The sequence below is a fragment of the Miscanthus floridulus genome, chromosome 18 (genome assembly GCF_019320115.1).
Source record: "Miscanthus floridulus cultivar M001 chromosome 18, ASM1932011v1, whole genome shotgun sequence".
Taxonomy (NCBI): Eukaryota; Viridiplantae; Streptophyta; class Magnoliopsida; order Poales; family Poaceae; genus Miscanthus; species Miscanthus floridulus.
This window is the reverse complement of record NC_089597.1, coordinates 110,660,211-110,720,149: the sequence shown is the minus strand read 5'-3', so window position 1 is coordinate 110,720,149 and position 59,939 is coordinate 110,660,211. Positions and strand designations below refer to the sequence as shown.

At 44.1% G+C, this 59,939-nt stretch overlaps 2 protein-coding genes and 3 pseudogenes across 2 annotated transcripts; all 5 read right to left on the bottom strand.

Moving 5' to 3' along the window:
- Positions 1-1,110: 1,110 nt before the first annotated feature.
- LOC136524372 (pentatricopeptide repeat-containing protein At5g57250, mitochondrial-like) lies at positions 1,111-2,995 on the bottom strand (annotated as a pseudogene).
- Positions 2,996-5,989: 2,994 nt separating this feature from the next.
- Positions 5,990-8,583, bottom strand: LOC136521798 (pentatricopeptide repeat-containing protein 10, chloroplastic-like). The gene has a single exon (XM_066515564.1). It carries the CDS (start codon positions 8,311-8,313, stop codon positions 6,925-6,927), a length of 1,389 nt encoding a protein of 462 aa, XP_066371661.1. The 5' UTR covers positions 8,314-8,583; the 3' UTR covers positions 5,990-6,924.
- Positions 8,584-9,976: 1,393 nt separating this feature from the next.
- LOC136521796 (uncharacterized) lies at positions 9,977-15,412 on the bottom strand. The gene is made up of 10 exons (XM_066515563.1): positions 15,043-15,412; positions 13,655-13,704; positions 13,385-13,494; positions 12,707-12,983; positions 11,666-11,795; positions 11,303-11,562; positions 11,105-11,201; positions 10,933-11,002; positions 10,202-10,447; positions 9,977-10,110 (listed from the first exon to the last, which is right to left on the bottom strand). The coding sequence occupies exons 1-10, from the start codon at positions 15,338-15,340 to the stop codon at positions 10,068-10,070; spliced, it is 1,581 nt and encodes a 526-aa protein (XP_066371660.1). The 5' UTR covers positions 15,341-15,412; the 3' UTR covers positions 9,977-10,067.
- A 1,410-nt stretch (positions 15,413-16,822) lies between these two features.
- LOC136524371 (pentatricopeptide repeat-containing protein At5g57250, mitochondrial-like) lies at positions 16,823-18,709 on the bottom strand (annotated as a pseudogene).
- A 7,551-nt stretch (positions 18,710-26,260) lies between these two features.
- LOC136524370 (pentatricopeptide repeat-containing protein At5g57250, mitochondrial-like) lies at positions 26,261-28,149 on the bottom strand (annotated as a pseudogene).
- Between the last annotated feature and the right edge of the window lie 31,790 nt (positions 28,150-59,939).

The following is a 59,939-nucleotide window of genomic DNA, read 5'->3' as shown; positions in this document are numbered from 1 at the left end:
TGTTTCGCGATGAGCGTGACACATTACGTCAGTACTCAATCAGCCTGTTCGCTCGTTGGTTTTAGCTAGCCAACAGTGTTTTCCTTTCACAATAAATCAGCACCAGCCAGTCCAAACCAGCTCAGAAACCAACCAGCGAACAGGCCGAATAGCAGTATCATGTATGCCGCTGCCGTCGATGAGTAGGACAGGGAAATCGGTTTTAAACCGACGGTTGGATTCAATTTACTCGGTTTGCAAAAACTTCAATTTCTAAAAACTAAGAGCCGTTCGGTTACTTATCTATATCTATATATCTAATAATAAAGAGACAAAATTTCTTGCACACTCCACATTTGATAACAAGGATGTTTCGATTTCTACCGTCCTTCTTCTGGTCTCCTCTACTTTTCAATTCAAATACAGTATCTGTGTCCATATCCTCTACTACTTTCACGTTCGTTTCCTTTTCTATTTCTTCTCCTGTTTGGACGTCCAGTCTTTTTTTTCGTTTTCTATTTCTATCTCATGTTTCTCACGTTTGGAGTATTTCCTACGCTGGGGTCTCAAAAAAAAAATTGCAGCCCCCGCTAGGGGTGTCCCGTGCTCTTTTTCCCGTGACCTTTTTTTGGTTTTTTTCTTTCCTAATGAAGTCCATTTGCTTTCTCTTATAAACATTAAATAATAATAAATTTAGTATTATGGATCTTTAATATCTCTAATAATAAAGAGATAAAATTTCTTGCGCACTCCGCGTTCGATAATAAGGAAGTTTCTATTTCTACCGTCCTCCTTCTTGTCTCTTAATCAGTGTCCGTATCCTCTGCTTTTCAATTCAAATATGGTATCTGTGTTCATATCCTCTACTACTAAAAAAAAATTCGTCCAGCCTAATCAGCAGTATTCTTTTCACGTTCGTTTCCGTTTCTATTTCTTCTCATGTTTGGACGTCCGTCCTTTTTTTTTTCTTTTTCTATCTCTGTTTCTCACGCTTGAGGTAGTATTTCCTACGTTGGGGTCTCAGAAAAAAATTGCCGCCCCCGTTAGGGGTGTCCCGTGCTGCTTTTTCCCGTGACCTTTCTTTTGTTTTTTTCTTTCCTAATGAAGTCCATTTGCTTTTTCTTATAAACACTAGTATAATGCCCGTGCTAACGCAACGGATCTAGTCACCGCAATGGCTTGCATTCTGAGTAACTTGTAAGCATCCATTGCTGCTTGCATACAATTTCTGTTGCTTAAGAAAGCAGAAGCATAATTACAAACAGATGAAAATAAGTCAATATCTAATTCCCAACCTTACAAATGAAATCCAGCACACCATGTTCACCGTGTCCTTTGAAGTGTGCATGAATCAACTTCCTGCGGTTAAAGAAATTGGGCCTTATTTTTTTCTGAACAAGATCATAAAATATTTGGTCAGCCATGTCAACTTTTCCTCCATTACACAGTGCTTTAGTCAGACACTCATGAACAACTGCAGTGGAGAATCCTGAATCTTTCCTGTATTCATCAAACAACTCCAGTGCCTTGTCAACTTCCTCAGCTTTACACAGTTTGTCTATGATTGTATGGTAGGTGATAGTATTAGGTCTTAAGCCCATCTCAGGCATTTTATGAAACAAGCTCCAGGCATCATTCACCTTGTTAATCATAAACGATGCTTTGATAAGAACATTGCATGTGACAACATCCATAGAAATATCACTACCAGCCTATCCTTTATTGCCATAACACCGGTTATGTCACCTCTTTTGATGTAACCATGTAACAGTGTGCTATATTTGAAATTATCAGCAGCAACACCTTCAGAAATTTCAAGAGCCTTTTCAGTGTGACCAGCTTTACACAGACCATTTATTATCGCGTTGTATGTTTTGATGCTAGCCTTTATTCCCTTATTCTCCATCTCCGTGAGCAACGAGAAAGCCCTGTCTAAATCTTCCATTTTGCACAAACTGTCAATCAAAATCGAATATACATACTCGTCCACCACCACGCCTGTTTGTTCCAGTTTCCTCACGATAGAGAAAGCATCTTCCAACCTGTCTCTCTTACAGAAGCCACCAACCAGTGATGTATAAGTAATCAAATTTGGCTTAGCATCCACTCGCTCCATCTCATCCAAGAACCCCATTACTTTCTCCACACTACCTTCTCTGCAGAGTCCATCAATAACAGTAGTATAGTTAGTCACATCAGCTTCGATTCCCTTCTCTAGCATGGATCGATGCTCCCGAAGACCTTCCATCAAAAACCCACGACTCATGTATCCATGAACCATGCTGCCGTAAAACACAGCATCAGCATTCATGCCTTTACACTCCATCTCCCGCATAAGCTCCGCCATCTCACCAGTTCTCCCCTCCAACCCAAGAGCATGGACAACTGATGTCAGTGTCACAAGGCCCGGATCAAATCCACTGAACTGACTCTTCACCTTCTCATAGAAATCCAGCCCTGCTCCGGCCTTCCCAGTTCTGGATAACCCAGAAACGATCGAGCTGCAAACGCGATCCTCTACCTGACACCCCCTCCTGGTCATTAAGTCGAACACCCTAAGCGCGCAATCCACCTCCCCGTGGGCACACAGCAACACCACCATCTCGCGGTACGTGGAAGGCGACAGCACCATGCCGTGGTCTTCGATGGCAGCGGAGAGTAGCTCCAGTGCGTGGCGCGGGTCGCCGCCCCCGGCGCAGGCCCGGCAGAGCAGTGCATCCCAGAGGCGGCGACTGGCGGTGCGGGAGGCAAGTGCGAGGCGCTGTGCGGCGTCACGCGGCCGCGCGGAGTCGAGCAAGGCGGAGGCGGCAAGGAGGTGCGTGCGCGGAGTAGGGGCGATGGCGTTGGCAAGCGCCTGGGAGGCGAGCGCGGCGAGGAGGCGGTGCCTGCAGCGGCGGAGGAGCACTGTCAGGAGGCGGTCGACGTGTCTCGCGGTGACCGCGCGGCCGAGCTTGATGAGTGAGGGGAACGGCGGTGGAGGGGGAGGGGGCTCGCCGTTGCCACCGGGGAGGGACATGGCCGCTGGCCGGCCGGGCGGGGGTGTGGAACTTTCGAAACGCCAGTGCTGAAATGCTGTTTTTTCCCCTAACGCCGGTGCTGAAATCCCGCGTGGGTCCGTAGGAGGGCGATGGAGGACAGACACATTAAACATGAGCCGTCGGATTTGGATGAGTAATGAGAGAGAATGACTAAGAGATAATCTGGTGCATCCGTTTTGATGGTGTTATATTTTTTGGGTGCATTCATGGGTGTGGATGTAGCATAGGTCATGACTGTAGAGCAGGCATTTGTTGTGTGGCTGTAGATTTATTGTAACTGGTGTATTATAGGGTAGGGTAGATAAAATAATAATAAATAATAAATTTCGTATTATGGATCTTTAAAACTTTTACTCTTACCTAATATTACTCTTACCTAATAAACAAATATTTATACGACTAAGTTGGGGTGATGTAGTTTGGATTAAAAATAAAACTTATTATCAATAGAACCGATGGTCTTAAAGTTGTTGACGTAGTTTTCATTAGGAATAAAAATTATTTTAACCTAGATCAGCCAATATCCCAATTAATCGAAAGGTAAACAGAAATTTTGAGTAGTTTGTCGTCCAGTTTAATCAGAATAAATATATCTCCAAGCTATTTGCATATACCAATGAAAGAGGTCTCAGTCATACTCATCAATGAACGGACCAAATTTTACACGACGATGACTAACCCCTTACCAACTTAAATATCATATACAAGTACAATATCTAAGTTATCCATATATACCATTACAATCCTCGACAAGGGCTAACATATAAAAGATTGAGAGAGGTCTCAATCATACTCATCAACGAGTATACTAATTTTTGGCATAAATTGTCGTTCTTTTTCTATTAATGTACCCGTTCATTTGTGATCGCTGGAAAAACCACAGCAACCATTCAAAACAGCAAAAGTAGTACCTATACAAATTAACTGTTGTAGGTGTCAGTAAGCTGAAGCAAATAGGTCAAACATTTGATAACATTTTTTCCCGTTGCAACCGTACGGGCATGTTTGTTAGTAGGAAACTAAAAACTGATGAGTTCAGTTTTGATTTCTATATTTTTTTTCAGTTTTAACCGAGCAAAAATTATAGAAAGAAACATATTGTACACAGTGCACGATTCAAGATCCACGGCAAGAGAGTTTGATGAAGTTGCTTGCGCTGCCATCTCCCGTCCGAAGTCCATGTCCACGTCGCTCCGCCGCCGTCCCGCATCCGTCGTGGGCGCGTAGCGGCCCCACCGCGCAGTTTCCGCCATTGCAACTGCCGCCATGACACTCTCTCCATCCCTCGCCTCATTGGATTGGACGAACCGCTAATGGAACAACATATACAAACGATAAAAACATGGGGTGGGTACGTCGTCCTAATATCGCCCTAATATGAAGAAAAAATATAGGTGCAAACATCAAAATAATTATTTTTTTGTTGTTCAAACGTCTATTTATTGGCGCGGGCGCGACGAGGTTGAGACCCCTGTGGGTGCTGAAAGCCCTAGTTTGGTTTTGTATAATTGATGAAACCTATGTACTAACCTTGCTATTTAAGTGTTGTGTGAGATAGGTTGGTACATCCAAGTGTGGAGCATGGTGGCACTCAAGGGTTGGTGTTGATCACATGAAATGATGAGATGGCCACATGTGATGATGATCAAGTGCGGAGATCAAGGCAAAGGTATAAATAGGGATTTTGTTTTGGTGATCAAGATATTATAGAGAGTGTGATCACGTTTAGGATAAATGGTTGTACTATTAAGAGAGAATCTCTACTAGACAATTCAGTCATCTAGTGCCACTAGGTGTTAGACTTCACGCATTGCATTTAGGCCTAGTGCACATCGGAGAGCAAGCAAAAATATTTATCGAAAATATTTTGAGAAATGCTAACGTGGCTCTAATATGTTTTGAGAAAACACTTTGAAAGTTAGCATCGCTTGCGGGGAGTTGCTCGAGTTGCCGTGGATCGAATAGTGAAAAAGTTTGCAACTTGGAGAGCAAGTGGAGGTGCCTGGGTGGCACCGCCACCCCCTGTCCGGTGGCACTGCCACCCCTAGGACGGTGCCCACCTAGACCTGACTGAGAAGGGTTGTAGTGGGGTAGTCACCGTACATGTCGGTGTACACCGCCACTAGCACAGCGGTGCACCGCCATGGGCACCGTCGCCCTTGTCTGGTGCCACCGCCCTTTTTCACCTGAGAGCACTGAATTCGATTTATAGCGAAGGGGGGCATTGCTCTATTTATCCAGAGAGCAGGGAAAACGCGAAGTTGGCTCGGGGTGGCACTGCCACCCCCTGTCTGGTGCCACCATCACATGTTTGGTGACCCAACGGCTAGTCAAACTAGCCGTTGGTGACTGTTGGAGGGGGCATCGCCACCCCTTGTTCGGTGGTGCACCGCCGTGTCTGGTGCCCCCGCAGAAATAGCCCCAAAGGGCCAACGGCTCTATTTGCTTGTGTGGCTATAAATAGAGGGTGTGGCCGGCCATGGCCACTCTCTTGGCACCTCTTACACTTGTGCACACCCTTTGGGAGCTGAGCAATATACTCCACTCACTTGCACACTTGATTCCATCATCTTAAGTGAGATTGGAGAGCCTCTAGTGCATTGCATTGAGTTGTATCATCCTATGGCACTAGTTGGGTGATTTGGGTTGGTCGTGATCTTGTTACTCTTGGTGTTTGCCAGCACCTAGATGGTCCGATGATTGGAGGATCGTTGAGCGGAGTTGGTGATTATCTCCGGCTCCGATCAATTGCTTGTACGAGTTCTTGACCTTCTCCCGACGAAGAGCCAAAAGGTACTATATTGGATTGCTCGTGTCATTGAGCTACCTCACTTGTAGGTAGGTTCTTGCGGCGTGTCACACCCAATTTTAAGGATAAAATGGGGTGCATAACCTTATGTGCGCCCAGAGATAAGTCACACACATAAGCCGACAAATTATGAATAGTATCATCTCCAATGTTTATTACATCACGAATAAGACAGAGTTATTACATAAGTATAGCACAAATAATAAAAAGATCTATCGCGGAAGCTCCAATTCACAGAGACGTCGACTGGTTGACCACAAGTCTAGTAGTCCTCAAGGAAATCATCATTCTCAAGGTCATCTGTTACCCATCCGGGATTTTTATCCAAATAGTGAAAATAAACAAGCGTAAGTACATGTCGTACTCAACAAGTGTAACACGAGGTTCATGAGGCTCAAAAGGCTAGACACAGGCTTAACAGCGGTCAGCTTTTAGTTGTCACAATTTTAGCTTATGAGTAGCATCAAGGTGTTTCAGTCCCCAAAGTAGAACACATGATCAGATGTAAACATGAGTAATGAATAGCATAAACAGATATTACTTAGTGATCATCTATTCCATAAATGTTCCAAGGCCGCTCATGACCGTGAGCACGGCTGATATACCAGTTTTACACTCTGCAGAGGTTGTACACTTTCACTGTGAGTCATGATTCCCATATGCCCGGGTTTATAACTCCCAAAACACTCCCAAGGTGAGCAGGTAGGGGTCACTATGAAGCCTTTCAAAGGTTCGTCTAACAAGTTAGGGCCATTAGATTCACTCGGCAAACAGTTATAGGAACCCCCCTGTCAAATGGCACAATTCCTTCACGGCTATACACATAAGAGTAGAGGCTGTCCTATACCTGATTCGTCAAGCCATTCTTACGCCAATAAAGGTAACCACTAACAAGCTAGAAAAGGGTCCTCATACTGAGCTAAAGCCAGAGCCATGTAGCTCTCACAGCTGTACTGTAAGTCTCGGATGATCACTTACAGATAAGTCCTTAGGGAGAGGAATCTGAAGCATTTAGAAAGTAGCTAAACACTCCAGCCCCCTGTTTCCATGTTGCTAAAAAGTCACATTTTATGTTTATTGCATATACCATTAGTCAAGTTACAAGATCAGGGTGTTGTAGGTGTCTCGGCTCAGTTCAACCCCACAAGACTTCATCCCCTCCAAAACCCGGGTGACATAGTCCTCCATGCCACGCTTCCCACAGACTGCAAGCATTGTGTTCCATGTGACCCGATTTGGTGTGCATCCACTCCTTGACATCTCTCCAAGCATCTCTAGCATCACAGTGAACCTTGATTTCTTGCCAAGCATGCCAAGGATAAGATTGTATGTGTTCACATTCGGCACAAACCCGCTCTTCTTCATCTGGTCAAACAGAGCAAGTGCCTCATCCACCTTCCCAACATTCCCATAAGCTGTCATCACGGTGTTATATGTGAATGCGTTTGGCAATAAACCCTTGGATGTCATTGTGTCCAGGCACTTGGCAGCCTCCTCGTAGAACCCAGCCCGGGCATATGTTCCGGCGAGCTCATTGTACGTCACAGCATCTGGCTGACAACCGTTCTGCTCCATCTCCTTGAGCACTCGCAGAGCCTTGGTGTAGTTTCCGGCCTTGCCAAACACCTGGAGCAGCGCATTGTAGGTGACGACGCACGGGGCGTGGCCCCGGGCCTTGAGGTCCTCGAAGAATGCCACAGCCTCATCAACAAGCCCATCACGGCAACACGCGGTGATCACCGTGCTGGCGGTGAAGTCGTCGGGCTCGACCCCGGCGGCCCGCATCTCATCTAGGAGGGCGACAATCTGCGGCCACGAGCGGCCCATCCGGCCGTACACGTCGAGCACGACGTTGTAGGTGACGAGCGTGGGCGCCACCCCCTGCCGCTGGAGTTCGGCGAAGAGCTCGACCGCGCGCTCGTACCGACCCGCCCGGGAGAGCGCGTGGAGCACGGTGGTGTAGGCGCGGACGTCGAGGCGGGACCCGGGCGGGAGCGGCACTTCGTCGAGCAGCGCGCAGACGGCGTCGTGCTGGCCCTCGCGCCCCAGCGCGCGGACGACCATCTCGAGCGCGGACGCGTCGGCGGTGCCCTCGGCGCCGGCCCATCGGAGGAGCGCGAGCGCCCACTCCCAGTGCCCCGAGAGCTCGAGCGCCTTGAGCAGGGACGGGATGTCCGCGCGGAGGAGCTCGTCGCGGCGGGAGGCGAGGAAGGCCGCGAGTGTCGGGAGCGGGTGCGAGGAGATGGCGAGCACGAGCGCCTGCGCGGCGGGGGAGAGGAAGGAGTGCGGCGGCGTCGGTGTCGGGTGCGACCGCCGCGGCGCGGGGGCCGGCGCCGGCGCCGCGGTGAGGTGGAGCAGGAGCGAGTCGAGCGGGAGCGAGGAGGGAGACGGCGGCGGGGGCGCGGCCGGGATGAGCGGGCCCCGCTTCCTCGGCCCCGCCGGGAGGGTGGGCTTGTTCGGGAACACCCCCCGGCCGGTGGCCTCCATCGGCGGCGGCGGTGCGCGTTGGCCGCTCGGTGCAGGAGCGGCAGGCAACGATTACGAGCTCTTGAGCGTGGAGGGGAGGCGGAGGCCCGCGCGCAGCATGCCAGCTAGGGGATTGGGTTTACGGATACGGTGGCGGGAGCGGGTGGACGGGAAGTTGGGTGGCGGGAAGAGGGCGGCGAGGCGACCCGCTCCGCTGTTGTTTGTGTTTGGGAGATGGAGATCTGAACCTGATCGGATCAGTCAGTGGCGCCGATCCCTGATCGAGTGGCGCAAATCTGCTGCCGGCACATCTGATCTGCCGACTACTTCCGGCGAATTCTGACCACCCACCGTCGATTCCCGCTTCGAGGGCTTGACCCTTTTGGCCTTTTGTCCAGTGTGGGTGTGGCCAATCTGTTTCACTGTGCAGGTGCAGCACGCGAGCTGAAGCTGCGACTGGCGATAAAACGACATATGATTTGTGCAACGTAAGACAGGCTAGAAATTTAACTATCTGCTGCTGACAATAGTATTTATGAAACATGATTTACATGGAGTCGATTTGGTAACAATGATAATGATGTCAATACATCCTCTCTTTCCCCTTGTCCAGTTGTCCCGATTCTCGAAGTCCTCTTGTCTGAACGGAAACGCCCCTTCTAGGCCGTTTGTCCGTCTCGATGGAACCCGCACTCGTCCACGCCGCCCCTACCCACGTCGCCCGCTCGCTCTGCTCGTGGGACACCCGTTCACGCCCGCGCCGCGCACGGCGAGCCCGACGCCCTAGGCGCTCGCTAGGTCGCTTCTGGACTTACGCCTCTCGTCGCGGCCGTGCTCCATCCGCCTACCCCTGCCCCTGTCGAGGTCTGTGCCGTCGACGAGTTCCATACTAGCGACCTCCGCGCCACTCCGCAGCTTCGAGCTCCGCGTCGATAAGCCTTCATTCGTCCAAGCAGTAAGCAAATCCTACGCTGAAAGCGCACGTTGCAATAGTATGTTTCAAAGTGTTTCAGATGTTTTCGAGGTATGTTGCAATGTTGTATATCGATATTGCAAAAGTAGATCGAGATGTTGCACTTGTAATGGCTATATACGTATGTTTTAAGTGGATGTTCCAAATGTTTCGTATGTTTCCAGACGAATGTTGCAAATATTTTGTCTGGATGTTGCAAAAGTAGATCTAGATGCTGCATATACATGCATGTTGCGAGCATATGTTTCAAGTGTTTTCAGGTGTTTCATACATATGTTTGTAAGTGTTTCATCTGGATGTTGCATATGTTCAATTGTTTTCAAATGTTTTTTAGACGTTTTCGCAAGTGTTTCATCTGTCTTCTTTTGTATGTTGCAACTGTTGCACCTGAATGTTTCAAAAGTAGATCGGATGTTGCACATAGAATGCGTATGGAAAGCAGTCAGCGGCGCGGACGACGTTCGGGATGGCATGGTCAACGTCCGGGACAACACGACACCACTACTTGTGCACTCCCTCGTAAGCCCGACGCGCTAGGCACTCGTTCGCTCCCTATGCGGGTAGCGTCCGAACGGTAGCGCCTGGATCGGACATCCGGGTGCTAGCATGTCCGTTCTCTGAAACATTAACGCACACATAAAAAACTTCAATTCTCTAGTTCTGCTGCCTGCTGTGCCTTTCCAAGTTATTCAAAAGTTCGATAAGTTAAGATTGGCATTAAGATGGCTCACACAGTCACACTTTACAGAAGTTACAGGTAACTGAAAAAGGCACCCAAATTCAAGCCAAACGGAACTCAAACCTACGAAGCAGGGGTGCTCGCATCATCTGAGCTAGGTCCATTCCTAGTTTACAAGTAGACCATGATTACAACCAAGGGCATGAAAGGTTACCATGCCTTGTTCCTATATAAAAATGAAAAATGCTGGAAGTTACCTCGCCTTCCTGGGCCTCCCAACAGGTCTCTTCACCGGAACGTCTCCCAACTCTTGCTCTTGTTCTGTCAGTACCAGCTTGCTTTGCTCAAGCAAGTCCATCTCCGATTTGACTATGGCATCGTTGTTCTTCCGACGTGAACCCTTTGCAGGTGACCTTGTTGGAGTTGCCGTGGTTTTTTGTGAGTTGGGTTGCCTTCTTCTGCGGTTCTTGGAGCCATTTTGTACTTGAATGCCCATCGGCAGGCTGAAATAGACATTTACAGAATACTTTATTGGCACATTACTTCTTTTAACTTTCAAAGGCATTTAACCTGACAGCTACAGCAAAAAAAAAAAAAAAAAACTTGGGCATAATATGGTACAGAATGTTTACTGCACCCGACAACCCTTTACTAGAAACTTCAAAGATGTAATTCAGGTGGTGGATATTAAGTGATCAATGATAACAGCTCATCATAAAAGAAGCACATGTGCTCTAGAAATGTGTGATTTTGAATCATAAACACAAGGTTAAAGTTAACAGACAGCATTGTCCTATATAGCAACTACAATCCTAAGCCATCGACTCTCGACGTTTTGATCCTAAATTCAAGTCAAACTCCTCTAGCAAAAATCAAATATTCCAAGTTCTTATGGCAAAGCACAGCCACCACAAGTACTAGTAAACGTTGGTGTTGGTTAAACTCTTGCACAGAATAATAGTCTAGGAAGAGTGGTATGATATACTACCTGGGTGCAGCTTCAATATCCTCCTTCAACATTAATTTTGAGAGAGAGCATGAATCGTCACAGGCAGCATCTGCTCAGTAATTGCAAATAATAATAATAGAAATTCAGAGGATGTTGAGGGATCAATCTCATATGACAAGCAAGAAAAACATATTCAATGACGATAACATACGCTCTTGCTTCCTGTGTGATAAGTCCATCATCTGCTGCTCGAAAGGAATAAATGCATTCAAAGGCTCCACCTTCAAAGCAAAGCCTTTCTTCAGGTCCTATGGTAAAAGTCATCTCATCTTAATGTCACGACAAATAGCATGTTCTCACGTGAAAGAAAGGCATCCAACAAATCTTGGGTACAGTGGGATATCAGTACCTCACTAGAACACTGATTAAGTGTTGTAGCACCAAAACCTTTTTGTTCCCTACCAGCTTGCGGAGAACTGGAATCAAATAGCTGTGGAGTTACAGCTGAAGGTTTATCGGGGACATCTAATATTTCATCAGCAGTTTCAACTTTTGAAATAAAGTTAGGGTATGTTAAATTGTTGGCTCCCATAATATCATTTAATAGTTTCTTTCCATCTCTGGAAGCATTTGGATTCCTGGTAGTGAGCTCTTCACGTGAATTTGCAGCTGATAAGAAAAATAGGTATAAGTTGTAGATGTACGCAAATTGATAATCTTTCGGAGGCTTAGTGGTCTTTCTCAACTAATAGCTGAAATGATTAATCTCAACCTGGATGATTTCGAATAATATCAACTTGCTTGAATTTTGAAATGTCCCACGAATTTCCATTGATCTTTGGCCTGACTCTTCGAATCTCCCCATATGCATCCTCTCTAACAGAGTAATTTCGTTTGAGAACCTGCAGTCAAGTATACAGCGATAAAATTCTTTCATTCCAGAGTTGCCAAAACAAATCCATAATTTTGTGATTGTAAGATTCAAAAGATACTCATCAAATTAAACTCGTTTATATAGTGAAAAGAAAGTCACTTGAGACAGTTTCAAATAGATATATATAGCAACACACTAATTGTGCTTTGGACCGCATATAGATACAAAATATTTTGCATACTGACAACAACAACAACAATTCTGAATACTCGGTGCTTGAGACTAGATTAAGGTCACACAGTTAGGAATTTATGTATGTCCACCCAAAAACTTTAAACATGAAACTAATAATGTATGTCCATGGAGAAAACCATAATAAGCTAGGTCAGTGTGAACTTACAGAAGGTTGCTGCCAAATTGAGTACAGCAACCGAACTAAAAATTGGCAACTACTCCCTCTGCCCCTAAAAGAAAGTCATTCTAATTTTGTCTTAAATAAAAAATATCAAGGTTGGCCAATTTTATATATAAAAGTACTAATATGTATTCTATTAAATAAGTATCATTAGATTCATCAAGAAATATATGTACGTCTATTTAATATCATTAATGCCGACTCTTCTCCATATTGGTCAAATTTAAGAAAGTTTGGCTTTATGACAAAACTATAATGATTTTCTTTTAGGGGCGGAGGTAGTAACATCACTTTAAGGTGCATGTATGATTAATTGAATATCAGAAGACCGCCTCAAACACCATTTGCTGGATAAGACCTATGAGAAAAAACTCCTGAAGATTTAATACTTCCAGGATATTTTTCAGCGTATGAACCAATCAACAAAAGATATTGAGGTAGTATGCATTGTGCAGCAATATATCATGAAGTCATGATTAATATAGACTGAAACAGACTAAATTTTTACAAGCAAAAGCACTCACTGGGTTTATGTTCTTAGCATTGTTGATGAAAGGGGTTTGGTTGGTATGAGCTAATTTTGGAATTGTGCCCACAGCAGCACTATTATCACAGTTATGCACTTGAAGACTAGAAGTTGCAGGTGAGGATTCATGTGGACTAAATGAAGAGTATCCATCTATGGCTAGTCTGCCAGCCTTCCGAGCACTTGTAAGAGAAAACCCACCAGCATCTATATCACCTGAATCCGAGTCTAAAACCCGCTCTTGAATTATCTTTATAAACTTGCTGCACTCAGACCTGATAGAAAAAAAAAGAAATTATGTCCTGTTGAATATTAATTACATAGTTTGTAGATTTTCAACCACTGCTAATCTGCCACCATCAAGTATTAAATTATCCAGGATTATAAAAGGTGTTAATAGAATACAAAGAGTCAAGGGCAGCACTTCACAGTGTTTGTTGCTTTATCACAGTAGGAGACAATTCATGGCCATCATATAATAATGAATAGTTAATATACCGAAAGAGAAGCATGTAAAGTGATTGTTTGGTTGAGTTTGAATTCTGAAACATATTTATAGAATGTCACATTCAAATACATGATAAAAAATATGCTTAAATGAAAAGGCAAAACAAAAATCAAACAGCACAGTTTAGAAGGGAAATTGGAAGTCGATACTACATATACGATGCAATACCTTGAATAGGTCTCCTGCATAAGCAATTGCATTATGGCATCCTTTGGTTCAATCTCAGAGATAATTGCTAGGGACCCAGGGTAGCCTTTTAGAACAGTCTCCTTTTCACCCTAAAATCACAAACAGTTCTACATGACTTCAACGCATGAACTGTAAAGTGCTCAGGTAATTGATCCCTTACTCCTAGTCTTGTAATCCAGAGAGAGGAGCATGTTTACAAACTAACAGGGAGATAATATGTTAGGTAATAAATAGAATGACTGGGAATACCTGATTTGATTGATTATTACTCAGGGGAAAGACTGGGGAATCACCATTATCTGTAATCTCAAAAACTCATCGGACTGAATTTTAAAATAACACTCCATTTAAAATAACAAAATAAGTAAAAATGTACAGTCCATTTACAGGAAAGAATAAGTAAACGAGCACAGAACACTGATGATTCCTAAGACATTAGGAGTTACAGGTTGTAATGGAATTTATGTCAGAAAGATATATCGGTAAAAACCAAAGCAAATGAAAAGCACACAAAAAAGGGTTTAGACAGTTATACTCCAAAAGCTAGGAAATAAGAGGAACAAAAGAATTTTATAATAACATGTGCAAATGATTTGAGGTAAGTTCACAAACTAAAACACATTTAAAGGTATCCCTTCCGTTTTGGGTTGTTCAGAACCCAGATGGTTTTTATCTAAGAAAAGGAACAACCATGACATGGAATGACTAGCAGTCGAACAACAATATAATTATATAAGAGATGTAAAGTGGTGGTAGGACCCACTATTTCCATGAGAAGGATTGAGACTGCCAATAAACTACAAGGTTTAATCAATCCCTAACTTAAAAACAGATTCCAGTCTGGCTGGCCTATTAGCTAGCCTTACTGATGCTGCACATCATATAATCATATTGCTGAGTTAGTGGTCATGAAAAGAATTGACGACTCATGTGCCACTCGTTAACGGAGGAAATAAATCATTGGAAAATCTCAAGTTCAGGGTTGCTAGCCGTATATCTGAGTCCATGCATGTCTTATCTCCCTCTCGGTTCAGAAATTTAAAATTTGAATTACAGTTGGGGGCCCATAAGGCTTCAATGGTCAGTATGGACCCATATTATGAATGCTCGTGTGACCCTCCAGGACCACCTATGGATTGCAGCTCAAACATATGCTTAGTACAAGAATTCTATGGGTAAGGCAATAAGCAGACGCTTAAGGAGTATTTTCGCCCAGATAGTGGCTTAGTGCCAATGTAGTCATGTCCACGATCCAATAACATATTTTGTATTCATGAGCATGGATCGACTTTTATCGGTCAGTTGCATGCTAGCATGGCCTAGTAAGTAAGTAACTGCAATAAAGAAACAACCATCGTCCCCCATGCAGATGCAGATGGGGGAAACATGAAACTGCCAAGCATCCAGTGTACTATTTCGTTAAAAAACTATTCCGAAGTCGAAACGCCAAAATTCGAGAACTTTTCACTGAACTTTGGTCATTCGAATCGCCGTCGCTACCCCTATACGCAGCATGCAAATAATGCAAAACAGCACGAACATTTAGATACAGCTGCAAACGCGGCAATGCGGCACCCAGAGTAGCGGCAGGGCCTGAAAGGCGCAAACTTTCCAAGCATAGTTGGGGGAGTCCGTACCGGTGGCGTCATTGCAGCCCTCACCATGAGGGCCAGGAGGCGGGTACCATGCCGGCGAGCACGCGGCCGACGGCGAGTCCCCGTCCGACGCTGCGGCTGATGAAATGGAGCCGGAGCCGGAGCCGGAAGCGGAGGGCTCGGGCCCGAGCACGGCGGCGAGGATCCGGCCGGCGCCGGAGACGAGGCCGGCGAGCCACCCCCTCGGCGGCGGTGGCGGGGGAGGAGGAGCCGGAGGCGAGGCCCCGGCGGACGCCGACGGCTGGGTAGGGGTGTCGCCCCCCGCGGCGGATGACTCCATGGGAGGAGGCGCGTGGCCGCGTGCGGTCGCGGAGGAGACGAAGTGGAGGGAAGAAATAGAAGGAAACCAAAATTAAACCATGCCGAGACTGGGGTTGCCCGTTTGGTTTGGTGGGTGGTGTAGATTTGGGTCCATCCGGTGCGGTTTAAACATGCTACGAATTTTTTACACACGCACACAAAAAAAAATGCTCCGAATTTGAGGCGGCCCGCTACTTCCAGTTCCAGCTGTGGATGCGCAGTGCCAGTGCAGTGATCTGGCTAGCTGGCCTCCGCCGCCTCCGGTGGCTGCGTGCAGCGTGCTCGGTCGGTCTGTCCACGGCTCCACTTCCACGCCACGCCCCCAACGTTTCTCGTCAGTGTCTCAGTGAGTTTGTTTCGCGATGAGCGTGACACATTACGTCAGTACTCAATCAGCCTGTTCGCTCGTTGGTTTTAGCTAGCCAACAGTGTTTTCCTTTCACAATAAATCAGCACCAGCCAGTCCAAACCAGCTCAGAAACCAACCAGCGAACAGGCCGAATAGCAGTATCATGTATGCCGCTGCCGTCGATGAGTAGGACAGGGAAATCGGTTTTAAACCGACGGTTGGATTCAATTTACTCGGTTTGCAAAAACTTCAATTTCTAAAAACTAAGAGCCGTTCGGTTACTTATCTATATCTATATATCTAATAATAAAGAGACAAAATTTCTTGCACACTCCACATTTGATAACAAGGATGTTTCGATTTCTACCGTCCTTCTTCTGGTCTCCTCTACTTTTCAATTCAAATACAGTATCTGTGTCCATATCCTCTACTACTTTCACGTTCGTTTCCTTTTCTATTTCTTCTCCTGTTTGGACGTCCAGTCTTTTTTTTCGTTTTCTATTTCTATCTCATGTTTCTCACGTTTGGAGTATTTCCTACGCTGGGGTCTCAAAAAAAAAATTGCAGCCCCCGCTAGGGGTGTCCCGTGCTCTTTTTCCCGTGACCTTTTTTGGTTTTTTTCTTTCCTAATGAAGTCCATTTGCTTTCTCTTATAAACATTAAATAATAATAAATTTAGTATTATGGATCTTTAATATCTCTAATAATAAAGAGATAAAATTTCTTGCGCACTCCGCGTTCGATAATAAGGAAGTTTCTATTTCTACCGTCCTCCTTCTTGTCTCTTAATCAGTGTCCGTATCCTCTGCTTTTCAATTCAAATATGGTATCTGTGTTCATATCCTCTACTACTAAAAAAAAATTCGTCCAGCCTAATCAGCAGTATTCTTTTCACGTTCGTTTCCGTTTCTATTTCTTCTCATGTTTGGACGTCCGTCCTTTTTTTTTTCTTTTTCTATCTCTGTTTCTCACGCTTGAGGTAGTATTTCCTACGTTGGGGTCTCAGAAAAAAATTGCCGCCCCCGTTAGGGGTGTCCCGTGCTGCTTTTTCCCGTGACCTTTCTTTTGTTTTTTTCTTTCCTAATGAAGTCCATTTGCTTTTTCTTATAAACACTAGTATAATGCCCGTGCTAACGCAACGGATCTAGTCACCGCAATGGCTTGCATTCTGAGTAACTTGTAAGCATCCATTGCTGCTTGCATACAATTTCTGTTGCTTAAGAAAGCAGAAGCATAATTACAAACAGATGAAAATAAGTCAATATCTAATTCCCAACCTTACAAATGAAATCCAGCACACCATGTTCACCGTGTCCTTTGAAGTGTGCATGAATCAACTTCCTGCGGTTAAAGAAATTGGGCCTTATTTTTTTCTGAACAAGATCATAAAATATTTGGTCAGCCATGTCAACTTTTCCTCCATTACACAGTGCTTTAGTCAGACACTCATGAACAACTGCAGTGGAGAATCCTGAATCTTTCCTGTATTCATCAAACAACTCCAGTGCCTTGTCAACTTCCTCAGCTTTACACAGTTTGTCTATGATTGTATGGTAGGTGATAGTATTAGGTCTTAAGCCCATCTCAGGCATTTTATGAAACAAGCTCCAGGCATCATTCACCTTGTTAATCATAAACGATGCTTTGATAAGAACATTGCATGTGACAACATCCATAGAAATATCACTACCAGCCTATCCTTTATTGCCATAACACCGGTTATGTCACCTCTTTTGATGTAACCATGTAACAGTGTGCTATATTTGAAATTATCAGCAGCAACACCTTCAGAAATTTCAAGAGCCTTTTCAGTGTGACCAGCTTTACACAGACCATTTATTATCGCGTTGTATGTTTTGATGCTAGCCTTTATTCCCTTATTCTCCATCTCCGTGAGCAACGAGAAAGCCCTGTCTAAATCTTCCATTTTGCACAAACTGTCAATCAAAATCGAATATACATACTCGTCCACCACCACGCCTGTTTGTTCCAGTTTCCTCACGATAGAGAAAGCATCTTCCAACCTGTCTCTCTTACAGAAGCCACCAACCAGTGATGTATAAGTAATCAAATTTGGCTTAGCATCCACTCGCTCCATCTCATCCAAGAACCCCATTACTTTCTCCACACTACCTTCTCTGCAGAGTCCATCAATAACAGTAGTATAGTTAGTCACATCAGCTTCGATTCCCTTCTCTAGCATGGATCGATGCTCCCGAAGACCTTCCATCAAAAACCCACGACTCATGTATCCATGAACCATGCTGCCGTAAAACACAGCATCAGCATTCATGCCTTTACACTCCATCTCCCGCATAAGCTCCGCCATCTCACCAGTTCTCCCCTCCAACCCAAGAGCATGGACAACTGATGTCAGTGTCACAAGGCCCGGATCAAATCCACTGAACTGACTCTTCACCTTCTCATAGAAATCCAGCCCTGCTCCGGCCTTCCCAGTTCTGGATAACCCAGAAACGATCGAGCTGCAAACGCGATCCTCTACCTGACACCCCCCTCCTGGTCATTAAGTCGAACACCCTAAGCGCGCAATCCACCTCCCCGTGGGCACACAGCAACACCACCATCTCGCGGTACGTGGAAGGCGACAGCACCATGCCGTGGTCTTCGATGGCAGCGGAGAGTAGCTCCAGTGCGTGGCGCGGGTCGCCGCCCCCGGCGCAGGCCCGGCAGAGCAGTGCATCCCAGAGGCGGCGACTGGCGGTGCGGGAGGCAAGTGCGAGGCGCTGTGCGGCGTCACGCGGCCGCGCGGAGTCGAGCAAGGCGGAGGCGGCAAGGAGGTGCGTGCGCGGAGTAGGGGCGATGGCGTTGGCAAGCGCCTGGGAGGCGAGCGCGGCGAGGAGGCGGTGCCTGCAGCGGCGGAGGAGCACTGTCAGGAGGCGGTCGACGTGTCTCGCGGTGACCGCGCGGCCGAGCTTGATGAGTGGAGGGGAACGGCGGTGGAGGGGGAGGGGGCTCGCCGTTGCCACCGGGGAGGGACATGGCCGCTGGCCGGCCGGGCGGGGGGTGTGGAACTTTCGAAACGCCAGTGCTGAAATGCTGTTTTTTCCCCTAACGCCGGTGCTGAAATCCCGCGTGGGTCCGTAGGAGGGCGATGGAGGACAGACACATTAAACATGAGCCGTCGGATTTGGATGAGTAATGAGAGAGAATGACTAAGAGATAATCTGGTGCATCCGTTTTGATGGTGTTATATTTTTTGGGTGCATTCATGGGTGTGGATGTAGCATAGGTCATGACTGTAGAGCAGGCATTTGTTGTGTGGCTGTAGATTTATTGTAACTGGTGTATTATAGGGTAGGGTAGATAAAATAATAATAAATAATAAATTTCGTATTATGGATCTTTAAAACTTTTACTCTTACCTAATATTACTCTTACCTAATAAACAAATATTTATACGACTAAGTTGGGGTGATGTAGTTTGGATTAAAAATAAAACTTATTATCAATAGAACCGATGGTCTTAAAGTTGTTGACGTAGTTTTCATTAGGAATAAAAATTATTTTAACCTAGATCAGCCAATATCCCAATTAATCGAAAGGTAAACAGAAATTTTGAGTAGTTTGTCGTCCAGTTTAATCAGAATAAATATATCTCCAAGCTATTTGCATATACCAATGAAAGAGGTCTCAGTCATACTCATCAATGAACGGACCAAATTTTACACGACGATGACTAACCCCTTACCAACTTAAATATCATATACAAGTACAATATCTAAGTTATCCATATATACCATTACAATCCTCGACAAGGGCTAACATATAAAAGATTGAGAGAGGTCTCAATCATACTCATCAACGAGTATACTAATTTTTGGCATAAATTGTCGTTCTTTTTCTATTAATGTACCCGTTCATTTGTGATCGCTGGAAAAACCACAGCAACCATTCAAAACAGCAAAAGTAGTACCTATACAAATTAACTGTTGTAGGTGTCAGTAAGCTGAAGCAAATAGGTCAAACATTTGATAACATTTTTTCCCGTTGCAACCGTACGGGCATGTTTGTTAGTAGGAAACTAAAAACTGATGAGTTCAGTTTTGATTTCTATATTTTTTTTCAGTTTTAACCGAGCAAAAATTATAGAAAGAAACATATTGTACACAGTGCACGATTCAAGATCCACGGCAAGAGAGTTTGATGAAGTTGCTTGCGCTGCCATCTCCCGTCCGAAGTCCATGTCCACGTCGCTCCGCCGCCGTCCCGCATCCGTCGTGGGCGCGTAGCGGCCCCACCGCGCAGTTTCCGCCATTGCAACTGCCGCCATGACACTCTCTCCATCCCTCGCCTCATTGGATTGGACGAACCGCTAATGGAACAACATATACAAACGATAAAAACACGGGGTGGGTACGTCGTCCTAATATCGCCCTAATATGAAGAAAAAATATAGGTGCAAACATCAAAATAATTATTTTTTTGTTGTTCAAACGTCTATTTATTGGCGCGGGCGCGACGAGGTTGAGACCCCTGTGGGTGCTGAAAGCCCTAGTTTGGTTTTGTATAATTGATGAAACCTATGTACTAACCTTGCTATTTAAGTGTTGTGTGAGATAGGTTGGTACATCCAAGTGTGGAGCATGGTGGCACTCAAGGGTTGGTGTTGATCACATGAAATGATGAGATGGCCACATGTGATGATGATCAAGTGCGGAGATCAAGGCAAAGGTATAAATAGGGATTTTGTTTTGGTGATCAAGATATTATAGAGAGTGTGATCACGTTTAGGATAAATGGTTGTACTATTAAGAGAGAATCTCTACTAGACAATTCAGTCATCTAGTGCCACTAGGTGTTAGACTTCACGCATTGCATTTAGGCCTAGTGCACATCGGAGAGCAAGCAAAAATATTTATCGAAAATATTTTGAGAAATGCTAACGTGGCTCTAATATGTTTTGAGAAAACACTTTGAAAGTTAGCATCGCTTGCGGGGAGTTGCTCGAGTTGCCGTGGATCGAATAGTGAAAAAGTTTGCAACTTGGAGAGCAAGTGGAGGTGCCTGGGTGGCACCGCCACCCCCTGTCCGGTGGCACTGCCACCCCTAGGACGGTGCCCACCTAGACCTGACTGAGAAGGGTTGTAGTGGGGTAGTCACCGTACATGTCGGTGTACACCGCCACTAGCACAGCGGTGCACCGCCATGGGCACCGTCGCCCTTGTCTGGTGCCACCGCCCTTTTTCACCTGAGAGCACTGAATTCGATTTATAGCGAAGGGGGGCATTGCTCTATTTATCCAGAGAGCAGGGAAAACGCGAAGTTGGCTCGGGGTGGCACTGCCACCCCCTGTCTGGTGCCACCATCACATGTTTGGTGACCCCAACGGCTAGTCAAACTAGCCGTTGGTGACTGTTGGAGGGGGCATCGCCACCCCTTGTTCGGTGGTGCACCGCCGTGTCTGGTGCCCCCGCAGAAATAGCCCCAAAGGGCCAACGGCTCTATTTGCTTGTGTGGCTATAAATAGAGGGTGTGGCCGGCCATGGCCACTCTCTTGGCACCTCTTACACTTGTGCACACCCTTTGGGAGCTGAGCAATATACTCCACTCACTTGCACACTTGATTCCATCATCTTAAGTGAGATTGGAGAGCCTCTAGTGCATTGCATTGAGTTGTATCATCCTATGGCACTAGTTGGGTGATTTGGGTTGGTCGTGATCTTGTTACTCTTGGTGTTTGCCAGCACCTAGATGGTCCGATGATTGGAGGATCGTTGAGCGGAGTTGGTGATTATCTCCGGCTCCGATCAATTGCTTGTACGAGTTCTTGACCTTCTCCCGACGAAGAGCCAAAAGGTACTATATTGGATTGCTCGTGTCATTGAGCTACCTCACTTGTAGGTAGGTTCTTGCGGCGTGTCACACCCAATTTTAAGGATAAAATGGGGTGCATAACCTTATGTGCGCCCAGAGATAAGTCACACACATAAGCCGACAAATTATGAATAGTATCATCTCCAATGTTTATTACATCACGAATAAGACAGAGTTATTACATAAGTATAGCACAAATAATAAAAAGATCTATCGCGGAAGCTCCAATTCACAGAGACGTCGACTGGTTGACCACAAGTCTAGTAGTCCTCAAGGAAATCATCATTCTCAAGGTCATCTGTTACCCATCCGGGATTTTTATCCAAATAGTGAAAATAAACAAGCGTAAGTACATGTCGTACTCAACAAGTGTAACACGGGGTTCATGAGGCTCAAAAGGCTAGACACAGGCTTAACAGCGGTCAGCTTTTAGTTGTCACAATTTTAGCTTATGAGTAGCATCAAGGTGTTTTCAGTCCCCAAAGTAGAACACATGATCAGATGTAAACATGAGTAATGAATAGCATAAACAGATATTACTTAGTGATCATCTATTCCATAAATGTTCCAAGGCCGCTCATGACCGTGAGCACGGCTGATATACCAGTTTTACACTCTGCAGAGGTTGTACACTTTCACTGTGAGTCATGATTCCCATATGCCCGGGTTTATAACTCCCAAAACACTCCCAAGGTGAGCAGGTAGGGGTCACTATGAAGCCTTTCAAAGGTTCGTCTAACAAGTTAGGGCCATTAGATTCACTCGGCAAACAGTTATAGGAACCCCCCTGTCAAATGGCACAATTCCTTCACGGCTATACACATAAGAGTAGAGGCTGTCCTATACCTGATTCGTCAAGCCATTCTTACGCCAATAAAGGTAACCACTAACAAGCTAGAAAAGGGTCCTCATACTGAGCTAAAGCCAGAGCCATGTAGCTCTCACAGCTGTACTGTAAGTCTCGGATGATCACTTACAGATAAGTCCTTAGGGAGAGGAATCTGAAGCATTTAGAAAGTAGCTAAACACTCCAGCCCCCTGTTTCCATGTTGCTAAAAAGTCACATTTTATGTTTATTGCATATACCATTAGTCAAGTTACAAGATCAGGGTGTTGTAGGTGTCTCGGCTCAGTTCAACCCCACAAGACTTCATCCCCTCCAAAACCCGGGTGACATAGTCCTCCAAAAAAATATGCTTAAATGAAAAGGCAAAACAAAAATCAAACAGCACAGTTTAGAAGGGAAATTGGAAGTCGATACTACATATACGATGCAATACCTTGAATAGGTCTCCTGCATAAGCAATTGCATTATGGCATCCTTTGGTTCAATCTCAGAGATAATTGCTAGGGGACCCAGGGTAGCCTTTTAGAACAGTCTCCTTTTCACCTAAAATCACAAACAGTTCTACATGACTTCAACGCATGAACTGTAAGTGCTCAGGTAATTGATCCCTTACTCCTAGTCTTGTAATCCAGAGAGAGGAGCATGTTTACAAACTAACAGGGAGATAATATGTTAGGTAATAAATAGAATGACTGGGAATACCTGATTTGATTGATTATTACTCAGGGGAAAGACTGGGGAATCACCATTATCTGTAATCTCAAAAACTCATCGGACTGAATTTTAAATAACACTCCATTTAAAATAACAAAATAAGTAAAAATGTACAGTCCATTTACAGGAAAGAATAAGTAAACGAGCACAGAACACTGATGATTCCTAAGACATTAGGAGTTACAGGTTGTAATGGAATTTATGTCAGAAAGATATATCGGTAAAAACCAAAGCAAATGAAAAGCACACAAAAAAGGGTTTAGACAGTTATACTCCAAAAGCTAGGAAATAAGAGGAACAAAAGAATTTTATAATAACATGTGCAAATGATTTGAGGTAAGTTCACAAACTAAAACACATTTAAAGGTATCCCTTCCGTTTTGGGTTGTTCAGAACCCAGATGGTTTTTATCTAAGAAAAGGAACAACCATGACATGGAATGACTAGCAGTCGAACAACAATATAATTATATAAGAGATGTAAAGTGGTGGTAGGACCCACTATTTCCATGAGAAGGATTGAGACTGCCAATAAACTACAAGGTTAATCAATCCCTAACTTAAAAACAGATTCCAGTCTGGCTGGCCTATTAGCTAGCCTTACTGATGCTGCACATCATATAATCATATTGCTGAGTTAGTGGTCATGAAAAGAATTGACGACTCATGTGCCACTCGTTAACGGAGGAAATAAATCATTGGAAAATCTCAAGTTCAGGGTTGCTAGCCGTATATCTGAGTCCATGCATGTCTTATCTCCCTCTCGGTTCAGAAATTTAAATTTGAATTACAGTTGGGGGCCCATAAGGCTTCAATGGTCAGTATGGACCCATATTATGAATGCTCGTGTGACCCTCCAGGACCACCTATGGATTGCAGCTCAAACATATGCTTAGTACAAGAATTCTATGGGTAAGGCAATAAGCAGACGCTTAAGGAGTATTTTTCGCCCAGATAGTGGCTTAGTGCCAATGTAGTCATGTCCACGATCCAATAACATATTTTGTATTCATGAGCATGGATCGACTTTTATCGGTCAGTTGCATGCTAGCATGGCCTAGTAAGTAAGTAACTGCAATAAAGAAACAACCATCGTCCCCCATGCAGATGCAGATGGGGGAAACATGAAACTGCCAAGCATCCAGTGTACTATTTCGTTAAAAAACTATTCCGAAGTCGAAACGCCAAAATTCGAGAACTTTTCAACTGAACTTTGGTCATTCGAATCGCCGTCGCTACCCCTATACGCAGCATGCAAATAATGCAAAACAGCACGAACATTTAGATACAGCTGCAAACGCGGCAATGCGGCACCCAGAGTAGCGGCAGGGCCTGAAAGGCGCAAACTTTCCAAGCATAGTTGGGGGAGTCCGTACCGGTGGCGTCATTGCAGCCCTCACCATGAGGGCCAGGAGGCGGGTACCATGCCGGCGAGCACGCGGCCGACGGCGAGTCCCCGTCCGACGCTGCGGCTGATGAAATGGAGCCGGAGCCGGAGCCGGAAGCGGAGGGCTCGGGCCCGAGCACGGCGGCGAGGATCCGGCCGGCGCCGGAGACGAGGCCGGCGAGCCACCCCCTCGGCGGCGGTGGCGGGGGAGGAGGAGCCGGAGGCGAGGCCCCGGCGGACGCCGACGGCTGGGTAGGGGTGTCGCCCCCCGCGGCGGATGACCTCCATGGGAGGAGGCGCGTGGCCGCGTGCGGTCGCGGAGGAGACGAAGTGGAGGGAAGAAATAGAAGGAAACCAAAATTAAACCATGCCGAGACTGGGGTTGCCCGTTTGGTTTGGTGGGTGGTGTAGATTTGGGTCCATCCGGTGCGGTTTAAACATGCTACGAATTTTTTACACACGCACACAAAAAAAAATGCTCCGAATTTGAGGCGGCCCGCTACTTCCAGTTCCAGCTGTGGATGCGCAGTGCCAGTGCAGTGATCTGGCTAGCTGGCCTCCGCCGCCTCCGGTGGCTGCGTGCAGCGTGCTCGGTCGGTCTGTCCACGGCTCCACTTCCACGCCACGCCCCCAACGTTTCTCGTCAGTGTCTCAGTGAGTTTGTTTCGCGATGAGCGTGACACATTACGTCAGTACTCAATCAGCCTGTTCGCTCGTTGGTTTTAGCTAGCCAACAGTGTTTTCCTTTCACAATAAATCAGCACCAGCCAGTCCAAACCAGCTCAGAAACCAACCAGCGAACAGGCCGAATAGCAGTATCATGTATGCCGCTGCCGTCGATGAGTAGGACAGGGAAATCGGTTTTAAACCGACGGTTGGATTCAATTTACTCGGTTTGCAAAAACTTCAATTTCTAAAAACTAAGAGCCGTTCGGTTACTTATCTATATCTATATATCTAATAATAAAGAGACAAAATTTCTTGCACACTCCACATTTGATAACAAGGATGTTTCGATTTCTACCGTCCTTCTTCTGGTCTCCTCTACTTTTCAATTCAAATACAGTATCTGTGTCCATATCCTCTACTACTTTCACGTTCGTTTCCTTTTCTATTTCTTCTCCTGTTTGGACGTCCAGTCTTTTTTTTCGTTTTCTATTTCTATCTCATGTTTCTCACGTTTGGAGTATTTCCTACGCTGGGGTCTCAAAAAAAAAATTGCAGCCCCCGCTAGGGGTGTCCCGTGCTCTTTTTCCCGTGACCTTTTTTTGGTTTTTTCTTTCCTAATGAAGTCCATTTGCTTTCTCTTATAAACATTAAATAATAATAAATTTAGTATTATGGATCTTTAATATCTCTAATAATAAAGAGATAAAATTTCTTGCGCACTCCGCGTTCGATAATAAGGAAGTTTCTATTTCTACCGTCCTCCTTCTTGTCTCTTAATCAGTGTCCGTATCCTCTGCTTTTCAATTCAAATATGGTATCTGTGTTCATATCCTCTACTACTAAAAAAAAATTCGTCCAGCCTAATCAGCAGTATTCTTTTCACGTTCGTTTCCGTTTCTATTTCTTCTCATGTTTGGACGTCCGTCCTTTTTTTTTTCTTTTTCTATCTCTGTTTCTCACGCTTGAGGTAGTATTTCCTACGTTGGGGTCTCAGAAAAAAATTGCCGCCCCCGTTAGGGGTGTCCCGTGCTGCTTTTTCCCGTGACCTTTCTTTTGTTTTTTCTTTCCTAATGAAGTCCATTTGCTTTTTCTTATAAACACTAGTATAATGCCCGTGCTAACGCAACGGATCTAGTCACCGCAATGGCTTGCATTCTGAGTAACTTGTAAGCATCCATTGCTGCTTGCATACAATTTCTGTTGCTTAAGAAAGCAGAAGCATAATTACAAACAGATGAAAATAAGTCAATATCTAATTCCCAACCTTACAAATGAAATCCAGCACACCATGTTCACCGTGTCCTTTGAAGTGTGCATGAATCAACTTCCTGCGGTTAAAGAAATTGGGCCTTATTTTTTTCTGAACAAGATCATAAAATATTTGGTCAGCCATGTCAACTTTTCCTCCATTACACAGTGCTTTAGTCAGACACTCATGAACAACTGCAGTGGAGAATCCTGAATCTTTCCTGTATTCATCAAACAACTCCAGTGCCTTGTCAACTTCCTCAGCTTTACACAGTTTGTCTATGATTGTATGGTAGGTGATAGTATTAGGTCTTAAGCCCATCTCAGGCATTTTATGAAACAAGCTCCAGGCATCATTCACCTTGTTAATCATAAACGATGCTTTGATAAGAACATTGCATGTGACAACATCCATAGAAATATCACTACCAGCCTATCCTTTATTGCCATAACACCGGTTATGTCACCCTCTTTTGATGTAACCATGTAACAGTGTGCTATATTTGAAATTATCAGCAGCAACACCTTCAGAAATTTCAAGAGCCTTTTCAGTGTGACCAGCTTTACACAGACCATTTATTATCGCGTTGTATGTTTTGATGCTAGCCTTTATTCCCTTATTCTCCATCTCCGTGAGCAACGAGAAAGCCCTGTCTAAATCTTCCATTTTGCACAAACTGTCAATCAAAATCGAATATACATACTCGTCCACCACCACGCCTGTTTGTTCCAGTTTCCTCACGATAGAGAAAGCATCTTCCAACCTGTCTCTCTTACAGAAGCCACCAACCAGTGATGTATAAGTAATCAAATTTGGCTTAGCATCCACTCGCTCCATCTCATCCAAGAACCCCCATTACTTTCTCCACACTACCTTCTCTGCAGAGTCCATCAATAACAGTAGTATAGTTAGTCACATCAGCTTCGATTCCCTTCTCTAGCATGGATCGATGCTCCCGAAGACCTTCCATCAAAAACCCACGACTCATGTATCCATGAACCATGCTGCCGTAAAACACAGCATCAGCATTCATGCCTTTACACTCCATCTCCCGCATAAGCTCCGCCATCTCACCAGTTCTCCCCTCCAACCCAAGAGCATGGACAACTGATGTCAGTGTCACAAGGCCCGGATCAAATCCACTGAACTGACTCTTCACCTTCTCATAGAAATCCAGCCCTGCTCCGGCCTTCCCAGTTCTGGATAACCCAGAAACGATCGAGCTGCAAACGCGATCCTCTACCTGACACCCCCCTCCTGGTCATTAAGTCGAACACCCTAAGCGCGCAATCCACCTCCCCGTGGGCACACAGCAACACCACCATCTCGCGGTACGTGGAAGGCGACAGCACCATGCCGTGGTCTTCGATGGCAGCGGAGAGTAGCTCCAGTGCGTGGCGCGGGTCGCCGCCCCCGGCGCAGGCCCGGCAGAGCAGTGCATCCCAGAGGCGGCGACTGGCGGTGCGGGAGGCAAGTGCGAGGCGCTGTGCGGCGTCACGCGGCCGCGCGGAGTCGAGCAAGGCGGAGGCGGCAAGGAGGTGCGTGCGCGGAGTAGGGGCGATGGCGTTGGCAAGCGCCTGGGAGGCGAGCGCGGCGAGGAGGCGGTGCCTGCAGCGGCGGAGGAGCACTGTCAGGAGGCGGTCGACGTGTCTCGCGGTGACCGCGCGGGCCGAGCTTGATGAGTGAGGGGAACGGCGGTGGAGGGGGAGGGGGCTCGCCGTTGCCACCGGGGAGGGACATGGCCGCTGGCCGGCCGGGCGGGGGTGTGGAACTTTCGAAACGCCAGTGCTGAAATGCTGTTTTTTCCCCTAAACGCCGGTGCTGAAATCCCGCGTGGGTCCGTAGGAGGGCGATGGAGGACAGACACATTAAACATGAGCCGTCGGATTTGGATGAGTAATGAGAGAGAATGACTAAGAGATAATCTGGTGCATCCGTTTTGATGGTGTTATATTTTTTGGGTGCATTCATGGGTGTGGATGTAGCATAGGTCATGACTGTAGAGCAGGCATTTGTTGTGTGGCTGTAGATTTATTGTAACTGGTGTATTATAGGGTAGGGTAGATAAAATAATAATAAATAATAAATTTCGTATTATGGATCTTTAAAACTTTTACTCTTACCTAATATTACTCTTACCTAATAAACAAATATTTATACGACTAAGTTGGGGTGATGTAGTTTGGATTAAAAATAAAACTTATTATCAATAGAACCGATGGTCTTAAAGTTGTTGACGTAGTTTTCATTAGGAATAAAAATTATTTTAACCTAGATCAGCCAATATCCCAATTAATCGAAAGGTAAACAGAAATTTTGAGTAGTTTGTCGTCCAGTTTAATCAGAATAAATATATCTCCAAGCTATTTGCATATACCAATGAAAGAGGTCTCAGTCATACTCATCAATGAACGGACCAAATTTTACACGACGATGACTAACCCCTTACCAACTTAAATATCATATACAAGTACAATATCTAAGTTATCCATATATACCATTACAATCCTCGACAAGGGCTAACATATAAAAGATTGAGAGAGGTCTCAATCATACTCATCAACGAGTATACTAATTTTTGGCATAAATTGTCGTTCTTTTCTATTAATGTACCCGTTCATTTGTGATCGCTGGAAAAACCACAGCAACCATTCAAAACAGCAAAAGTAGTACCTATACAAATTAACTGTTGTAGGTGTCAGTAAGCTGAAGCAAATAGGTCAAACATTTGATAACATTTTTTCCCGTTGCAACCGTACGGGCATGTTTGTTAGTAGGAAACTAAAAACTGATGAGTTCAGTTTTGATTTCTATATTTTTTTTCAGTTTAACCGAGCAAAAATTATAGAAAGAAACATATTGTACACAGTGCACGATTCAAGATCCACGGCAAGAGAGTTTGATGAAGTTGCTTGCGCTGCCATCTCCCGTCCGAAGTCCATGTCCACGTCGCTCCGCCGCCGTCCCGCATCCGTCGTGGGCGCGTAGCGGCCCCACCGCGCAGTTTCCGCCATTGCAACTGCCGCCATGACACTCTCTCCATCCCTCGCCTCATTGGATTGGACGAACCGCTAATGGAACAACATATACAAACGATAAAAACACGGGGTGGGTACGTCGTCCTAATATCGCCCTAATATGAAGAAAAAATATAGGTGCAAACATCAAAATAATTATTTTTTTGTTGTTCAAACGTCTATTTATTGGCGCGGGCGCGACGAGGTTGAGACCCCTGTGGGTGCTGAAAGCCCTAGTTTGGTTTTGTATAATTGATGAAACCTATGTACTAACCTTGCTATTTAAGTGTTGTGTGAGATAGGTTGGTACATCCAAGTGTGGAGCATGGTGGCACTCAAGGGTTGGTGTTGATCACATGAAATGATGAGATGGCCACATGTGATGATGATCAAGTGCGGAGATCAAGGCAAAGGTATAAATAGGGATTTTGTTTTGGTGATCAAGATATTATAGAGAGTGTGATCACGTTTAGGATAAATGGTTGTACTATTAAGAGAGAATCTCTACTAGACAATTCAGTCATCTAGTGCCACTAGGTGTTAGACTTCACGCATTGCATTTAGGCCTAGTGCACATCGGAGAGCAAGCAAAAATATTTATCGAAAATATTTTGAGAAATGCTAACGTGGCTCTAATATGTTTTGAGAAAACACTTTGAAAGTTAGCATCGCTTGCGGGGAGTTGCTCGAGTTGCCGTGGATCGAATAGTGAAAAAGTTTGCAACTTGGAGAGCAAGTGGAGGTGCCTGGGTGGCACCGCCACCCCCTGTCCGGTGGCACTGCCACCCCTAGGACGGTGCCCACCTAGACCTGACTGAGAAGGGTTGTAGTGGGGTAGTCACCGTACATGTCGGTGTACACCGCCACTAGCACAGCGGTGCACCGCCATGGGCACCGTCGCCCTTGTCTGGTGCCACCGCCCTTTTTCACCTGAGAGCACTGAATTCGATTTATAGCGAAGGGGGGCATTGCTCTATTTATCCAGAGAGCAGGGAAAACGCGAAGTTGGCTCGGGGTGGCACTGCCACCCCCTGTCTGGTGCCACCATCACATGTTTGGTGACCCAACGGCTAGTCAAACTAGCCGTTGGTGACTGTTGGAGGGGGCATCGCCACCCCTTGTTCGGTGGTGCACCGCCGTGTCTGGTGCCCCCGCAGAAATAGCCCCAAAGGGCCAACGGCTCTATTTGCTTGTGTGGCTATAAATAGAGGGTGTGGCCGGCCATGGCCACTCTCTTGGCACCTCTTACACTTGTGCACACCCTTTGGGAGCTGAGCAATATACTCCACTCACTTGCACACTTGATTCCATCATCTTAAGTGAGATTGGAGAGCCTCTAGTGCATTGCATTGAGTTGTATCATCCTATGGCACTAGTTGGGTGATTTGGGTTGGTCGTGATCTTGTTACTCTTGGTGTTTGCCAGCACCTAGATGGTCCGATGATTGGAGGATCGTTGAGCGGAGTTGGTGATTATCTCCGGCTCCGATCAATTGCTTGTACGAGTTCTTGACCTTCTCCCGACGAAGAGCCAAAAGGTACTATATTGGATTGCTCGTGTCATTGAGCTACCTCACTTGTAGGTAGGTTCTTGCGGCGTGTCACACCCAATTTTAAGGATAAAATGGGGTGCATAACCTTATGTGCGCCCAGAGATAAGTCACACACATAAGCCGACAAATTATGAATAGTATCATCTCCAATGTTTATTACATCACGAATAAGACAGAGTTATTACATAAGTATAGCACAAATAATAAAAAGATCTATCGCGGAAGCTCCAATTCACAGAGACGTCGACTGGTTGACCACAAGTCTAGTAGTCCTCAAGGAAATCATCATTCTCAAGGTCATCTGTTACCCATCCGGGATTTTTATCCAAATAGTGAAAATAAACAAGCGTAAGTACATGTCGTACTCAACAAGTGTAACACGGGGTTCATGAGGCTCAAAAGGCTAGACACAGGCTTAACAGCGGTCAGCTTTTAGTTGTCACAATTTTAGCTTATGAGTAGCATCAAGGTGTTTCAGTCCCCAAAGTAGAACACATGATCAGATGTAAACATGAGTAATGAATAGCATAAACAGATATTACTTAGTGATCATCTATTCCATAAATGTTCCAAGGCCGCTCATGACCGTGAGCACGGCTGATATACCAGTTTTACACTCTGCAGAGGTTGTACACTTTCACTGTGAGTCATGATTCCCATATGCCCGGGTTTATAACTCCCAAAACACTCCCAAGGTGAGCAGGTAGGGGTCACTATGAAGCCTTTCAAAGGTTCGTCTAACAAGTTAGGGCCATTAGATTCACTCGGCAAACAGTTATAGGAACCCCCCTGTCAAATGGCACAATTCCTTCACGGCTATACACATAAGAGTAGAGGCTGTCCTATACCTGATTCGTCAAGCCATTCTTACGCCAATAAAGGTAACCACTAACAAGCTAGAAAAGGGTCCTCATACTGAGCTAAAGCCAGAGCCATGTAGCTCTCACAGCTGTACTGTAAGTCTCGGATGATCACTTACAGATAAGTCCTTAGGGAGAGGAATCTGAAGCATTTAGAAAGTAGCTAAACACTCCAGCCCCCTGTTTCCATGTTGCTAAAAAGTCACATTTTATGTTTATTGCATATACCATTAGTCAAGTTACAAGATCATGGTTTAACTGAGCTCTAGCAAAGCTACCCATATGCATAACCCATAGGTGACAAGGCAATAGTCCAATTCTAGGAAATTCCTAACAAGAAGACACATGCAACATGAATTTAATGATTTAAAGTGAATAGGAAACAAGGATGATCCCATGATATACTTGCCTTGAGCAATGTACACCTGTTGGTCCTGCTCGTCACTGTCGTACCCTTGATCCTCCGAGAACTGCTCACCGTCTCTACTCGATAACCACAGCAACATACAAGCATCCAGGAGCAATCATGCAAAGCAAACAAGGCTACAGATTAGAACAGTACACCAACAGCAAAGAATCAAGATGAAAAGTTTTGAAAACAAATCTACGTCTCGCTATGAACACACAGACGCGAAGATCACAAAAATCGGATCTAAAACGGAAAAGTTATGGTTTAAACAAGATTTCCTATAGACAAATAATAGATTAGATCTAAGCTCATATTATAAAAGTTGGAAACATACTTTACAGTAGCATAAACGTGTAGGTTTCTTAATTACGAACCCAACGCAACTTGAACGGATCTAATCGGAGTTAAAACGGAGAAATTATGGCTAAAACAAGTTGAATGGCAAAACTGTGAATAACTGAAAACGTATTTCAGCCCATCCGAAAGAAAATACGCTTTCGAAAGAAAGAAACGTAAACTGTGAAACACGCAAAGGACCGCGGGTTGAATCTGGAATAATTATAAGGGCGTATTTGAAAGATTGGCAGCGAAGGGGTATCTGTAGATCTGGGCCGTTGGATTAGAAACCGACGGCTTGGATTTAATCTGGCGGAAAAAGAAAAAGAAAAAGAAAAAGAAAATAGAAAACTGGCCGGAGCAGTCAGTCGACGGCGGTACTCCCGACGGGAGCGCCATTGCTGGCCTTCTGAGGCCCTCGGTTCTTGGCCTACAAAGCTCTATTTGACAAAAGAGAAGTACCGGGAGAGAGAGGAAGGGAGGGGGATCTCACCCGATCCGAAAAACACAAGAGGGAAGGAGCGACGACGGTTCGGCGCTCGGTGGCAGCGGAGGTCGACGGCGGCGCTCGAGCGAGAAGCGGCTGCGGCTGTTTGGCGAAGAAAAACAGCCGCTAGATGGGATTGGGGAGAGAGGAGGGGTGCGGGCGCTATTTAAGAGAGGCGAGGCATGGGGCGCATGCTGAATCGAGGAGGAAACGGCGCGGCCACGGACTCTCGGTCGTGGAGACGGTGTCCGGCTCAGCTATGACACGAGGAAGAAGAGCCTGACCAGCGGGCCCAGCTGGTCAGCGGCAGGGAACGAAGCTTGCGCGAGCGCAGCTTGCGGCTGGGCGCGTGACTGGGCCGGGGTTCCAGGCTTCGGCCCAAGCGGTGAAGAGCGCGGGCCGGCGCGGAAAGGACACTGGCCTTCGGCCCGAGCGGAGACAAGGAGCTGCACAGCAGCCTGGAGAAGGGAATGGGCCATGCGGGAAAGCCATGGGCCGCGGCAGTAGCAGGCCTTCGGGCCGAAAAGAAGGAGGAGAAGAAAGTTATTCTTTTCTTTTTCGAATTTTTCTTCAAAGCAAATTCAAAATGAAATTTCAACTCAATTCGAAATCCGACTTCAAACCAAGCAATTCAAAATAGTATGCAGTGGCATGTATGCACATTCATGGTTGTCGACCTATATTTGATTTTATTCCTAATAAAATTATTATTTTCTAAATTCAAATGCCCATAAAATGCTTAACAAATCAATTTCCCCTATTTAAAAAAGTTGTAAAATTTAGGGTGTTACAATTCTACCCCCCTTAAAATGAATCTCGTCCTCGAGATTCGGGCGATGCTTACTCAAATAACTATGGGTATGTTTTCCTCAGATCATCTTCTCTTTCCCAAGTAGCATCATCTACTGTATACCGATTCCTACTGAACCTTGCACATCTTTATGACTCGGCTCCTTGTAACTCTTTCTGCTGTCTCTAAAATCTTTACTGGAAACTCCTCATAAGTGAGATCTTCCTTAACTGTAAGCTCTTCTAACGGTATCTGTTCCCCAGGTACACACAAACACTTCTTTAGCTGAGATACATGGAACACATCGTGTACACCCGACAAACTCTCAGGCAATTCTAACTGATAAGCTACCTCTCCACGTCTCTCTAAAACCTTGAAAGGTCCAATATACCTTGGTGCTAACTTTCCCTTCATGTTAAACCTCCTCACACTTCTCATAGGTGACACCTTCAAGTACACATAATCACCTACTTCAAAAACCAATTCTCTTCTTCTAGTGTCGGCATAGCTCTTTTGTCGAGACTGAGCCACTCTCAAGTTATCCCTGATCATCCTTACTTGCTCTTCTACATCTCTCAAAACATCTGGTCTAAACACTTGAGTTTCTCCCATTTGATTCCAAAACAACGGGGTTCTACACTTTCATCCATACAAAGCTTCGAAAGGTGCCATATTAAGACTTTTCTGATAACTGTTGTTGTACGAGAACTCTACATAAGGCAAACTCTTGTCCCAACTTGTTCCATACTGCAACGCACAAGCCCTCAACATATCCTCCAATATCTCATTAATTCTCTCAGTTTGCCCATCTGTCTGAGGATGATATGCTGTACTAAAATTCAACTTGGTTCCGAACGAACTATGTACTTGCTGCCAAAAATGAGATGTAAATTGGGTACCTCGATCAGACACAATTTTCTTAGGAACCCCATGTAGACAAACTATTCTCTCCATGTATAGCAGCAGCCAATTGGGGTCCAGTATAGGTAGTCTTAACCGGTAAGAAGTGGGCAACCTTAGTTAACTGATCTACTATTACCCAGATTGAATCATAACCTCTCTGAGTACGTGGTAACCCAACTATAAAATCCATACCAACTTCTTCCCACTTCCACTCAGGTATCTTCATTGGTTGTAACAATCCTGCAGGTCTTTGATGTTCAGCCTTGACTCTCTGACAGGTATCACACAAAGCAACATATTCAGCAACATCTCTTTTGAGTCCGTACCACCAATACTTCTCTTTTAAATCCAAATACATCTTGGTACTTCCAGGATGAATAGAATAAGCAGACTCATGGGCCTCACGAAGAATTGCCTCTCGTATAGCCTTATCCTCAGGCACACACAACCTTTTCCCAAACCACAGAGTTCCATTGTCATCCATACTAAAACCTGGTGCCTTACCAATCACTATGTTTTCTGCTATCTCCTTCAACTTCGCATCCTGTAACTGTCCCTTACGTATTTCTTGCTCCAATTTAGGCTCCAACACCAACTCCACTGCATTGGTAACAAAGCCTAAATTCAGTCGCTCAAATTCAGCACACAACTCACTTGACATCGATGTCACTTGCACCTCATTGACATAACTCTTCCTACTAAGAGCATCGGCAACAACGTTCGCCTTCCCAGGATGATAGTGTACCTCCAAATCATAATCTTTGATCAACTCTAACCATCGATGCTTGTCTCATATTTAGATCTGTCTGAGTGAAAATGTACTTCAGACTTTTGTGATCAGTATAGATGTCACTCTTATGTCCAACGAGATAATGCCTCCATATCTTCAAAGCATGAACCACTGCTGCTAGCTCCAAATCATGAGTAGGATAATTTAACTCATGCTTTCTCAACTGCCGAGATGCATAAGCCACTACTCTGCCTTCTTGCATAAGAACACATCCAAGTCCCTGACGAGATGCATCACAATAGATCGAAAAACTTTTATTCAAGTCTGGCAAAGTCAACACTGGAGCTATAGTCAACCTCTTCTTCAACTCTTCGAAGTTAGCCTGGCACTTCTCGGACCACACGAACTTAGCATTTTTCTCCAATAAGGCTGTCATTGGCTTAGCAAGCTTAGAGAAACCTTCAATGAACCTTCTGTAGTATCCGGCTAATTCCAAGAAACTACGTATCTGTCCCACATCTGTTGGTGGCTTCCAATTCAGCACATCCTTCATCCTTACCGGGATCTACTGCAATTCCACCGTTGGAGACAACATGACCAAGAAAAGAAACTTCCTTCAACCAAAATTCACACTTGCTTCGCTTGGCATACAACTTGTGTTCTCTGAGCTTTTGCAGCACCAACCTCAGATGTTCAGCGTGCTCTTCTTCTATTTTGGAGAATACCAATATATCATCGATGAACACCACCACAAACTTATCCAAAAACTCCATGAACACCTTGTTCATCATGTACATAAAGTAGGCAGGTGCATTGGTCAAACCAAATGACATAACAGTGTACTCATATAAACCATACCTCGTAGTAAAAGCTGTCTTGGGTATATCTGTTGCACGAATCCTTAATTGATGGTAGCCAGAATGAAGATCAATCTTAGAGAAAACACAGGCACCTCTCAACTGATCAAACAAATCATCAATTCTAGGCAACGGATACTTGTTCTTGATAGTAACCTCATTGAGTGACCGATAATCAACACACATCCTCTGAGTACCATCCTTCTTGTCAATAAATATAACTGGTGCTCCCCTAAGGTGACGAACTAGGACGAATAAAACCTTTCTCATGTAACTCCGTAATTTGTTTCTTAAGTTCTTCTAATTCTTTAACCCCCATTCTATATGGACGCTTAGCTATAGGTGCAGTTCCAGGTAATAATTCAATAATAAACTCAATATCACGGTCAGGCGGCATACCTGGCAAATCATCGGGGAACACATCTGGAAATTCATTCACCACTAGGTCCTCCTTGTTGCCGCTATCATCAAGCTGGTTCACTGTGGCGGTTGGCTGTGCTTGTATTACAACATCAACCTTGATTCTTTCTCCATTCGGTGCAGTCACAACAACTACATTTTCTTTACACTGGATTACTGCTTGTTGTTTCATCATCCAATCCATACCCAGAATCATATCTATACCAGATGCTCTCAACACCATGGGGCTCACTTTGAACTCTACCCCCCTTAAAGTTAAACTAGTCGGTAGACAATGATATGAAGCTTGCATACTCCCACCTGGTGAGTTTACTAATATGGGATTTTGCATGGCACATAATGGTATGCTATGATTTCTAACAAATGCTTGCGATATAAATGAATGCGAAGCTCTAGAATCGAAAAGAACAGTGGCGAGGGTTGAGTTGACGTTGAACGTACCGAGCATGACTTCTGGTTCCGTAAGCGCCATCTCGGTAGACACATGGTTCACCCTCCCTGTGTTGGGTGCTGGCTTCTGCAGCGTTCCCTTCTGATTACTCTACTGACCCTGAGGTGTCTGCTGATTTTGCTTCCGAGGGGCAATGATTAGCATAATGCCCTAACTTCTCCGCAATGATAGCATACGTTGGGGGTACTAGGTGCACTCGTCTTCATGGGGGTGCTGTTGGAGGTTCCCTATCGTGGTGTCTGTGGAACACTCTGCTGCTGAGGTACGTGCATTGCTAACTTGCTGCTGGTTCGGATTGCGCTTAGGGTACTGACCACGATTCCATTGACTGGGTGGTCCCTAGGAACCTCTGCTGGAAGCCTTGTTGAGAATTGGCACGTGGACGAGTATTGCTCCTAGAGGCTTGTCCCTGAAGCCTCCTCTTCTTGGCCTCCATCTCCTTGCGCTTGTTGTCAATAACAATAGCGCGATTCACCAGCGTCTGAAAGTTGGGGTAGGTGTTTGACATAAGCTGGAGCTGCAGACCATCATACAGACCTTTGAGAAAGCGGCGTTGCTTATCCGCATCTTCAGCCACTTCATTAGGAGCATAACGTGACAACTGAGCAAACTTGTCACGGTACTCAGCGATAGACATGGATCCCTGCTTCAAAGCTCTAAATTCCTCTTGCTTGAGCTCTATCAGTCCCTCTGGTATGTGATAAGATCTGAAATTCTCTTTGAACTCCTACCAGGTAACAGGAGGAGCATTGGCAGGACGCCCATACTCGAATGACTCCCACCAGTCCTGAGCTTCTCCCTGAAGTTGTCCTGAAGCGTACAACACCTTCTGCTGATTATCACATTGAGCTATGTTGAGCTGCCTCTCTACTGCACGAAGCCAATCATCTGCTTCCAGTGGATCAGTGGCATGAGAGAACACCGGGGGACGGCCCTTCAAGAATTCACCACGCTTATCACGTGGTGCTCCACCACCCTGTTGATTCTGCTGATTCTGCACCAATGTTTGCATGAGCTGCGTCTGTATTGCCAAGAGTTGTTCAATAGTCGGTGGTGGTGGTGGTGGATGTGGGGGAACACCTCCACGACCTCGGCCTCTTCCTCTTCCAGACATCTGCTTATCAAATATTCAAAATTCAGAAATCCCCAAGTTAGAATACATTCTGAAAATTTTCTGACGAGTCTCAACAACAGCAGCTCTATAAACAGTCATATCTCGAGTTCTAGAAATCCAAATAGAGTGTACTTTATATGGTTGGAAAGCTTACGAAATTTTATACAACTTTTATTCAGACCACTTTCCCAGATTCTGTCGTTAGATTACTCAAAAATGGGATACAACCGAAACTATTCCCAGATTCCAGACTGTGCAGTAACTTTAACTTGAAACAGAGATATCTCACGAACCAGATCAGATATGGGGGTGATTCCAGAGGCATTGGAAAGGTAATTAAGTCTAGTTATTCCCACAACAATTTCATAATTTTTGGTCATGTATATTTTATTCGGCATTAAGATAAAGGCAGACTTGCTCCGAAAAACAGATTCCGAAAGAGCGAGATGTAACAAACCCAACTATTTATTTATTGACCCAAACTTTAATATTCTTAAATATGAAACTTGCGGACATGCCCACAAAGTTCCAGCACACATTACAAAGATCCAACTCATGCATAAACATAAGAACAAATCAACTAAACACGCAATGTTCACACCGCACTAAAAACTCGACCCAACTCGACTCACTTGTTCTACTATCGTGCTATTACATAAAGAGGGACTCCAACATCTAGGGGCGATACTTATGAGGAAGCTCCTCATACATCTTTGGCAAATTGAGGCACACCCTTTGTTCGTCTATCACTTGCTGGTGCCTCTTGATTGCTTTCTGCTGAGCCTTCAATTGATCCTCCAATCGGCGAATCCTTGACACAGACTCGTAACCAAAGTGTACCATCGCTTCCGTGGTTGGATCCGTGCCCTGCGGGTCCATCATCGCCCATCCCAATTCTGGGTGTTGATGAGGAAGGAATCGATATTGATCATCCTTCATGACCTCGAATCGGCGACCACTGGAGGCCTATGCAAGCTTCAGCGGCTGCATCTTCTATGCCGTCCTCCATGGTAGCGCGGTGACCATGGTGTGCGTAGTTTGAATCCAGCCTGATACACACCTTTCTGCTCATCCTTGATGGTGATGCACACCCTAACCTTCCAGTAGGTGTCTTCAAGAGGGTGTGCATGCTCTTCGCAAGCGTATTCTACAGCTGCATCCCAGTCACTATAGTATGTCTGAAGCAAGCTCATGAGTCGGTGATGTGAAACGGAGAATTCACATCTGGCTTATACCACACCTTTATTGTCCACCCCAATGGTGGGATCGGCTCATCCTCTTCAACAATGTCTTCCTCTTCGTTTTTGGACAAGTCAACGATCTCAACTTCTTGAGGGTCATCCTGGGCTGGCTCAGGTGTGGACTCAGGCATGGGCGGTGTTGGCGAATCCTACTCCTGTTCCTGAGGTTCTTCCTCCTCAGGATCCATGGACAAACCTTGTGGCGGGTAATACCCTCCAGTGCTCATGCGGGCAGTCTTGTGGGCACGAGGCATCTACAGAATTAGATTTAGTTAGGTTAGATTAGAGCAGTAATTTTCATAATAGAATAAGGCAAAAGAAGCATAAAACTTTAGCAAATAACAAGGGTGAGATAGAAAGCATGAAATGAGTGAAGCAAAAGAAGCTAAAACGACCATTGCTAACTAGGCTTGCGTCCTACAGTCAACACGGCTCTGATACCAATCTGTCACACCCAATTTTAAGGATAAAATGGGGTGCATAACCTTATGTGCGCCCAGAGATCAGTCACACATATAAGCCGACAAATTATGAATAGTATCATCTCCAATGTTTATTACATCACGAATAAGACAGAGTTATTACATAAGTATAGCACAAATAATAAAAAGATCTATCGCGGAAGCTCCAATTCACAGGGACGTCGACTGGTTGACCACAAGTCTAGTAGTCCTCAGGGAAATCATCATTCTCAAGGTCATCTGTTACCCATCCAGGATTTTTATCCAAATAGTGAAAATAAACAAGCGTAAGTACATGTCGTACTCAACAAGTGTAACACGGGGTTCATGAGGCTCAAAAGGCTAGACACAGGCTTAACAGCGGTCAGCTTTTAGTTGTCACAATTTTAGCTTAATGAGTAGCATCAAGGTGTTTCAGTCCCCAAAGTAGAACACATGATCAAATGTAAACATGAGTAATGAATAGCATAAACAGATATTACTTAGTGATCATCTATTCCATAAATGTTCTAAGGCCGCTCGTGACCGTGAGCACGGCTGATATACCAGTTTTACACTCTGTAGAGGTTGTACACTTTCACTGTGAGTCGTGATTCCCATATGCCCGGGTTTATAACTCCCAAAACACTCCCAAGGTGAGCAGGCAGGGGTCACTATGAAGCCTTTCAAAGGTTCGTCTAACAAGTTAGGGCCATTAGATTCACTCGGCAAATAGTTATAGGAACCCCCCTGTCAAATGGCACAATTCCTTCACGGCTATACACATAAGAGTAGAGGCTGTCCTATACCCGATTCGTCAAGCCATTCTTACGCCAATAAAGGTAACCACTAACAAGCTAGAAAAGGTCCTCATACTGAGCTAAAGCCAGAGCCATGTAGCTCTCACAGCTGTACTGTAAGTCCCGGATGATCACTTACAGATAAGTCCTTAGGGAGAGGAATCTGAAGCATTTAGAAAGTAGCTAAACACTCCAGCCCCCTGTTTTCATGTTGCTAAAAAGTCACATTTTATGTTTATTGCATATACCATTAGTCAAGTTACAAGATCATGGTTTAACTGAGCTCTAGCAAAGCTACCCATATGCATAACCCATAGGTGACAAGGCAATAGTCCAATTCTAGGAAATTCCTAACAAGAAGACACATGCAACATGAATTTAATGATTTAAAGTGAATAGGAAACAAGGATGATCCCATGCTATACTTGCCTTGAGCAATGTACACCTGCTGGTCCTGCTCGTCAAAGTCGTACCCTTGATCCTCCGAGAACTGCTCACCGTCTATACTCGATAACCACAGCAACATACAAGCATCCAGGAGCAATCATGCAAAGCAAACAAGGCTACAGATTAGAACAGTACACCAACAGCAAAGAATCAAGATGAAAAGTTTGGAAAACAAATCTACGTCTCGCTATGAACACACAGACGCGAAGATCACAAAAATCGGATCTAAAACGGAAAAGTTATGGTTTAAACAAGATTTCCTATAGACAAATAATAGATTAGATCTAAGCTCATATTATAAAAGTTGGAAACCTACTTTACAGTAGCATAAACGTGTAGATTTCTTAATTACGAACCCAACGCAACTTGAACGGATCTAATCGGAGTTAAAACGGAGAAATTATGGCTAAAACAAGTTGAATGGCAAAACTGTGAATAACTGAAAACGTATTTCAGCCCATCCGAAAGAAAATACGCTTTCGAAAGAAAGAAACGTAAACTGTGAAACGCGCAAAGGACCGCGGGTTGAATCTGGAATAATTATAAGGGCGTATTTGAAAGATTGGCAGCGAAGGGGTATCTGTAGATCTAGGCCATTGGATTAGAAACCGACGGCTTGGATTTAATCTGGCGGAAAAAGAAAAAGAAAATAGAAAACTGGCCAGAACAGTCGGTCGGCGGCGGTACTCCCGACGGCGGCGCCATTGCCGGCCTTCTGAGGCCCTCGGTTCTTGGCCTACAAAGCTCTATTTGACAAAAGAGAAGTATCGGGAGAGAGAGGAAGGGAGGGGGATCTCACCCGATCCGAAAAACGCAAGAGGGAATGAGCGATGACGGTTCAGCGCTCGGTGGCAGCGGAGGTCGATGGCGGCGCTCGAGCGAGAAGCGGCTGCGGCTGCTTGGCAAAGAAAAACGGCCGCTAGATGGGATTGGGGAGAGAGGAGGGGTGTGGGCGCTATTTAAGAGAGGCGAGGCGTGGGGCGCACGCTGAATCAAGGAGGAAACGGCGCGGCCACGGACTCCCGGTCGTGGAGACGGTGTCCGGCTCAGCTATGATGCGAGGAAGAAGAGCCTGACCAGCGGGCCTAGCTAGTCAGCGACAGGGAAGGACGCTTGCGTGAGCACGGCTTGCGGCTGGGCGCGTGACTAGGCCGGGGTTCCAGGCTTTGGCCCAAGAGGTGAAGAGCGCGGGCCGGCGCGGAAAGGACACTGGCCTTCGGCCCGAGCGGAGACAAGGAGCTGCACAGCAGCCTAGAGAAGGGAATGGGCCATGTGGGAAAGCCATGGGCCGCGGCAGTAGCAGGCCTTCGGGCCGAAAAGAAGGAGGAGAAGAAAGTTATTCTTTTCTTTTTTGAATTTTTCTTCAAAGCAAATTCAAAATGAAATTTCAACTCAATTCGAAATCCGACTTCAAACCAAGCAATTCAAAATAGTATGCAGTGGCATGTATGCACATTCATGGTTGTCGACCTATATTTGATTTTATTCCTAATAAAATTATTATCTTCTAAATTCAAATGCCCATAAAATGCTTAACAAATCAATTTCCCCTATTTAAAAATGTTGTAAAATTTAGGGTGTTACACGGCGCCATTTGTTGGCTAGGTGTGTGATACCTATTAGCCACTGAACCACCAAGTGTTGGTTGACACAACGGGGACTAGCGTGCCGGCAAGCACGTAAACTTCGGGAGAAAAATCATGTGTCATCTTGTGATTGGCTTTCTCCTAGTGATTGAATTGGTATTCATCTTATGATTGGTTCATTCCTCTACACGATGATATAATCACCCTACTCACTCCCTTACTTTCTTGTAAACTAGTTGTGTAGCAAGCTCTTTAGTGTAGTTAGATTTGAGAGCTTGCTTGCTAGCTTAGTTTCACCTAGTGGAGCTCTTTAGTGTAGCTTTGTTGAGAGCTCTTTGTGAGTAGTGACTTAGCCTCTTGTGTGCCTAGAGATTATAACAACTAGAATTATTGAGTACATGGCTTGCAACCCTTGTAGAGCTAGAGCAAAATTGCATTTCACCGTTTAGCATTCTAACAAATTGCTCTAGTGATCTTAGAGTTTTTAATAGGCTATTCACCCCCTCTAGCCATATTAGGATCTTTCAAGTGGTATCAGAGCCATGATCACCGTTTGATTGAAGGCTTAACAACCTCGGTGTTAAAAGATGGCTCAAATTGTGTTCAACTATGTCAGGGGTAAACCACCGTTCTTTGATGGCACATGCTATGATTATTGGAAGAGAAAGATGAAGATGTACCTAGGTTCAATCAATGACCAAGTGTGGGATGTGACCGAGAGTGACTATGTGATTCTTGATCCGAACAATCTCACCAACAATAACAAGGCCAACAAGCAATACAATACAATGGCTCTCAACACCATCTACAATGCCATTGATTCCAAGGAGTTTGAGCAAATCAAGGATTGTGAGAGAGCTAGTGAGGTGTGGAAGAGATTGAAAGAAAAATATGAGGGCACACTGGCGGTGAAGAGTGCCAAGCTATATATCCTCAAGGACAAGTTGACAAGCTTCAAGATGAAGGATGATGAGAGCATTCCAGAAATGTTCCATAGATTACAAGTGATTGTCAATGACTTGAAGGCTTTAGGTGAGAAGAGCATTCTAGAAATGTTCGACCCTATAAGGGTGGACTGTCTGCTGGCTAATTTTTGAGGAACAGAGGTTCGGGACATGTTTCTGGACATGTTCTCAAGTTTGAACAGTGGACTGTCTGCCTATAATTCCTAGACTATCCGGAGCTATCGTTTGAACTCTAACGGCTAGTTTTAGGTGAATGATGGACTGTCTGGGGTGACCGTTGCTGCATCTAATAGCTAGTTTTAGCATAAGGATGAACTGTCCGGGCCTATAAGGGAGGACTGTCCGTAGTTCACTTTTCAGCACGCGTCCAAACGGCTAGTTTGAGGCCTCCCTCTATAAATAGAGGTGGTGGCCGACCATTTGAGGTTATTGGCACCTTGGGGACTTAGTGTACTTGTGTGAGAGTTCTAGGGAGCCCTCCAACTCACTTGTGATTAGTGCTAATCATATCCGCTAAGTGAGAGAGCGATTCTAGTGGGGTGCATGAGAGATTGCAAGTGTTGGCACTAGGTGATCAAGTTGCAAGCTAGTGGTGCTTGTTACTGTTGGAGGTTGCCACCTCCTAGATGGCTTGGTGGTGGTCTCCATTGAAGCACACAAAGAAGATTGTGCGGTGCTCTGGAGAAGAGATTGTGAGGGGTATTGTGCTCACCCTACGGGAGCCATGAAGAGCAACTCTAGTAGAGCGAGACGTGAAGGGTGACAGGTGGTTCGGTCAGGTCAAGTGCTAGAGCTTGTGGTAAGCACTCCACGTAGGAGAGTGTGACTTGCGGGTCACCACTAGCAAGAGGACCGGCGGGAACCTTGGAGCTTGTCTCAACGGGGACTAGCATGTTGGCAAGCACGTGAACCTCAAGATAAAAATCATTATGTCATCCTTGTCTTCCCGTTGGTTTGCAATTCCCCAACACAAGCTTGTATTTACTTTCTTATATATTATGCTTGTGTAGTTGCTCTTATAATTAGTTGACTTGTGTAGTTTGCTAGTTACCTTCTTGCTTGTGTAGCATAGAAGTAGCTCCCTTGTGTGACTAATTTGGTTTGAGTAACCTTGTGTCACATTGCTTAGTTTGTATAGCTAAGTGATTTGAGCTCTCTAATTTGGCTTATGTAGTCTTGTTATTGAGCATTGCTAGTGAGCTTAGGAGCTTTGTGCTTTTGCTTTACTAGATTGTGTAGGAGCTCCCCCATTACTTGAAATAATAGTTGCATAGGTTTATGTGACCTTGATACTAGAATTGATTAGGTGAGCTCTTGCTAGCCCGACACCTTTGTTGCCTAATTAGGATCTTTATAAGGTGCTTGTGAACTTAGATAGAGGGGTGTAGTCTTGGCTAGACTGATAGTTTTAATTCCGCATTTGTTTCGGTAAGCCAGCATAATTAATTTTAGAAATGACTATTTACCTCCCCTCTAGTCCACTATCTTGACCCTACACCAATGGTGTGAAGGCTAAGTTTGTTGGTACATCCATGTTGAGCCCAAAGAAGAAGGCCATTTAGATACCAAAGAGCTTAGTGACTAACCTTCAAGGACCCAAGCAAGTTTGGGTAGCTAAAAGGAATTGATCTTCTTTCGTAGGTCAATTATAAAGCCAGAGGAAGGCATTGGGTGCTTGATAGTAGGTGCACACAACACATGACCGGTGATTCAAGAATGTTCAATTCAATTAACACAAATGAGAGCAATGGGGTTGATAGTATCACATTTGGTGACAATAGAAAATGCAAGGCCAAAGGTCTTGGTAAGATTGCAATATCAAATGACTTGAGAATTTCCAATGTGCTACTAGTAGGGAGCTTGAACTTCAACCTTTTATCGGTAGCTCAACTTTGTGATCCTGGTTTCAAGTGCATATTTGGCGTGGATGATGTAGAGATCATAAGTGTAGATGGCTCTAACTTGATATTCAAGGGATTTAGATATGAGAATCTATACTTGGTTGATTTCAATGCTAGAGAAGCTCAATTATCAATATGTTTGCTCACTAAGTCTAGTATTGGTTGGTTATGGCATAGAAGGCTTGGTCATGTTGGAATGAAACAATTAAACAAGTTGATTAAGCATGACTTAGTAAGAGGCTTGAAAGATGTCACATTTGAGAAGGATAAGCTATGTAGTGCATGTCAATCCAGAAAGCAAGTTTGAAACACACATCCTAAGAAGAGCATGATGAGTATATCTAAGGAATTTGAGTTGTTGCACATGGACTTGTTTAGACCAACCACATACACTAGCATTGGTAGAAACAAATATGGATTTGTGATAGTGGATGATCTTACTAGATACACTTGGGTGTTCTTTCTTATTGACAAGAGTGATGTGTTTGCTACCTTCAAAACATTCATCAAGAGAATTCACAATGAGTTTGAAACAACCATCAAGAAAGTGAGAAGTGACAATAGTAGTGAGTTTAAGAACACTAGAATTGATAAGTTATGTGATAAGTTTGGAATTAGGCATCAATTCTCGGCCAAGTACACTTCACAATTAAATGGTCTAGTTGAGAGAAAGAATAGAACTTTAGTTGACATGGCAAGATCAATATTGAGTGAGTACAATGTGAGTCATTCATTTTGGGCTGAAGCAATCAACATGGTTTGCTACTATATCAACCCCCTCTATTGTCATCTAGTGATGGAGAAGACACCATATGAGCTCTTGAATGGAAGAAAGCCCAATATTGCATATTTTTGAGTTTTTAGTTGCAAATGCTACATATTGAAGAAGGGCACTAGATTGAGCAAGTTTAAGAAGAAGTGTGATGAAGGCTTCTTGCTTGGTTACTCCATTACTAGCAAGGCTTATAGAGTTTGGAATTTGGCTACTGGTACTCTTGAGGAGGTTCATGATGTGGAATTTGATGAGAATCTTGATGATGTGAGAGGCACTCAATTGGTCAATGCTATGAAGAACATGGATGCTGGTGATATAAAGCCTAGAGAGGTGATTGAAGTTGAAGATGACAAAGATCAAGTGCTCACTAACTCAAATGTGCAAGCTAATGGTTCTCATGATCAAGATCAAGCTAGTGCAAGTGATGACAAAGTGCAAGATCAACAACAAGTGGCTAGTTTATCATCTCAACCAAATGATCAAAAAGGTGCAAGCAATCAAGTTTAAGTACTCCAACCAACCAATGTTGCAAGATATCATCCTTTGGACTCTATAATTGATGATATCTCAAGAGGTGTGCAAACTAGATCAAGATTGGTATCATTTTGTGAATATTTCTCATTTGTGTCATCCATTGAACTAAAGAAGATAGATGAAGCTTTGTTGGATATTGATTGGGTGAATTCTATGCATAAAGAGCTAAACAACTTCACAAGAAATCAAGTATGGAAGTTAGTTGAGAGGCCTAAGCATCATAATGTGATTGGAACCAAGTGGGTCTTTTGGAACAAATAAGATCAAGATGGAATAGTAGTAAGGAACAAAGCAAGATTAGTGGCTCAAGGTTACACTCAAGTTGAAGGTCTTGACTTTGGAGAAACATATGCCCCGGTTGCAAGATTGGAAGCAATTAGGATCTTGTTAGCCTATGATTGTGCCCACAACATCAAGTTGTACCAAACGGATGTGAAAAGTGCATTTCTCAATGGGTACAACAATGAGCTTGTGTATGTTGAGCAACCTCCCAGTTTTGAAGATGAGAAGAAACTCAACCATGTTTACATGTTGAGAAAGGCTTTGTATGGTTTGAAGCAAGCACCAAGAGCATGGTACGAGAGATTGATGGATTTTCTACTCTCTAAGGGATTCAAGATGGGTAGGGTTGACGCCACTCTCTTCACCAAGAAGATTAGCACTGACTTGTTTGTATTGCAAATATATGTTCATGACATTATCTTTGTATTAACCAACCAAGACTTTTGTGAGGAGTTTGGAAAGATGATGGCAAGTGAGTTTGAGGTGTCCATGACTGGAGAACTTAGCTACTTCCTTGGTATTCAAATCAAGCAAATGAAGAATGGCATATTTGTGAGTCAAGGCAAGTACATCAAAGACATGCTCAAGAAGTTTAGAATAGATGATGCTAAAGCTATTAGTACACCTATGGGGACAAATGGCAACTTAGATAGTGATGCTAGTGGCAACATGGCGGATCAAAAGATGTATCAGTCTATGATTGAAAGCCTACTCTATGTGACTGCATCAAGGCTGAATGTCATGTTTAGTGTATGCATGTGTATAAGATTTCAAGCCTCACCAAGAGAAAGTCATTTGAAGGCTACAAAGAGAATATTGAGGTACTTGAAGCATACATAAAATGTTGGTTTGTGGTATCTCAAAGGAGCAAAGTTTGAGCTAATTGGTTACTCTGACTCAGATTATGCGGGATGCAAGGTTGAAAGGAAGAGCACCTTGGGCACATGTCAATTGTTAGGAAGATCACTTATTTCATGGTCATCAAAGAAGCAAAATAGTGTTGCATTATCAACCGTCAAAGCCAAATACATATCCGCCGGTAGTTGTTGTGCACAAATACTTTGGATGAAGACCACCTTGAATGACTTTGAAATCAAGTTCAAGAAAGTGCCATTGCTATGTGACAATGAGAGTGCAATCAAGTTAACCAACAATCTAGTTCAACATGCAAGAACAAAGCACATTGATGTCCGTCACCATTTCATAAGAGATCACCAATAAAAAGGGGACATTTACATTGAAAGTTTAGGCATCGAAGATCAACTTGCCGATATATTCACCAAGCCATTAGATGAGAACAGGTTTTGCAAGCTAAGGAATGAGTTGAACATATTGGATTCCTCAAATATGTGTTGATGCACCTCCCCACTTATATGACATGCCTCTCCTTCAAGCAATTCAAGGTAAAAGTTGATTGGCATGGCATACATCCTTGCTAAGGACATGTTTAATGCATCTAGCCATTTTTTCACATTTAATAGGCTCATTCATGAAAATCAAATGATTTTGATGTTTGTATGGTACCACTATTGCTTCAATGCTTAATTTGGTCTAGTGGTAGTGTGATAGAACTGCCCAATTTATATAAAATCAAGTATGACTGACTCCGTTTAGCACATTGACGCGCACATACTTTCACTTATATAAATCCGGTAGTCCGCCAAGTGTCATGAAGGACCTCGAGAAATCAACATCACAACCAAGATCATATGATTAAGCAAATACACATCACATACACAGAGTTGCAGTGGAAATAATGTTTATAATGAGTTCCCAGATAATAACACAAGTTTGGGTTTCAAAACCGGTTAAGGGAAAACAACATAGATTTCAAATGATTACATTAATATAAGTTCCAAATATATTGATAGCATAAGTGACATCCTCTGACAAAAGCATATATATGAGAAGTAAATATAGAGTCACCGAGCCCACCGGCAGTTAGCCACCATCTTCAGCAGGCTGAGAACTTCACCTGCAACATGGTGGGATAAACCCTAAGTACTCGAATGTACTCAGCTAGACTTACCCGTCGTAAACCAGAAATAAAGTGACACCAAAGAGTATGCAAGGCTTTATAGGTGGAGCTAGCTTGACAAAATTTTGCATAAAAGCCACTAGTTGAGCTATACATTTTACAATTCGGTAACCAAGTTAATTATAGCTATTCATCTCTAGATTAGCAACCAACCTGTGCCAAACATGTGTAATATCATTTAGTAATAGGCAATAGTAACCATAGCCGGTGTAGTAATGTGAGTATCATCATCATAACCATCAGTTTCTATTAAGTTACTCTATGTTGCCGCTGCTTAGTCAAGTTCTCACTATCCGAGAGAGACGACGATTTGAATCAATTCTTACCCAGCTGGGGAATTTATTCCTAACACAAACTGAGGCACACCTACGTTAAGGTAGCCTCAGGTCACCTTTGCTACAATTCAGGACTAACTCGCGGGTCTAATCAGCACCACACCCTCAGAGATTCTACCAATCTACCAGGAAGATTGGGACCTGGTCCCGCGCTTGGACTCACGCCATTGGCTCTCCGCACATCCTTACTGTCTCTAGTGTGCGCACTTTCACTTATCGGGGCCCAGCCTAAATTGAGCTACTCGGCTTCGTGGTCGTGTCATCGGATCCGACCAGCTAAGTGGTAGGCATGCGTTCAACATGACATGAGGACGTATAGCGAATCGGTCCTTAATCGACATAGACGGGGATAGATAGGCACCCAAGACCTCCATGCCTTGTTGCTTCTCTATCACGATCCTGTCAGGTCTCCTTTATTTATTGACACATGGTTTTTTCCACGATAGCAAATATAGCCAACCATGCTTTGGTATCCACCTATATCTCACAGGTGACATGAAATCATCCGACTTCTACCGATCTAAGCATTGCTAAACATACATTCGATCCTGGACCTACATAGGGTTTAAGGTATATTTTTGGACAATGTAGTTCTATGTATCAAGTGGTTCCAATCAACTCTTATAACCCAATGCATTAAACATAAAGAACTCAAGTGATATTTGTAAAAACATATGAGGCTTATAATGCTCTAGGGTTTGCCTTGGATTCAACACTAGGTTAGTGTTTGTTAGATGATAGTCGTTTGGCGAGCATCTCCCATCTTGGCACTTGCTTAGTCCTTCCATCTTCGAGATAGGTCCACCATACAATATCTTTGGGTTCAGCCCCAACATTGCATCCTTCATGTAGTTCATCTAGCGTACCTAGATGAGATGCAAGTGCATGAAAATGAAGAATGATAATATGAGATGCATCACATAATAGCATTCAAGGCAAACATAAGATCATGCAAGGCATAGGCACCTAGAGTTATTTAACTAAACATCACACAACCTATTATAGAGGGATAGCAAGCATATTAGGCATGGCACACAAGTGAACTTATGTTCAGATATTGCACACATGCATCGATCAAAAACTAACCAACATGTTCAGCCAAAACAAGAGCAAGCGAAAGCAATCACCTAGCACATGTATAGAAATCTGGACAACAACACAACAATCACTTGTTTTAACCATAACTAGAGATATAGGCATCCAATAACGGTGACCCTAGACTTTCTATGAAGATAATGAAATTATCTAAAACATCGTTATTCATTCCAAAAGCCAACTCACAGGTTAACATGATCAAATATGCTAATATTTTAGATCTGCACAGAACTAGGACAGAAAAGTAGTAGCAATTTCAAAAATGCATAACTGGAGTTACATACATCAAATAAGCATGAACCTTAACTTTATAGAAATCTTATTAAATTATATAAAACATGTTTATTATCATAACAAGGTGATTCCACAATTAATAAGGTCAATCAAGCACAATTGAGCACCTCTGTCCAGACTTGGACAGATTCTGCCATGCAAATTCACAAGCTTATAACTGGAGCTCTACAATACCAAAGTGGGTGATCTAGGATAATTTGGAAATATTAAAGAAAGAACTATAAATCTTATATTATCACTAATACATGATTTCATACTTAACTAGGTCAAACAATGAAATCCTTCAAATCTGCACAGAGCATAGACTAAACATGATAGATCATTTGTCAAATTCATAACTCCTAAACTATCAGGCCTATGGTCATGCAATTTGAACACAAGCAATATTATGAAATTATATACAACTTTGGTATTCACTACAACCACAACAAACATCATTTACACCATAAAAATAATTGCACAAGCAAAACTACACATGCAGCCCAAATAACAGTGGTACAATTATAGACAGAAAACTGATAGGAACTTCAGAGAAGCATAACTATAGTTCTAGACCTCCAATAAACATGACTCATAACTTTTTTAAAATCTTATGAATTTACCTACAACTTTCTTATTCTCATCTTAAGATGGTTCTATAGTTAACAAGGCCAATTAATCCAATAAATACATCTCTATCCAAAACATGGATAGAATCTGATATGCAACTTTAAACAGCTATAACTAGAGTTTCACATGTCCAATAAATGTGGTTCTAGACTTTTTAGAAATCTTAGAAAATTGTAAACAACTTTGTTATAAACATCTAGAGCTAATTCTACCACTAACAAGGCCACACATTACCAACAAGTAAACCCTTTCTGGGTTTGGGCACAAACAACCACAGAAATTTAAGCAACTATAATTAAAAATCTATTTAACCAAAAATTATGATCTTTAGCTTTTTGAAAATCTTAATAAAAGTACTACAACTCATTTATTGTCATTAAGGCATGATTCATTACTTAGCTAAGCCAAATCAACACAAACATTCAGGCCTATTCAGAATAGGAGCAAAGCAACAAAGGGAAATTGTTATTTTTATAGCTCTTAAACCATCAAGCGTAAAATCCAAAAAAATTTACCAGACATCAATCACCACCTTTGTAGCATTCCATACAAATTTCACATTTATTTGAGCACAACAACTGTAATTGTGAAAAGACACGACATAACTAGTATTAAAAACCTAATTGCATAAATTTATTTTTACAGCAAAAACTTTAAACTAAAACATGCTATATTATAGATCCATTGCATATATAATTTCACAAGGATTCCAAAAAGTCCACATTTGTTATTTTATGACTATAATTTGTTATGATTTTTCAAATTCAGCCAATTATATGCATATAATGAAAAAGAAAAGGAAAAACGCTTTTGCACTGGGGTCCCTGCAGAAAACATGAATTAAACACCAGCGAACCAGTCCTTCTCGACACTATTCCAATGAGTCACAGGTTCTTCACTTAACCTCTTGGAAAACCTTCTATTTCCACACGCGGTCCCTCTTCTTCTTCACCCGGCCGAAAACAAAGCAGCTCATCGGATCTCTCAATTTCGGCCGCCGTGGTGCTCGTCGGCGGCGAAGGAGGGGTCTCGGAGCATCAAAGTGACCAGCCACACCTGTAGGAGGTCCAATCATAGACAAAGATGGTCAGTGGAGGGCCGGCCACATGAGCCAGTGACGATCACGGTAGCCACACCGGTGGCAGCAGCTGTGGGGTTGGCCGGCTTGGCCAATAGGAGCCAGCAGCGGCAGGGAGCACCCAAGGACCAGAGTACACCCATGGGGCTACTTGGCTCAGCCAAGATGGGCCAGGATAGCCTAGCCATGTGGCACCAATGGCATAGCTCTGACGGTGGCGGCCGCGCGAGCGTGTGTGAGGAAGAGAGCAAGTAGAGGTGAGGACGAGCGTGCGCGAGAGATGGAACATGCCATCACGAAGGCGATTGTAGTGGTCACGAGAGTGGAGGAGGCACAGAGGGGATGAGAGGCACAGGTGGCGTTGAGCTCTGCCTAGCATCCATGGCGAGCGTGGCCACGAGCGACAGTAGCAGCAATGCTAGCGAGAGAGTAGCGTGCGGTAGTGGAGCAGGCGGTCGTAGAGCTACGCAAAGGAGGAGGAGAGGTAGCAGCGCCCATGGTAGTAGCTTGAGCTCTGCCCGATGGCTCACCATGGTGGCAGTAGACATGGAGGAGTGGCAGCGATGGCGAGAATGAGAGAAAGGGAAGAGAAGGCGAGCACATAGTGGATCTTGGTGCAGGACAGTGCCTGGCAGCAATGCGGATTGTGAAGGGCATCATCGATGCATGGAGTAGGGGTGGCAAGCATGGCAATCACGTGTCCCCTTTGGGGCCTGCTGTCGAACACCTGGCGCATGTCGGTGTGGGCGGGGTGGGGATCTGATTTGGGCTAGCTACAGGCTGATTTGGACCTTGGGCCCAAAAGTAAAGTTGAAGCCCACCTAATGATCTACAAAACCCATTAAGGGTGCCTAGCCATTAGAGCTCTCCGTTAGCAGCCAATTAAGATTCAAGTTGACACTATCAATGACTTGACGAGGTTTAAGCCTTGCTCTGCTTGCGCTCGAATTACTTGGTCAAAACGTGGTCAAGTTGATTCCAACTTTTTGTATGTCCTTATCCAAGATGTAAACTCCAACTTTTATATTTGGCTCAACTTGAGTTGCTTAACAAAAATCCAAGAACACGAAACACCAATGTCAATGACGATGAATTCTGGACTTAGAATTAAGCTGATTCCATCTTGAGTCCTCTGTTTGAGCCACTTAGGAGTTGAATCAGGTCTTGGTACAAAAATAAAGTTTGTTGTACTCCACTCAAACTTCAAATTTTATTAAAGGTCAAACTTCATATCTGGTACAGAAACCATTTCGTCCTCTTGGTCAAAGCAGTGTCTTGTTAAACACTGGAATTATGGTTTTCGACCAATTGAGGCATTTTTTTGACTTCTGCTCAACACAAACCCTTCATGACTTTTGCTATAGAGTTCAATTAGAGTCGTTTGGGCAAGGTAGCAAGGTTTTGTCGACATCTCATATTCCCATTTACTTAATAAAGTAATCCAAGAAAGATTATAACTTATCATTTCATGTGACTTCTTGATTCCAAACTTCATGAAACTTTTCCACTGGTCAAGATGGATGCATGTTGATGTACTGTACATGAAATAAGCATGTTTAACATTAATCTTGCATAATCTTAACAAGGGTCCACATGTAAGTAAGGGTGTGTTGTCCAAGTTTAAGTTGGAGCTCACTCTTGTAGATTTGATCTTGACACCTTCATCTTCACTTAACATGTCATGTTTGAGCTCAAACCCATTGCGTAACTGGTGACAAACACCTGGGGTGTTACAGGTAGCATATGGCATATTTGTGCGCTTGTAAACCTAGTGTTTGATCTAGAAAATGAGATATAAGTGTTTAACTCAACATGGTACAAGATAACCCTTATTTGAAGGTGTGAAGAAGCTTGTCCTTAGATCAAACCGAGTTAAATATCTTTGGCAAGTGATCTAGATTAGGACCAAATTTAGGAAAATGATCCTCACCCCATTGATTGACATTGATAATCTCAACCTATTTAAAATTAAACCTTTGAGGTCATTGATGACAAAGGAGGAGAAATAGTGTACAAAGATAGTGAAAAGATAACAGAGGGGGAGAAATTGAGAAATTGACATAGGGGGAGAGATATGACAAAGTAAGGGATCAATTAAAATTTTGAGCACACAAGTAGGGAGAGCAAGCTCATAAACATGGTGGATGCATTTGAATGTGCATTTCATATGTTTGCTTGCATGACACAAGTTTTAAATTTCAATATTTATGCTTGTGTGGTATATGCTAGTTATAGGATTGAATGATGAAATGAAAAATTTGCATGCATAGGTTAAGAAACTAGACTTATGTTCATTTTATGGAAACTAGACCCTTGCTTCTCATGTTGATCTCATGGGGTATTCTAGTTTTTGTGTATGCCTAGTTACTAATGGTTCTAAGGATGGTATATTAGTGCACTCCGATTGGTATCACGCTTCAAAGGTCCATCTCTTATACCTTAGCATCATTTAGTAGACATTGTCTCCTATATTTCATACTAAGCATATGTGCAAGCTACAATCCAAACTCTTAGCACATATATAGGGGGAGCAATTGCTACCATTTGGGATTCATGAAACTTGTCCATATCCTTTTACACATGGTAAATATGCTTGGGCAAGCAACATGGATTCAAATGAATTTTAATTCATATCTTTATGAAAGGGTTGTCATCAATTACCAAAAAGAGGGAGATTGAAAGCTCTAGTTTGGTTTTGGTGAATTGATGAAACCCTAAGTGCTAACCTAGTTTATCAAAGTGATTATGAGATAGGTAGCACTACTCCAAGTGATGAAGCAATGGTGAAAATCATGATGATGGTGATTGATGTAGACTAGGCCCGATCTTCCGAAAGGTATGATAGCGTCGATTGGTGGAGACTCGTTGTTCATGATCTAGGCTTCAAACCAAGACTAATTTGGACCCCCGCAACCATTACACCACTACTCTGTTGGTTATCAACCACGCGAACGCGATTGACCTCGCCGAGAAGGCTTTCCTACAAGCGAATCGAGAACACAAGCAAGAACGGGATGAACACAATCTGAAATTGCAAATAAATATGAGGCTTATTATAACAAGAAGGATTTCAAGTCTTTATTTGAAAGGACTAATCGCCATAGGCGAACAAGATCAAGAACTAGGGCCCTGGTTCACAGCAAGCAGCCTTGGCGGCACAGTTGCAGCAAAATGATGTATGTTTCATGAGGAAATCAAGAACTAAATAAAACTCAAACCCTAAGGAGAGTGATGGCTGCTATTTATAGAGTCTTGGGCGTCACCCCCTGCACGCGCCCCCTAATAGGCCCAAACACGATACATGGTCCAACGGACCAAAAGACGGTGTCTTAGCACCCTGGCAGATTCTAGATGCTAACTTGTTTTGACAATTCCCGTTGATTCCGAAGGTATTTTGATGTGAGATCACATGGATTGGCTTCCTTATCAAATTAGCTTTCCAACCATATGTGGATCATCGAAAACAGAGTCCAGATACGTCCTGGGTGACTAGTTTAAGGCAGACTGGTCCTAGAACCCGAGATCGGCTCCAACTTCAGTTGGACTGGGCCTCCACCATGAGAAAGATGAATTGGATGCCCATGCTGATCCTCCTCCTCTCCTTGGCTTGTATGTGATGAAGAAGTGATGTACTCATCATCCTCCCTTTCTTGAATTGAAGTCGTCCTCGACTAAAGTAGATCGTCTCCTCCATCGGATGACAGCAACGATGGCTCCGGAAGAAGACGTTCATCTTGGCGCCCAATCCTTCGCAAAGGCGGCTACCATGGTGGCTTCCCTGCTGGGAATTCATCCTCCTCCTGCAAAAGGTTAGTACCAACAAGAGGCATAGCACTAGAAGTAGGACCAAGTGGACATATAGGTGATGTACAAGTTAAAGCATAATAAGGTTCATCATGATCAGCAAGAACAGATTTAAGAGCAAATAAAACTTCTTTCATGTTACTTGATGGTTCATTTGTTGGTTTGCTAAAGTCTTTATGGTGGCCTTTCTTTTTCTTTTCAGCAAGTTCCTTTTCATATTGCACAATTTCAGCAGGAGTTAAAGGAAGTAAAGCAATGGTCTTTCCCTTAAATATAAAAGTATATCTATTTTGCCTACCATGATGTAGAGCATTATTATCATATTGCCAAGGGTGTCCTAACAAAAGTGAATAAGCTTGCATAGGCACAACATCAAAATTAGTAGAATCATGGTATGATCTGATAGAAAAATACACACGAGCAGATGAAAGGTCCTTGTTTGGTTTTGGTAATTGAGTGACAACTTAGGTGGACTAATTGTGTTTATGTGAGATACACAGGTGATCAGTCCACAGGTACATGTGTATGAGCAACATATGCCATGGAGGTGAAAATGGCTTGGAGATGTTGCAAAGCTCACACATGTGATGATGAAGGAGCTTATTGCACATGAGACATGACATTGAGTCATGTGATCAAGGTGGAGAAGATCAAGACAAAACTTGGCTTGATGGACCAGTTGCAAGCGTGAAGGGCAAGTCGAAGGCTTTGGAGTGATGGACCGCATGGCGATGAAGCTTGAGCAAGACTTGGCACCGATGGACGATGGCAACGGTGAAGAGCAAGTAAAGTCAAGATCGATGAACCAATATGATCACGTGATGATATGAAGTGGATCATATCATTGTTGATCGTGTTGGTGCATGTGTTGCATCGACGTTGGAGGAGATGGAATGGAATGCGCAAGGCAAAGATATAACCTAGGGCATTTCATTTCATCGGTCATAGGTGTGTAGAGAAGTTTATGACCGGGTTTAGGATAGATGGCCGTACTATCAAGAGGGGCAAACTTGTTTGCATATCGGTCATCTAGTGCCACTCGAGTGATCTAACTTTGCATTGTCGTTAGGATCGAGTGGCGTGGCAAGTTGAGTGGCTAACATCCTTTGGGAAATGATTGTGAAAATGCTAATACACATACACATGGTGGTGTACACTTGGTGGTGTTGGCACATTTACAAAGGAGGTGGTGTTTGTAGGGTTGAGATGGGTGATTCAGCGCTTTCGGGAAAATAGAATGCCTATTTTCTATTGCGCCGGATGCAAATTCTTGGTGGTTAGCACATTGGAGAAAGGGTGAAGAAGTTAGAAGTGAAAACGAGTTGATCGCGAAGATGCTGGCGTCGGTCAACTGACCGAACGCTGGATCTAAAAGCATCGGACGCTGGCAGGCTACATCCGGTCAGGCTGACGTACGGTGACGCAGAAGCTGGAGTGTGACCGGATGCTGGCTACGTCCGATCAGGTGTGACCGGACGCGTCCGATCGAGGTCGGTACCTTACTGGAAACGACCGGATGTTGGGGGTTCAGCGTCCGGTCAGTTGAAGCTGCTGTGTCCGGTTAGGTCAAGTGACCATTGGGATTGGGACACGTGGCCGTCTGCGGGTGACCGGACGCTGAGGTCCAGCGTCCGGTCAACACGACCGGAGCGTCCGATCGGCCCGACCATTGCCCAGTGAAGGGGTAACGGCTAGTTTAGCCCTTGGGGCTATAAATAGAAGTGGCCTTCGGCCATGGCCGGTGCTGAGCACCTCAAGGGACTTAGTGTCCATGCTTATGAGTGCTTGGGAGCCCTCCATCACACATATACTTGATAGTGATCATTCGATTGTGTGAGTGAGCGATTCTAGTGCGATTGCATCGTGAGGTTGCATCGAGTGGCACTAGGTGATCGAGTTGCAAGCCGGTGGTGCTTATTACTCTTGGAGGTTGCCACCTCCTAGACGGCTTGATGGTGGTCTTCGTCAAAGCGCGCAAGAAGCTTGTGCGGCGCTCCGGAGAAGTGCTTGTGAGGGGCATTGTGCTCGCCCCACGGGAGCCACGAAGAGCAACTCTAGTAAAGCGTGTCATTGAGCTACCCTCACTCAAGGGGTAGGTTCTTGCGGCGCCCGACGTGCGGGCTTAGCGGGTGATGCTAATTAGCCGCCGAACCACCAAGTGAGCGGTCGACACAACGGGGACTAGCGTGTTGGCAAACACGTGAACCTCGGGAGAAAAATCATCGTGTCAACCTTTGTTCTTCCCATTGGTTTGCATCCCCGTTACACAAGCTTGCAATTACTTTCATATACATTGAGCTTGTGTTGTTGCTTTAGTAATTAGTTAGTTTGTGTAGCTTGCTAATTATCTTCTTGCTTGTGTAGCATAGAAGTGGCTCCCTTGCGTGGCTAATTTGGTTTTAGTAACCTTGTTAGTCACATTGCTTAGTTTGTGTAGCTAAGTATTTGCGCTCTCTAATTAGGCATTGGTTGCCTTGTTATTGAGCATTGCTAGTGAGCATCATTAGCTTTGTGCTTTTGCTTACTAGCATGTGTAGGAGCTCCCTTGTTGCTTAAAGTACTAGTGGCATAGGTTTGTGTGACCTTGCTCCTAGAATTGTTTAGGAGAGCTCTAACTAGCCCGGCACCTTTGTTGCATAATTGTTATCTTTGCAAGGTGCTAGTGAACATAGATAGAGGGGTGTAGTCTTGGCTAGACCGATAGTTATAATTCCGCACTTGTTTCGGTTAGCCGACGCGATTAATTTTAGAAAATACTATTCACCCCCCTCTAGTCCGCCATCTCGACCCTTCAACAGATTGTGTTACCTTTGCCTTACCACTATTGTTGAACCACTGAACATGGTATAAATGTGGAAGAACACGTGTAGATAAACCAAGGGTCTTGACAAGCTCAGAACTTACCAAGTTATTGCTGCTCCCTCCATCAATTATAGCACGGACACATAAATTATTGACAATGAGGAACATTTGAAACAAATTATGGCATCGTAGCTTGTCTACTGGCTCAACTTGTGTACTCAAAACACACTGAACAAGGATTGATTTGTAGTTTGCAGTGCATGTCACACTATCAATTACCTCATTAGGATCTTTAGCACTATTCACAAATTTATCTGCATAAAGATTAGTTGCAAGTGCAAATTCATTCTTTTCATCACTTGCACTAGCATACACACCATCATCAGTAGCAATATATGCGCGTTTACTAGGGCATTCTTAAGAAATATGTCCCATGCCCTTGCAGCGGTGGCAAACAATTTTAAAAGAATTGCTAGAGGAAGGTGTAGCAGATCCACTAGAAGAAGGTGTGATAGAAGAACTCTTCTTTACAGGCGCTGGTGGTGTCTGCACATCAGAAAATTTACTTACCTCAGTTG

Coding starts and splice junctions, on each gene's coding strand:
- LOC136521798 (XM_066515564.1), bottom strand. CDS start 8,313: ATGGAGGCCACCGGCCGGGGGGTGTTCCCGAACAAGCCCACCCTCCCG.
- LOC136521796 (XM_066515563.1), bottom strand. CDS start 15,340: ATGGAGTCATCCGCCGCGGGGGGCGACACCCCTACCCAGCCGTCGGCG. Junction 10,448..10,932: donor GATATTGAAGCTGCACCCAG/GTAGTATATCAT, acceptor TGTCTATTTCAG/CCTGCCGATGGGCATTCAAG. Junction 10,111..10,201: donor GGGAGGCCCAGGAAGGCGAG/GTAACTTCCAGC, acceptor CTTGTAAACTAG/GAATGGACCTAGCTCAGATG.